Below are 72,089 nucleotides of genomic sequence, written 5' to 3'. Positions count from 1 at the left end.
CTGCATTTCTAATCTCTCTCTTCAACTCCTCAACCATCAAAGGAGAGAGATCACCCAAGTGAAGATAATCTCCACTACATTAGATAATCTCTCAGCTTCAAACTATACACTTCAGCAGCCATAAAAAAAGGTCTGCAACGATCAAAACTACGTCTTTAGTTGCAACACATCAGCTAAAGGACTTCACACCTTCAGCAGAAAAAACAACTTCAAACCAAAACTGCACATGACACTGGTAAACCTGATTAAGACCAGTAGCAAAAGCCATAAATACCAGCAGAACTTCTTTCTAAGAACTGCCAAAATATATAACCAAATGCACCAGTAAACCGATCTTGTAAATTAAGATGTGTAAAAGGATGACCACAAAGAATAAGTGTGTGAAAGGGAATTTCTGTACAAGTTGGAGGAGTAAAGTATGTACTAAGCCAAATGAAAATGAGCTCCAAAACGAGGGGTATCGACTATCGTCCAGTAGTACTGAGTGTCACATCCCTGAAATACTTTTACATAATTAATCAATTTTAGTGCTCATTAGCAGCAATATTAGAGTGTTTTCACAGTTATCATTCTGCAGAGCTTATTACAAAATACTGGATCTGAAATGGATGAGACATGTACTGCATGTCTTTATTCCAAACGCACAACGAATACAAGGAATAGGAATGATTACAACACAAAAAGAATGACTTTAATTTTCAAAGACAAGAAGAGATTTTGTATTTTGAAGATATCATCCCATTGCTCTTCAAAATAAGCTTCAGCTCCCTGCAGGATGAAAGATTATTCTTCAAGGATGTAAAAATCTAACAAAGATATTAATACATGTAAAGATTGATGAATTTTACAGATTGGTCAAAACACTTACCGCGAGTTTTATTGACGTGGACCTTGAGGCTATCATTTCCTTCCATCTCTTGTTTCTCTTGTGCAATGCTTCTTGCAGAATGATCAGCAGAAGTGCTGCAATCATATAACTCAATTGACTCCAACGAACAACTATTTACAAAATCCTCTGGAATGTTTTTCCAGTTCAGTGCAATCCTTGAGGAGCAGGCTTTGTAGCATAGGGAAGCAATCACTGCTAGCCTCCCAACGTTTTAAGTTTGAAGCAATCACTGTCGGTGTTCCTGAGAGCACATTTTAGACTTTCTGAATAAGTTTGACGAATACTCAATCTCTTTAAATTGGGAATGGCAGAGAAGATTTCATTTGTACACCTGGAGAAACATAGAGTAGAAAATTCCTCAAGATTTGACATCTTTGTTCTATGAAGTCCTGCGGTACTTGGACTACACAAGTAACTGCATCCCTTCACACGGATATGCCTCAAATCTGTTAGCTTCCATATCTTCACCGGTAAGTTTGCAAATCCCATTAAGTTGGTAAATATTAAAGTTTGCAACTTCCTCTGCTTTGAGATTGATTCTGGAGGATCACCGTGGGAGGCAACTGCAAGATATCTCAGATTAACTAAATTTGTTATCTGATCAATTGGGAATGAAGAGAACATATCATGACGGAAGATGGCTAGTACCTTGAGAAGTTTGAAATGTACGCTAGATTTTGGAGAAGTTATAAATTCACCAAAAAAGTATAAAGATCTGGTGCACATATTTAGATGAGCTTAATTTAGTACGAAAACTGAAGCTTTGAACACTAGAATCACTAGTTTCATAAGCAGTGCTGCTGCTATAGAAACCACGTCTCACAACATGCATGAAATTTGTCTTTTTAGCTTCAATCAAACAAAATTCATGCAGACGATCATCAACTCCGCATGTTTTTGTCTCACCAGTCAATCTCCTCTTATTAACCATTATCAAGTTTCTGCTGATAAGATCGGCCAGATAATCTTTTGCCACTTCTTCCAACCTCTTAGGAAATACCCCTTGTATCCAATCCCAAGCATCCGTAATCCAAATATCATCAATAACAACAAGGTACCGTCGACCCTTTAAGTTTTTTTGCACCAATTTCAGATAATTGACTTTCGTCATAATCCTTTAACTTTTTCTGCAGCATGTTGACTAAGTCACTGTCACTTCGTCATTGATGTTATCTATCAACTCATCATCACCCTTTTCACCGTAACCTTTTCCATAGACAATATTTGTTTGCTTCGATATACAATGTAAACCAGCTAACAACATATCTCTTCTTCGAAATCTTGAGATATTGTAACCCAAGCACGAATATCAAAGCGTTGCTTGATTTCAAGACAATCATAAGCTTGTTTGGCGAGTGTTGTTTTGCCAATACCACCCGTACCAGTTATCGTGACAATTTCAAGAGCCTTTTCCTGTCCAGTCAGTCTTTGCTTGATTATGGCCAAGTCATCATCGAGGCCCAAGACGAAATCTTCTAGATTTTTATTGGCACTATTTCCAGATAAAGGATTAACCATAGAATCCCTAGTTTGGATTTGATTATCAGCATCACTTGTGTTAGAGTCAGAAACAATCTCCATCACTTCTGTCTTTCTTCTACCAATCTATTTTACATGCAACATCCGTAGACTAATGTAAAAAGAAGCAAATTAAAAAGGGCAACAAAATATTACTCCCTCCGTTCCAGTTTATATGAACCTATTTCCTTTTTTGGTGCGTTCCAAAAAGAATGAACCCTTTCTAAATATAGAAACAATTTAGCTTAAACTTACAATTCTACCCTTAATGAGAAGCTTTTATAACCACACAAACACTTTGGTTCCCTTTTTAACTTGTTTAGGACCACAAATTCCAAAAGTCTTCATTTTTTCTTAAACTCCGTGCCCAGTCAAACAGGTTCACATAAATTAAAACGGAGGGAGTAGTAAAGAGGAGTCGTTGCAAAACAGAGAAGAAGAAACAAGGGAACAGTTAAGAGAAGACTAGAATGCACCTAAAGAAGAGTCATAATACAATATATCTACTCTACCTTATTTTTTCTCTTTTAAAGTTAGATTCAATGCAGTGACTGCTCAGCTTGAATCATCATCTTACTATTTGAGAGTGCATGCATGTTTCTTTAAATTGCATTGCTTCTATAAGTGATGGTCCTTCTCTTTGCATCATTTGTTGCTTTAGAGGAACGAAACTATTTCTTTATAATAGTACTACCCACCATGAGCCTTTGTTTTCACAGATCTTTAATTCAACCACATCTTTCTGCTACATTAATGTCAACATTCAACTCATATCATCCCCTCCAAAGATTTGTACTCCAAGGTTCAATTCTGCCCCAGCTAACTTGTTCAGGAATCTTTTTTTGTCAACTAAATAAGCCATCAACTTTAGGATTGGTAAACCATGAAGCTAGCAGATGCATGTTCTACTACAGCTGACATGACAAGTAGCCAACAATTCACAAATCTTCAATATTTTCTTTAAAATAATAATTATTAAAGTATATTAGTTTCAGTACTAAAATATCATATAAAATGGGGAAAGTTGCAACTTCTTTTTTTGTCTTTACATTGACATATGAAAGATTTGTTTGCTCTGCCTTGTTAAAGTCATCTTTTAAGTGTTCTCGTATCTTTCTACAAAAATAAAAAATCCAGTGAAATCTCACAAGTCGGGTCTGGGGAGGGTACTGTACATGCAAACCTTACTCCTACGTTGTAAAGGTAGTAGTTCTCATATCTTTATTCTATTTTGTAAATTTTATATCATTTCTGCCCCCACCATAGCACCTTCCTCCTATGTTCTTGAATTCCAGTTTCTCTAATTTTAGCATCATCCACAATTTCTTCATATGAAAGTGTATCAGATACCTAAATGGCCCAATCTTACCACCTTCCCCCTCATACTCTTCTTCCTCCACCGCTTTTGCATTCACAAATTTCATTTTCATATTCCCGTGGTGTCCATTCCCATAATGAAACAGAAAAAAAAAAAAAAGGAATTTGCAAGATGCCAAATTGGATTTGGCAAATGGTGGGAGTCAGAATGACAATTTGCAATGCAAATTGAAACCAACCCTTCATTATGATTGGTCTAAAGGGTGGTGCTCTCACCTATATAAAGAGAGCTTCGGCTCTCATTTTGAACACACAGAAGCAACGAAGCTTCAAGCATTTCAGAGTTAGAAAAATAGTCTGTAAGGAAAAATAGAGAGTGAGCAATATTGTAGTGGGGTGGGAATTTCAATATAGGGTTATTTCTTTTGAGTCTGTAGTGGATCCCGGAGTATTTACTCGGGACTACGGAGTGTAAAATTCCTCATTATAGTGGATTACTTTGCTCCTCTCGAGCTCGTGATTTTTTCTCTTATTCAGAAAGATTTTCCACATTAAAATCTTTTGTGTACTTGTTGTTCTCTTTATTCTTGTTGATTACTGTCTTTTGGTACTACGTTATTGTTCTGCTGTTATTGCTGTGAATATTATTTCAATTGGGGGTTTATCCCCAACAACTAGTATCAATTGATGGGGGTCCAGCCCCAATAGAAAAAGAAAATAAAAAAGAGAAATCAGACACCAAATCTTGTTTTGGGCGGTGACAACTTACCTTTGAAGAGCAAGTTGGCAGATGCAATTTGCAATTGCAAATAATAGGCAAACCAATTCTGATTGGTTGAAGTTCTTAGCAGACACTCCTATAAATAGGAGCCTTTGGGTTCTCATTCGAAGACAAAGAAGAAGAAATCTCGTAAACAATGTGAGATAGGAAATAGTAGTACGTAGGGAAAAAAATAAAGTGTGAGCGGTGTTGTAGTGATGTATGAATCTCAATAGAGGTTTTTTTTTTGAGTGTGTAGTGGTTCTTGGAGTATTTACTCGGGTCTACGGAGCATAAAATTCCTCGTTATAGTGGATTACTTTGCTCCTCTCGGGCCCGTGAATTTTTTCCTTGTTCAGAAGGGCTTTTCAAGTTAAAATCTTTGTGTCCTTATTGTTCTTTCATTCTTGTTGATTATTGTATCTCGTTACTACAATATTGTTCTGTTGTTATTACCGTAAATATTATTTTCTGTGGGAGTTTATTCCCAATAATTGGTATCAGAGCACGGGTTCTGCTCGTTCACAGAAATATTGTTCACGGTCTGTAGTACTATACTCGGTGAAAAAATAAAATATTCGAAGTAAACTATGAGGTAGTAAAGTTCAACGGAGATAGTGGTTTCTCAACATGGCAAAGAAGGATGAGGGCTCTGCTCATCCAACAAGGATTACACAAGGTATTAGACAGTGATATCAAGAAACCTGATACCATGAAAGCTGAGGATTGGGCTGACTTGGATGAAAAGGCTGCTAGTGCAATCAGGTTGCACTTATCAGATGATGTAGTAAATAACATTATTGATGAAGATACTGCATGTAGCATTTGGACAAAGTTGGAAAGCCTATACATGTCCAAAACGATGACAAATAAATTGTACCTGAAGAAGCAACTATACGCCCTACATATGGGTGAAGGTACAAATTTTTTGTCACATTTAAATATGTTTAATGGACTAATCACGCAGCTTGCCAACCTCGAAGTAAAGATCAAGGAAGAGGATAAAGTCATCTTGCTCTTGAACTCATTGCCATCTTCGTACAATAATTTGGCAACAGCCATCCTGCACAGTAAAACCACTATTGAGTTGAAAGACGTCACATCGGCTCTTCTACTCAATGAGAAGATGAGAAAGAAGTCAGAAAATCAAGGACAGACTGTCATCACAAAAGGTAGAGGCAGGAGTTACCAAAAGAGTTCGAGCAACTATGATAGATCCGGAGGTCGTGGGAAGTCCAAGAACCGATCCAAATCAAAAGTCATAAATTGCTACAATTGCAATCAACCGGGTCACTCCAAAAGAGATTGCCCAAATCTAAGGAAGGGCAAAGGTGAAAGCAGTAGCCAGAAGAATGACGACAACACAACTGCCATGGTGCAAAATAATGTTAATGTTGTTCTCAATGAGGAAGAGGAATGCATGCACTTGGCAGGTCCAGAGTCGGAATGGATGGTTGACACAACGGCATCTTACCACGCCACATGGGTAAGAGAATTTTTTTGCAGATATGTAGCGGGTGATTTCAGCACTGTGAGAATGGGTAACACGAGTTACTCAAAGATTGGGAGGATCGGTGACATTTGTATCAAGACAAATGTCGGATGCACATTGGTTCTAAAGGACGTGCAGCATGTACTTGATTGAGGATGAACTTAATCTCGGGAACGAGATGAATACGAGAACTATTTTGCAAATCAAAAGTGGAGACTCACCAAGGGATCATTGGTGATTGCAAATGGAATTGCTCGTGGCACGTTGTACACGACAAATGCAGAAATATGCCGAGGTGAATTGAAAGTCGTACAAGATAAGATTTTTGCAGATTTGTGGCACCAAAAAATGAGGCATATGAGCGAGAAGGGATTGTAGATTCTTGTCAGGAAATCACTCATCTTTTTTGCCAAAGGTACAACGGTAAAACCTTGTGACTACTGTTTATTTGGTAAGCATCATAGAGTCTCATTTTAGATATCGTCTGAAAGAAAATTGAATACACTTGATTTGGTGTATTATGATGTTTGTGGTCCAATGAAAATTGAATCGATGGGCGATAACAAATATTTTGTTACTTTTATTGATGATGCTTCACGAAAATTGTGGGTTTATATCTTGAAAGTCAAAGTTCAGGTGTTTCAAGTTTTCCAAAAGTTTCATGCTATGGTAGAAACGGAGAGACAGGTCGAAAGCTAAAGCGTTTTCGAAGTGACAATGGAGGTGAGTACAGTTCAAGAGAATTTCAAGAGTATTGTTCGAGTCATGGGATCAGACATGAAAAGACAGTTCCTGGAACCCCACAACACAATGGTGTAGCTGAGAAAATGAATCGCACCATTGTTGAGAAGGTGAGAAGCATGCTCAGAATGGCTAAACTGCCTAAGCATTCTAGGGTGAAGCAGTTCAAACAGCATGTTACCTGATCAATAGGAGTCCATCAGTTCCATTAGAGTTTGACATCCCAGAGAGAGATTGGACTAACAAGGAGGTGTCCTACTCACATCTGAAGGTGTTCGGTTGTAGAGCTTTTGCACATGTACCAAAGGAGGAGAGAACAAAGCTGGATGATAAATATGTTCCTTGCATATTCATCGGATATGGAGATGAAGAGTTCGGATAGAGATTGTGGAATCTTGTATAAAAGAAGGTCATCAGAAGCAGAGATATAGTCTTCCGAGAAAGTGAAGTTGGAACTGCGGATGACCAGTCAGAGAAAGCCAAGAATGGTATAATCCCTAACCTTGTTACCATTCCTTCTACTTCTAACTATCTCAAAAGTACAGAAAGTATGACTGACGAGGTTGTCGAGCAGGGGGCAACCTGATGAGGTTATTGAGCGGGGGAGTAACTTGATGATGATGTCGAGCAAGTGGAGCACCCCACTCAGGGAGAACAACAACCTCAACCTCTAAGGAGATCAAAAAGGCCAAGGGTAGAATCATGCAATACCCTTCCACAAAGTATGTCCTCATCAGTGATGTGAGGGAGCCAGAAAGTCTTAAGGAGGTGCTGTCCCATTCAGAAAAGAACCAACAGATGAAAGCCATGCAAGAAGAGATGGAATCTCTACCGAAAAATAGCACGTACAAGCTGGTTGAATTTCCAAAAGGTAAAAGACCACTCAAATAGAAATGGGTCTTTAAACTCAAGAAAGATGGAAATGGCAAGTTGGTTAGATACAAAGCTCGATTGGTGGTAAAAGACTTTGAACACAAAGATTTTGATGAAATTTTTTCACATGTTGTCAAAATGACTTTTATTCAAATAATTTGAGCTTAGCAGCTAGCCTAGATCTTGAAGTGGAGCAGTTGGACGTGAAAACTACATTTCTTCGTGGAAATTTGGAAGAGGGGATTTATATGGAGCAGCGAGAAGGATTTGAAGTAGCTGGAAAGAAACACATGGTGTGCAAATTGAATAAGAGTCTTTATGGGTTGAAGCAGACACCAAGGCAGTAGACAAGAAGTTTGACTCACCTTCTTATTTTATATTCTCACTACTGTACTTATTTCCTTACGGTTGTGTTTAGAAATGGTAGAGACAAAAAAATTCTATAGAGCTTATGACTTGTACTACCGGGTTTTGAAAATTATAATTTGTTTAGAGTAATTTAATTAAAAGTTAATAAATATCAATGTTATTTCAGTTAATGTTAGGCTTACCTAGTTTAGAGACTAGGTGCCATCACGACTTCTTTGGAGGGATTTTTGGGTCGTGACAAGTTGGTATCAGAGCTCTAGGTTCATAGGTGCTACAAGTCATAAGCGAGTTTAGTAGAGTCTTGCGGATCGGTACGGAGACGTCTGTACTTATCTTCGAGAGGCTACAGAACTATTAGGATAACCTCACTTCTTTCATTCCTTATCGTGCGGCGTTTATTCAACTTGAATTATATAACTTATGTTGTTTTACATCCACTCGTGTATGAAATTACGCACTCGGTAATAACTATGCGCCAATGGTAAGTGATACCACAAAGGGGTTATAAGGGAGCCAGGATTGCTCAATCATTGTTACCACGTGTTGCCAAGATTGAAGATGCGGAAGTATTGAGAGATCACCCAGTGAATCATGTAGGGGTGCAATGGGCCCTGGCGTCTGGTTGACTTATATGAGCTGTGAAGGTTAACATTGTGGATTATCGGATGTTGTGACCTATGGCTTCGTGCCAAGTGAGGGGAGTCCACTATCAACGATCAAATTGCGGGGTCATGTGTTATGTCAATTTTGGCCTGAGATGTATTTATGTGGTATTGAAAGATTTTCCAAAACTTGTACATGATTAAGAGCTGAGATTTGAATGGGATTATGATGAGACTTGAGATATTCCCGCATCCTTAATAATTTTACATTTCAGTATCAACGGGGTCATGGAAACATATTCAGTATACTCGTAGTGCTTAAGTTAATCACAACACTCGCGTGGGGCAGTCATCTTTTAATGTACCAGTGGCATGGGATTCCTACAATGGTTATCCTAGTTATCCGGCACAGGCTCAGTAAGAGAAGTTGGACCGCAGATTGGTTGTTATGAATATGATGATACTAGGAACATCATGAGAAATTGTCCCAGACATGGGAGAAATCTTTTCCATCAGAGCACACGTGCCACGTACTCCATTACAGTTACTACTTTACATACACTACCAACTAGGGGTGGAGGAAAAGCTGGTAGATGGCGCCTAAGAGGTGGAGGCCTGACCCATTGATATATTTGCTATGGTATAGCTGAGGTCGCTACACCAGATGGTGTCGTTACAAGTACGATCTCGAGTTATTATAAAGGATCAATTTCCTTAACTTGATTCGGTTATGAGTATCGAGGCAAGTCCTCCTAATATGCTCTACTCATGAGTGGGCTTCGTAATCTTAAATTTACTTATGTGAATACTCCTGTTGGGAGATTATATGGAGATAACTATGTCTATCATTATGTGTTGGTCACAAAAAAAAATAGTTGTGAGCCCAAAAGTGACTTTTGTTAATCATTTTGGTGAGTTTGATGTAATTTCTAAATAATTAATTTCAATTGTGAATTATATGCCCTACCGGTATGAGGGTTCATTATATGTGTGATTTTGTTTGACGGAAATTAGTTGAAAGAAGGAAGAAAGGAAATGAAAAATTTTAGTTGGCATAATGTGCAAAATACTTGTGATTCAGAGCTGAGGACGAGATCCTCACATTTTTATATGATATGAAATATTTAAACCAGCTACAAGCTGCGGTGGATGTTATATAAGGACGAGGTCCTTGTGGTGAAAAATTTATGTGTTTAAAATTCTCCCTTGTGAAATTAGAAATTTGTACTATAGTACTTATAGGGATTCATGCCTATGAGGCTTATTTGAAAAAATTTCCCATATGAATATCTCTGGGCATAATTTGCTAAATTTGTATTTTAACTATTGAGTTTAGCCTACAAGGTGAGTGCCCGGGTGGCGTTAATTTGGGTAAGTAATTATGAGGTCTTCATGCTACGTTGTTAGTAAAGTGAAAGCTTGAAACAAGAATTTATTAACATGAAGTTAATTGGCAATTTTGTAATCGATTATGTACCACTATTAAAACCAGAGATGTGGTTAAGGTCATACATATGATGTGTTTCATGTCGAAATATCTTTATGATAGTGTCACGCTTGTGATGCGGAGATTGGTGTTATTGATAAATACATTATGGTGATTTGTTGAGTTGTGGATGTGTTATTAGGAGTTGTTTTGGTGTTACTCTGGCAGGTGGATAGACACAATTACAGGGGAGACTCCGCCGAAATTTCTGAAAAATTTGGGAGTTAGAAAAAAAATTGGGATATTTAGATGTGCAAAGAAAGAGATAAGTTACGTTATGTGTTTGGAGACGGACTCTACTTCTCATTTAAGGACGAATGACTCTAAGTGGGGGAGAATGTAATACCCTATATTTGATGGGTGCGTAGGTACGAGTTGCTATAGCCAGTCGAGACTAATATCGTGTGTTGACATGAAAATCGGACCTTTCTAGAAATGATTTGAGTGTAAGAAATTTGGTCTTAAAGTTTACAAATATGGATAAAGGAAATGATCTCAATTCAAATGTTATTGTCGGACTTATATCGAATGCGGTAATATGGGATCAACCGCGAGTATACGTGTAAAAGTAAAATCATCAATTTGGAAGCCTCAGAATAATTCTTAGTACGTTCGAGGACGAACGTTTGTTTTAGAGGTGGAGAATGTGATGACCCAAAATATCATCTTTAAATTAAATAATCATCTCGATGTTTTATGACCTTGAAAAGCGCCATCAATAATTCCTTGACTTGCGTGCGCAATCCGTATAATTTTCTGGAAGGTTTTTGTATGAAAAATGGATTAAATTATGAATTAGAGCTTTAAAACTCAACTAAGTTGACTTCGGTCAACATTTTGAGCAAACGAACCCGGATCCAAGTTTTGACCATTCCAGTAGTTCCATATCGTGATTTTGGACTTAGGAGCATGTTCGGATTTGGATTTGGAAGTCCGAAGAACAATTCGGCGCATTTTGGCGAAAGTTGGAAAATAGAAGATTTTTGGAAAAGTTTGACCGAGAGTTGACTTTTTGATATCGGGGTCGGAATCCGATTCTGAAAATTGGAACAGCTCCATTATGTCATTTATGACTTGTGTGCAAGATTTGAAGTCATTCCGGATTGATTTGATATGTTTCGGCGCAAAAATATTGAAGTTGGAAGATTTGAAAACACATCATTCAATTCGATGTGCGATTCGTAATGTCGGTGTTGTTTGACATGGTTTGAAGCCTTGATTAAGTTCGTATTGTATTTTGGGACATGCTGGTATAATTGGTTAAGGTTCCGAGGGCCTCGGGTGGATTTCGAAAGGTTAACGGAATGGAAATCGGACAAAAAGGGCTGCTGGAATTTTCTGCTGCAGAAGCTGTCTTGGACAGCAACTGTGCAATCGTGGAGCCTATTTCGGAAGCTTATATCTCAATATACATAAGGAATCTGTACATTTACAAAACATGAAAGTTGTAGCCCTTGCATCCTAGTTTCCAGAAAGCTAAACCATTAATTATTGTGATATTTGTACAGAAAGTTATGAGCGATTGAATAAGGGTTGGTAAAGCTGTTTTGGAATTCTTCCAAAAATGTTTGATGCGAGGAGGCTACTTTGGAAGCTTATATTTCGAAATCTATAAGGAATCTGAAAATATGCAAAACATGAATGTTGTAGCCCTTGCATTCTAGTTGTCAGAACATTAAACCGTTCAGCAATTGAACATTTGTACAGAAAGTTATGATCAACTGAATAAGGCTGGTAAAGCTGTTTCTAGTATACTTTTAGTGACGACTTTTAGTGACGAAAATGGCTTTAGTGACGGATGGGCAGAAACATTTAATCACAAAAATTAGTCACTTTGCCATTTCGTTTTGGAATTTTTGGAGCTCGGTTCTTGGGCGATTTTCACGTGAAAACATTGGGGTAAGTGTTCCTTATCATATATTGATTATATTTCATGATTGCATACTTATTTACATCATGAATCCATGAATTTATGGAAGAAAAATCAGATTTTTAGCCAAATTTTCCAAAAACGAAAATTTAAGATTTGAAAGTCAATCCGATATCGGAATTTTGTTATTTTGGTATGGTTGGACTCGTGGCTGAATGTTTTGTCGGATTTTATGAGTTTCGTCGGATTCCGAGACGTGGGCCCCACAGGCGATTTTGAGTGAAATTTTGGATTTTTAATGGAAAATGTAGAAATTCATATGGAATTAATTCCTATAATTTTTATTGACTAAATCGAATTATTTATGACTAGATTTGAGAATTTCGAGCACGAATTCGCGAGGCAAAGGCTTGTTGGAATTTTGAATTGGTTGCAAAGCGAGGTAAGTGTTTGGTCTAACCTTAGCTTGAGGGATTAGGAGTTGTGTCTTATTTGTTACATGTTAATTGTGGAGTACGACGTATAGGCATGGTGACGAGTATCTATACGTTGGTGTCAAGCATGCCCGTGAGTCTTGTATTATAATTGTTATGACTCCGTTGTGGTTTATTGCGCTTCATATGTTATTATTGTTTTGATATTATTGTTCCCTTGCCGGGATATTATAGAAATATTATTGTTCCCTTGTCGGAATATTATTGAAATATTATTGTTCCCTTGCCGGGATGTTATTGTTTTGATATTATTGTTCCCTTGCCAGGATATTATTGAAATATTATTGTTCCCTTGCCGGGATATTATTGAAATATTATCGTTCCCTTGCCGGGATGTTATTGTTTTGATATTATTGTTCCCTTGCCAGGATACTATTGAAATATTCGGGATGTTGTTATATTGCTCTTGTTCCCTTGCCGGGATTCTTTGTGATTTTTGTTGGTTTGAAATGGGAGCGGGTGGTACGTCTACCACAAGATAATTGAAATGGGAGCGGGTGGTACGCCTACCACAAGATAATTGAAATGGGAGCGGGTGGTATGCCTACCACAAGATAAATGAAATGGGAGCGGGTGGTACGCCTACCACGAGATATAATAAAATGGGAGCGGGTGGTACGCCTACCACGAGATACATGAAATGGGAGCGGGTGGCACGCCTGCCACGAGATACAGGAAATGGGATCGGGTTGCACGCCTGCAACAAGAGGTGAAAAGAAAGTGAAATCTGCCTTTGTTTTCCTTATTCTTGTTAGTGGTTGGATTTTATTTCCTTTATAATTCTCTTGATATTCTGTTTTTACCTTTTATCCTCCGAAGCATGTTTTCTCTCTCCTATTTTTACTTGTTATTAACAATTTAAGTGTATTAACTGTTTAAATCCCTTTACTGTTGTGATCCTTTGTGTTGGAATCCATAGTGTTTATAATGCCTCGCCTTATTTTTTTTATATATGTTCAATACTCCAAATTTCAACAATTTTTACATTTTTAACTCAATTGATTTCTCAACTAAACTTTCCTTAAACCGTTTGAGGTTGTACTTTACTTAAAAAGGAATTTCTACTATGTTTTGATTTATTGATTTCTCGTATTAAAGGTAATGATTCATTCGGTATTGTACTTTAATTGAAAAGGGTATTTTCTTTCTCAAATGATTTCAAAAAAATAACTCCAACTTTTCTTGTTGATTTCCTAATTGGGTTGGAAGCTGTACTCGACTTTATGTTAAGTGAATGAGACTCCTTGAACATTCTTAATTGTATTGGGTTGTGGAACTTATGAACTGAGTAACATGAGAATATTGTTGTGCAATGTGAGACAGAAATATGTGGGCACAAGGTGCCGGGGAAGATATTATGATTTTATTTAATGGCACGTGAGTTGTCCGTGCGGTTGTGATACAAATATGGTCACGAGGTGCCGTGAAAATATGAAATTGGGTTGAGACCTATATTGTTTATGATTATGAAATGAGGTGTCACAAGGTGACCTTTACTCGAAAGAATTATATTCGAAAGATGCTTACTTAGAAGGTACTTATTTGGAGGAAATATATTCGAAATATATTTATTGAAAAGCATATTCTCTTAGAGATTATTACTTGAAGGATTTATAGGCGAAAGATTTATATTTGAAGGACTCGCTTAATTGATTGCACTTGTATTTATTATTTGTTGAGAAGCATTTATGTTATTCTTGTTGCATGCTATTCATATCACTGGTTGATCATTGTGGCCACCATCGTTATCTGCTTCCTATTATTTTATACGCTATATTGCACAAGTTTATTTGGTATCCTGGTCCTAGCCTCGTCACTACCTCGTCGGGGTTAGGCTAGGCACTTACCAGCACATGGGGTCGGTTGTGCTGATACTACACTCTGCACTCTTTTGTGCAGATCTAGGTATTGTTCGCTAGTAGCTGTGCGGATTCTTGTCAAGGAGACTCAAGGTTGCCCTGTTGCTGCGTTCGCAGGCTACGGAGTCACCTTCTTATTTTATATTCTCACTACTGTACTTATTTCCTTACGGTTGTGTTTAGAAATGGTAGAGACAAAAAAACTCTATAGAGCTTATGACTTGTACTACCGGGTTTTGAAAATTATAATTTGTTTAGAGTAATTTAATTAAAAGTTAATAAATATCAATGTTATTTCAGTTAATGTTAGGCTTACCTAGTTTAGAGACTAGGTGCCATCACGACTTCTTTGGAGGGATTTTTGGGTCGTGACAAGTTGGTATCAGAGCTCTAGGTTCATAGGTGCTACAAGTTATAAGCGAGTTTAGTAGAGTCTTGCGGATCGGTACGGAGACGTCTGTACTTATCTTCGAGAGGCTACAGAACTATTAGGAAATTCCCCTTCTTTCATTCATTATCATGCGATATTGATTCAGCTCGAAGTATATAACTTTTGTTTCTTTACATCCACTCGTGTATGAAATTGCACACTCGTTAATTACTATGTGCCTATGGTTTGTGTTACTAACGAGGGGTTATAAGGGAGCCAGGGTTGCTCAATCATTGTTACCACATGTTACCAAGATTGAAGATGCGGATGTATTGAGAGATCATTCAGTTGTGCACATGGAGGTGCAACAGTTTCTGATATGTGGTTGATAAGTATGATCTTAAGAAGGTTTAATTGGTTGCCTAATCATGACAGGTGGATGTAGATCTAAAAATAGTTGGTCGTATTAGAGACTATGTGTTTCGTATGGGATTTCTATTTGGCGAATAATATTTACTAGTAAGCCGAGAAACTGGAGGAAGTGAGTTACTATCAGGAGGATGACAAGTGCCAAGTAAATGGCATGAGGTGTCTCATGACTGGTATCGTACGAGCGGTGAAGGTTAGTATTGTGGATCGTCGGGAATGTGTCTTATGATTTCGCACCAAGTGAGGGAAGTCCACTATCAACGATCAAATTGCGGGGTCATGTGTTATACCAATTTTGGCCTGAGATGTATTTATGTGGTATTGAAAGATTTTCCAAAACTTGTATATGATCAAGAGCTGAGATTTGAACGGGATGATGATGAGACTTGGGATATTCCCGTATCCTTAATAATTCTACATTTCAGCATCAGCGGGGTCATGAAAACATATTCAGTATACTCATAGTGCTTAAGTTAATCACAACACTCGCGTGGGGCAGTCATCTTTTTTAATGTACCATTGGCATGGAATTTCCTACAATGGCTAATTAAGTTATCCGGTACAGACTCAATGAGCAGTCGAACTGTGGATGGGTTGTTATGAAAATGGTGATACTAGGAACATCCTGAGAAATTGTCATAGACTTGGGAGAAATCTGTTCCATCAGAGCACACATGCCACGTACTCCATTAAAGTTACTACTCTACTTACACTACCAATTAGGAGTGGAGAAAAACGGGTAGATGGCGCCTAAGAGGTGGAGGCCCGACCCATTGATATATTTGCTATGGTATAGCTGAGGTCGCTACACCAGATGGTGTCGTTACAAGTACGATCTCGAGTTATTATAAAGTAACAATTTCCGTAACTTGATTCGGTTCTGAGTATCGAGGCAAGTCGTCCTAATATGCTCCAATCATGAGTGAGCTTCGTAATCTTAAATTAACTTATATGAATACTCCTGTTGGGAGATTATATAGAGATAACTATGTCTATCATTATGTGTTAGTCACTAAAAATAGTTGTGATGTGGATTTTGATGTGATTTCAGGAAAATTGATTTAAATTGCGAATTTTATTCCCTATCGGTGCGAAGGTTCATTATATGTTGTGATTTTGTTTGACGGAATTTATTCAGTAGAAAAGGGAAGGAAATGGAAAATTTCAATTGGCACAATGTGCATATTACTTGTGGTACGGAGTTGAGGACGAGATCCTCGTATTTTTATATGATGTGAGATATTTAAACCAGCTACAAGCTGCGGTGGATGTTATATAAGGACGAGGTCCTTGTGGTGAAAAATTTATGTGTTTAAAATTCTCCCTTGTGAAATTAGAAGTTTGTACTATAGTACTTATAGGGATTCATGCCTATGAGGCTTATTTGAAAAAATTTCCCATATGAATATCTCTGGGCATAATTTGCTAAATTTGTATTTTAACTATTGAGTTTAGCCTACAAGGTGAGTGCCCGGGTGGCGTTAATTTGGGTAAGTAATTATGAGGTCTTCATGCTACGTTGTTAGTAAAGTGAAAGCTTGAAACAAGAATTTATTAACATGAAGTTAATTGGCAATTTTGTAATCGATTATGTACCACTATTAAAACCAGAGATGTGGTTAAGGTCATACATATGATGTGTTTCATGTCGAAATATCTTTATGATAGTGTCACGCTTGTGATGCGGAGATTGGTGTTATTGATAAATACATTATGGTGATTTGTTGAGTTGTGGATGTGTTATTAGGAGTTGTTTTGGTGTTACTCTGGCAGGTGGATAGGCACAATTACAGGGGAGACTCTGCCGAAATTTCACTCAAAATCGCTCGTGGGGCCCACGTCTCGGAATCCGACGAAACTCATAAAATCCGACAACACATTCAGCCACGAGTCCAACCATACCAAAATACTAAATTCCGATATCGGATTGGCTTTCAAATCTTAAATTTTCGATTTTGGAAAATTTGGCTAAAAATCTGATTTTTCTTCCATAAATTCATGGATTCATTACGTAAATGCGTATGCAATCATGAAATATAATCAATATATGATAAGGAACACTTACCCCAATGTTTTCACGTGAAAATCGCCCAAGAACCGAGCTCCAAAAATTCCAAAACGAAATGGCAAAGTGACTTATTTTTGTGATTAAATGTTTCTGCCCATCCGTCACTAAAGCCATTTTCGTCACTAAAAGTTGTCACTAAAAGTATACTAGAAACAGCTTTACCAGCCCTTATTCAGTTGATCATAACTTTCTATATAAATGTTCAATTGCTGAACGGTTTAATGTTCTGACAACTAGAATGCAAGGGCTACAACATTCGTGTTTTGCATATTTTAAGATTCCTTATAGATTTTTAGATATAAGCTTCCAAAGTAGCCTCCTCGCATCAAACATTTCTGGAAAACTTCAAAACAGCTTTACCAACCCTTATTCAATCGCTCATAACTTTCTGTACAAATATCACAATAATTAATGGTTTAGCTTTCTGGAAACTAGGATGCAAGGGATACAACTTTCATGTTTTGTAAATGTACAGATTCCTTATGTATATTGAGATATAAGCTTCCGAAATAGGCTCCACGATTGCACAGTTGCTGTCCAAGACAGCTTCTGCAGCAGAAAATTCCAGCAGCCCTTTTTGTCCGATTTCCATTCTGTTAACCTTTCGAAATCCACCCGAGGCCCTCGGAACCTTAATCAATTATACCAGCATGTCCCAAAATACAATACGAACTTAATCAAGGCTTCAAACCACGTCAAACAACACCGACATTACGAATCGCACATCGAATTGAATGATGTGTTTTCAAATCTTCCAACTTCAATATTTTTGCGCCGAAACATATCAAATCAATCCGGAATGACTTCAAATCTTGCACACAAGTCATAAATGACATAATGGAGCTGTTCCAATTTTTAGAATCGGATTCCGACCCCGATATCAAAAAGTCAACTCTCGGTCAAACTTTTCCAAAAATCTTCTATTTTCCAACTTTCGCCAAAATGCGCCGAATTGTTCTTCGGACTTCTAAATCCAAATTCGAACATGCTCCTAAGTCCAAAATCACGATATGGAACTACCGGAATGGTCAAAACTTGGATCCGGGTTCGTTTGCTCAAAATGTTGACCGAAGTCAACTTAGTTGAGTTTTAAAGCTCTAATTCATAATTTAATCCATTTTTCATACAAAAACCTTCCAGAAAATTATACGGATTGCGCACGTAAGTCAAGGAATTATTGATGGCGCTTTTCAAGGTCTTAAAACACCGAGATGATTATTTAATTTAAAGATGATATTTTGGGTCATCACAGGGTCCAGCCCCAAAAATAAAAGAAATAGAAAAAGAAAATAAAAAAGAGAAATCAGACACCAAAACTTGTTTTGGCCAAATCGTGTTTTGGGCGGTGACAACTTGCCTTTGAAGAGCAAGTTGGCAGATGCAATTTGCAATTGCAAATTGTAGGTAAACCAATTCTAGTTGGTTGAAGTTCGTAGCAGACACTCCTATAAATAGGAGCCTTTGGTTTCTCATTCGAACACACAAAAAAAGAAATCTCATAGACAATGTGAGATAGGAAATAGTCTGTGGGAGAAAAATAGAGAGTGAGCGGTAATAAGGTGCGAATCTCAATAGAGAGTTTTTTCTTTTGAGTGTGTAGTGGTTCTTGGAGTATTTACTCGGCACTACAGAATATAAAATTTCTCATTATAGTGGATTATTTTGCTCCTCTCGGATCGTGGTTTTCTTCCTTATTCAGAAGGGTTTTCCACGTTAAAATATTTGTGTCCTTGTTGTTCTTTATTCTTGTTGATTACCGTATCTCGGTACTACAATATTGTTCCGCTGTTATTACCATAAATATTATTTTTTGTGGGGGGGTTTATTCCCAATAATTCTATCTTCTTAGGTCAATGTTTATCCCCGTGTTTTGTATTATCTAGGTGCATTTTTTTTTTTTTTTTGCAAGATGACCAAGTTCAAAGTGTGAGATAGTATATTCAGAAGGGGCCATAATGATTGCTTTGTGATGTTATGTATGATAGGAGTCTCTCGTAATCTAATGTGCTTAATACTTATCTACATCTTCCATACTCTTTGAGGTCGTTTGGTAGCTAGTTAGAAGAAAGGTTATTCATGTATAAGGGGTAACATAACTTATACCATGTTTGGTAGGCAATAGTTATTTTGTATAAAATTCTGCATAACTAATACCATGTTTGGTTGACATTTTTCAATTATGCATAAATAATACATGTATAAGTTATGAGTCAATCTGTGTATTATTTTATGCGGGGTAGAAGATGGAATAACTAATACATGTATTAGTAATACATGGATAAAATACTGAAATGACAAATTTACCCCTATCACTTTACACATAAGGCTTCCTTATTTCTCTGCCAACCCGTCAACAGGTTTCACTTGCTTTCACTTGCCAACTATATACCTTGTCTTCTCTCATTTTTAAAGAACAAACTAGCAAAAGCAAACTGGAGAAGCCACTAGAAAATGGAAATACCAAAACTAAGAAGTGAAAATCAAATATGTCTAAACTTCACATAGTTCAGTAGTATGACGAAGAAGTGAAAGTAACACCCAAAGTTCCTAACTAAATTGTTTCCTACATAAATGGAAAGAGAGAAAAAACAATGCAAAAGAAGGCCAGGGGTATAGTTGTAAACAAGCATTTTACTTTAAAATTTATATAATGTATATCAATTTCTAATACAACAAACCAAATATTCAAAAAAATAATCTCTGCATAACTAATACCTGCATAACTAATCCCTGCATTACTTATCCCTGCATAACTTATCCCTGCATAACTAATACATGTATAACTAATACCTGCATAACTCTAACCGGCAACCAAACGACCCCTATGTCTTATAACATTTTATCTAGGGCGGCCCAATGAATTAAGAACAGAAACAATTCTTGACTTAGATCTGCACTCCTTGGCTATACACCAAGTGAATTTGACACCGCAGGAGGAAGGTCGTCCAATTTTTTAGGATAGATAAAATATCAAAATTCACCAAGCTATTGAAGAGACAACTAAGTAAATAAATGTGCTCGACACAACTTAAACTTTTACATAAGATAGTCATACTTCGATATGGTATTAAAGTAGGTAGAGGTCCTACGTCAAATCTCACCGCCACCCAAAGGCAAAAACTATTTTCACATGTTTGACCTATGAAAAAAGAATCAGGTTCACACATAAGGGAGCGTTACATAAAATAAATGTGCCTCTAGAACATGTATGTCTTAAAATCTGGCCATTAGTCTAAGAACCTATCAACTATTCTTAGTAGTTAAGTTGCTCCGATAACGGTGCGAGTGTCCGACACGGGTGCGGATTTAGAGGTCGGATCCTTCGAAATATAAATTTCAAGATTCGAGGATATGGATCCTAGTACAGATACGGGTGCGGGGATCGGGCTAAAATTTTAAAAAAATAAAAATATCTCTAAATTATGAGAAATTTTGTGGAATACTTACGTATAGATTGTAAAGTGTGGATTTCTTTTTTATTCTCAAGGTGTAGATAAGTATTGATTTCCTAGATAAGGTATGTTATTTTTTTCAAATTTACCCTAATTTTGGTTCTGATTTCGAGAACCAAATTGCATCTTACCTCGAATTTTTCCGTCCGTCGTGGTCAAAATAGCCAAAATTATTTGACCAGATCTGGTACGGATCTCATACCTACACTCATACTAGTATCGTGTCGATACGGGTGCGACACCTAAACTGCCGTGTCAAAGCATCTTAGCTTAGCAGTTGCTCTCTCAACCGAAAACTATAATCTACCAGACAAAGGGAAAGTTAGAGACTAAATTTACCAATTTAATTGAATACAATAAAATTTAACAATACATGTGTAGACAATAAATTTGCGTCGAGAAAATAAAATCAAGACCGAAAATATTGCAACAATCGTAGTATTTGATTTCAAATAATATGAGTGTACAATCTCTATGAATCATCTGATTCTTCTTTTCAATAGTAAATAAATTCAAGGGCCTTTGAGCTTGATCTTGAATCTATATTTGTTTCCACGAATGATGATCTTGTTCTTGAGCTTGAGCTTGATTGCTTCAACTTGACCTTGATTCATTCTTCGTTCTTGAGCGATTTCTTGAACTTCAACTTGATTACTTGAAGCTTGAAACTTGTAGGTGTTTGATACACGAGCTCTCTCTTGCTTCTTGTTATAACTTCTGGTGTCTTTTTGAGTTATAAAAACCCCTATTTATAGTTGTGGAAGGGGGGAGATGTGATAAGAACAGACTCTTTCCGACCAATCAAATTGAAGTGTGACATGGCCGCATTTGATTGGCCAGAACATGTCACTTGCACATTTGGGCATGCCTTGTCATTTTGACACGTGGCATGGTCCTATTGGCTCTTCCGCTTGACTTGGCGCGCCACGTCATTTGACACGTGGCACCAAATTGGGCCTCTAGGGAGATGACATCTTGGGCTTAATGAAGTGGGCTCATCACTTTAGCCCAATTAAATGGGCTAGCCCAATGGATTAAGACTTATTTATTTAATCCATATATATTGGACTTATATAATCAATTCAATTATATTAGCCCATATATTTATTTGGACCAATATATCTTGAATTTAAAATAAGTCCAAATTAATCTATGAATTTAATTCGTACAAATTTTATATGCCAACAACAGGTCCATTCAATCTAATGTCAATGAAAATTGTCTGAAACTGATTAATTTTTTAAGATACAAAGGGAAACTTACTTACTTCAAGCGATCACAAATTGTAGATCCACTGCCTCACGAAGCGATGGTTTTCAACAACATTGCATATTGTTAATAACTTTTAATGAGGAATTCCAAGTAACAGAATAAAAACTTTAAAAATAAAAAAAAATGCTAATTATTCAAAAGTCCATCTCAAATATCCGAAAGCAAGGGGGAGAAGATTGCGAAAATAGTAAATGCATGTAATGTAAGAACAAAATTTATTTAACATAGTAGTCCCACTGTCTTACATTAGAGTGAAATCAATAAGCCCTCTAATTAGTCATCTTTTTTTTTTCCCTTTTTGTCTGGCTAATTAGCCGTCTATTCTCCATTTTTTAAACCTTTTTCTGTTTAAGATGTTTTGATTTTTTAAGAGATTGTGAAACGTCTATGGTGCTTTGGTGCTTAATTGGATACCTTTCACGTTCAGTTTTTGTGGACCTCACTAAAAAAAAAAAATTGCATAATTAACTTAAATAGNCCCTCTCTCTCTCTCTCCCTCTCTCTCTCTCTCTCACACACACACACACACATATATATATATATATATATATATATATATATAGTATGTGTATAATCATATATATAATTATTGTATAATTTATATATATCGATTAAAAAAAGTAAAAATAGTGAATTTGATCGACTATTTGTGTAAAGATCCCATCAATTTAGCGAGATATGATCCACACCCTCAACTGGCAATTGACTTTGTTTTTTCATAAATAAAAAATCGTAAATTAAATAATCGATAAACACTAAGTTGGTCTGGAATTCAAGGGAGCTATACAACAAGTTGTGGGCTTAAATTTTTTATTTATGTTTATCCTTAAAATGAGTAAAAATTAAATTTGTACGCGGTTTAAAGAATACGTGATTTTAATTTAACACAAATTGTCAAAGAACAACAAGTACTTGAATCAAAAGAAAGCAAAACGATCAAACCAAATGTGATGAAATTATTAAGCCTGAGGTTAGGTTTGAATGCTAGAAACCGGTTCCAATCAAGCCCTCGGGATGGAGCTCGGTTGCAACTGAATGGATGAATAGCTTAAGAACACTTGAACAATTGCTAAAGGATAAAAGTAAACTTTATTACTTTGATATGCGTGCCAACAATAACCCAAAAAATAAAAAAGGTTCTCCCCTTTATGTAGTAGGGGAATTGCAACCCTAATACAAGTATAAATAAGGTAAAAATCCCTTCCTTCCTTTTTTTCCCAAGAAAACACGATCCGAAGTTAATGTCGGGTGTGATCTGCACCGTAATATCCGACTGATGATGGATATTTCGGCTATTTCAATTTAATTGGTATCAGTTAAGTGGTTTTTTTTGTGAAAGGCTAAGAATTATTCTAACATTGGCTTGCCTAGCAAGTGAAATGTTAGGCGCCATCACGGTCTCTGTCACACCTCCTTTTTCCCGAGGGGGATAGGGAGTTTTTCCAATTTAAGTGACATAAATCGAAATGAGATTATTTTATTTAATTTCAGAGTCGCCACTTGGAATATTTATGGTGTCCCAAGTCACCGGTTTATTTTAAATCCCAAATCGAGTAAATTAACTCTTATTTATGGTCCGCGAACACAGAAGACCGGGTAAGGAATTCTGTTAACTCGGGAGAAGGTGTGAGGCACTCCCGAGTTCCGTGATTTTAGCACAGTCGCTCAACTATTAATAATTGGCCTAATTATCTGATTAATTACATGTTTTAAACCTATTGTGCATTTTTAAACCTTTAACCGCTTTTAATATTTATGGAATTATTTCTGGAACAAGTCACGATTGTCATACACTTGTCGTTTTGGTACACATTGCAAACTGCGTCACATAAAATGCACCCACGATTTACGACATGTTTATTTTTATTATTGTTCGAAGTTGTGGTCGGGTCAATTAAAATGCACACCCGAATTGGGGATTATGTATCATGACTATGCCACAGGAACCGTACGCATAGTCACAATAATTTATTAATCGCGCCTAAAACAAGCTACGATGTTCGTGAGTTATTCTTACGCTACTTTGAGATTAAATTGTGGCAAGTAATATGAAATTCATTTAGAGTCACATATATGATTTGATTGAGTCCCTATTTTTCATGAGAATGTATCTGGTTTGTCAGGCCCCAACGGACTATACCGAGTTTAAGTAAATGAGAAACAGACCCAATAATCTCCAGAAAATTTGAGGAAAACATTACCCTAAACTATTAACAATCAGCCTTATACATTTAACATGAACATGGATAGTGCTATTACAGGTCTGATTTCAAGTGAGCATTATACCAACCGATTAGATTAACAAAAGATCCCAAATTTCAAACTAAAACCTGGGCTCAATCAAAATCAATTGTTACACAAATAAATACACTCACGCCTCCTGTAAATCTTGAATCCAGTTAAACATTAGTCAAACTTATGACTTGATGCTAGTGCCTTTTAAATCTCTATTTAGCATGTGACTCTCAACTTTAGATCTTATTCTAAATGAATAAAAACTCCATACTTCAAAATACTGGAGCACAAATCTGTTGCAGTACAATTGAAGTCTTAAAAATGATTAACAACAAAGAGATTATTGCATACGATTCTATCCTATTCCATGCATCAGAACAATTCAAAACTTAAAACAAATTTGCAGTTCACTTTAAAGGATACTTCTAAACATACTAGTGAACAACAACTCCAAGCTTCATAGCATTGCTAGTTAAGACAAGTTTACAATTCAGGTACCAAGTATTATAGCAGTATCTGTATCCAATTTTATATTCAAATAGACACGACATGTAAATCAATAATTGTAATCACTTGTTCAACAGATAAGAACATGCAGTATTACCAAAAATCCTTTTTTTAATAAAACATGAGTGATCCAAATCAAATTACACAGTCAAAATAGAGGAGATGTATCTTGCTCCAACGGAATAAAGAGAGACAACAATAAAAAATGAATCTGGAGTTCAGCAATGTAGTGAATTAGCAACACTCGGCAGTGATTTAAGAGTTTAATCACTTTCCGAAACCCAGATATTAGCCCACAAATTAACAAAAAATCAAATGGCTCTTAAAACGCCCAGAAATTGAAGATTAACCACTCCACTTCCAAGCGAAATTCGGACACAGATTGCTTTCCTTTCTTCAATGAAGATTTCTCCATGCCTTCACTATTCTAGTTGTCTTCTTTTAAGTCTCAGAGGATGATTTCTTTTCCATTGTTTTAGAGTGTGTGAGGTGCAAATGAGAATGACGAGGCGGGCTGATGGGATTGGTGTTGAAGGACGGGGTCTGTGAGAATGAAGAACAGGGGGTTGCCGCTGTTTGAGAGGTGAGGGTCTGTTATCTCTTTATTGTGTCTAATGTGTCTAGGTTAAAGAATAGAGGGGTGGGGTTTAATGAAGGGGAAGGGCGATTGGGCCAAATTTTGGGCTTCAAATTAAGTTGGCCCAAACGAAATTAAAAGACCAAATCTACTTCTTTTTTCTTTGTTTTTCTTTTGATTTTAAGTTCTAACAAATTAAATCCTAAATTAAAACCTAACTTACATCTAATTAGTAAAATTAATTCTATTACTCTATTAATAAATGCATGAAATAATTTGTTTGATTTTTTATGTATTAATTCTACCAATTAAAGAATAAATAATTCCTAAAAATGCAAATTAAACTTACGATGGCATGAAACAAAAATGTGACAATTTTTATGATTTTTCTTATGATTTTAAAGTATTGAACATGCATGAATGCAACTAAATAAAGAAAAACTCCTAAAATCCATTAAAATTATTTTGGTTTATTTTTAGGAGATATTTTCATGTAGGATAAAAGTTAGGTGCTCACAGTCCCAAATGTGGGAATTCCGGATCGTGACAAGTTGGTATCAGAGCACTAAGTTGTCTAAGTCTCACGAGTCATGAGCAAGGTTAGTAGAGTCTAGAGGATCGGTTCGGAGACGTCTATACTTATCTCCCAGAGGCTAAGGAGTTTAGAATAAATGTCACTTCTTCCTTACTCTGTCGTGCGATTTTATTCTATCATTGATGATTAAACCCTTTTATTCTTGTTCTCTCGCAGATGGCGAGAACACGTACTACATCTACCGCCGGACAGGAGCCCGAGCCCCCTGTAGCAGCTACGACTAGGGATAGAGGTCGACGTCGAGATCGCACCAAAGGTCGAGGCAGAGGTAGAGTTAGAGCTCAGCTTAGAGCTCGAGCATCAGCACCCGCAGTGGAGCCTTGGGTGGATTTTGAGGAGGAGGTTCCAGCTCGGACTGTTCCCGTCAGACCAGCTCAGGTTCCGTAGGGGTTCATAGCCCCTTCGGTGCTTCAGGACGCTCTATTCTATTTGGTGGGTTTTATGGAGAGTGTGGGCCAGATTAGCACCTTCCTGGTGGCACTAGGCGTCTCTCGGGTTGGAGGAGGAGCACAGACTCCCGCTACTCACACCCCGGAGCAGGTGGCTCTCTAGTATCAGACTCCAGAAGACCTGCCAGTTGAGGTGGTTCAGCCAGTTACTGCAGCACAGGCCGGTGATAGGCATATTATGCCTATAGAGGCTTTGTTGAGGTTGGATTACCAAGCTCTTTCCTGTTTATTTCAGTGGTGCACCCTCTAAGGACCCACAAGATTATCTAGACCGTTGTCATGAGATACTGTGGTGGATTTTGCAGTGTTTCAAATGACTGGTCCCGCTAAGTGGTGGTAGAGAGATTATATGTTGACTAGACCAGCTGGGTCGCCTGTACTTACCTAGGATCAGTTCTCACAGCTATTTCTAGAGAAGTTCATTCCTGTCACCCTGAGGGAGGAGTACCACAAGCAGTTTGAGCATCTTCAGCAGGGTAGTATGATTGTTACCCAGTATGAGACTCGATTTTTGGACCTAGATTGCCATGCCACTATCTTGCTTCTAACTGAGAGGGAGAGAGTGATGAGATTTATTGATGGGCTCACTTACACTTTCAGGATTCATATGGCTAAGGAGACAAAGAGTGATTTCCTTCCAGACGGCCGTAGATATTGCAAGACGGATCGAGTTGGTTTGTGCTCAGGAGAGGGGCCGGTGTCAGATAAGAGGCCTTGTCATTCCGGTAGTTTCAGTGGTGCCTCATCTGGAGGCAGGGGTACTTTTGGTAGAGTCCATCCTCCCAAGCCATTTCATTCTCAAAGTGCTTTTGGGAGTTGTGGTCCTTATGTGCCTTACTCTGGGCAGCTAGCCTACAGTGCACCATCAGCTCATATCAGTGCACCTCCGATTCAGAGCTATTACCATGATTATTTGGTTCGTTCAGGTCAGCTTCAGCTTCAGCAGCCACAATAGCAGGATGGGTGTTTTAAATGTGGTGGTATTGGTCATATCAGGAGGTTCTGTCCGAGATTATTGGGTGGCATGCCGCAGCAGAGTTCTCGTACCATAATTCTAGTACTAGTTGCTCCACCACCAGCTCAGCCAGCTAGAGGCAGGGGTCAGGCAGCCAGAGGTGGAGGTCAGGCCGTTAGAGGTAGAGGCCAGCCAGCTAGAGGTCGTCCTAGAGATATGGTTTATAGTGGTGGGGCCCCAGCCCCGATGCTATGCTTTCCCATCTAGGCCTGAGGCCAAGTCATCTGACGTCGTTATCACAAGTATTGTTCCAGTTTGCCTTAGAGATGCTGCAGTTCTATTTGATCCCGGATCTACTTACCCCCTACGTGTCAGCCGATTTTGCTTCATATCTAGTTGTGCTTCATAATTCTTTGAGTGTTCATGTGTATGTGTCCACGCCTGTGGGAGATTCTATTGTTGTAGATCGCGTCTATCACTCGTGTGTGATTTCTATGTGAGTCTTGAGACTAGCGTAGATTTTCTACTTCTTGATATGGTAGATTTTGATGTTATCTTGGGTATGGATTGGCTGTCACCTTATCATGCTATATGGGACTGTCATGCCAAGATTGTGACCTTAGCCATGCCGGGGTTGCCTCGATTAGAGTGTAGAGGGACTCCTGGCCACTCTACCAGCAGAGTTATTTCTTATGTGAAGGCTCGACGTACGGTCGAGAAGGGATGTCTAGCTTATTTGGTCTATGTCCGTGATTCTAGTGCGGAGGTTCCTTCCATGGATTCAGTACCAGTTGTTTGTGAGTTTCCACAGGTGTTTCCTGTATATCTGCCGAGGACGCCACCCGACAGGTATATTGACTTCTGTATCGATTTGGTTCCGGGCACTCAGCCGATTTTTATCCCACCATACCGTATGGCCCCTCCGGAGTTGAAGGAATTGAAAGAGTAGTTGCAAGATTTGCTTGATAAGGGCTTCATTAGACCTAGTGTCTCGCCCCGGGGTGCGCCTGTGTTGTTCGTGAATAAGAAGGATGGGTCGATGAGGATGTGTATAGACTATCGGCAGTTGAACAAAGTCACTATCAAGAACAAGTATCCGTTGCCGAGGGTTGATGACTTATTTGATCAGTTTCAAGGTGTCAAAGTGTTTTTGAAGATTGATTTGAGGTCTGGCTACCATCAGTTGAAGATTAGGGTACCCGATGTCACTAAGACGACTTTTGGGACTCGGTATGGGCATTATGAATTCTAATGATACTATTTGATGTGCCTCAATTTGTACTTCTACATATTCACTGGTTGTTTCTATTTCTACTTTTAACTAATAATTGCAAGTAATAAACTAGAAGACAATGTTTTTGGTTTTGGTTGTTTTTCAAATGGTAAAGGATCTAGGGTCGTGACTTCCACCTAGGTGGCTACCTAACTGGTTATAAACTATAGGGCTAGTTTGATTAATCGGGATCTTGATATAGCAATCACACACAATTGCTCACTCGATACCTCTCGGTAGTTTGAGTAATTTTGCCCAATTTGGCTTTCTCAAGCCCAAATGGGTATTGCACAAATCAAGTGACATATGCTCAAGTCGGGTCTTACTATCTCTAGATTTGACCCTTTAATTGGGGCTATCAATTTCTTGAGTTCACCCCAATTCCTTGTTACCCAAGTTTTCCTAAACCAAGTCTCTCTTTCTCAAGTAAAGACTAGGTCAAAAGGGCATGAATCATTGTTTGCAACCATCAATTCTAGAATTTAAGCATAAACAAGGCTGTCACTAACCCAATCACAAACAAGCCCTAAAATAAAATACCGATTAAGTACCCATACTAGGGTTGAGCCACAACCCTAGCTAAAGATATAGCTACTCATGAAAAATAAAGAAATACAAGAAGAAATTAAGATAGAATGCATAATAATTGATTAAACAAAGAAAATCTAACGTTAAGAAGTCAATCTAGTACAAAATTACTCAAAGAAGTAAAGAAAGCGGCTAAGGTGCACCTTTGAAAACTAAACTTAACCTAAAAATGATAAAAAGTTCTATTTATACTAAGCTGAAAATATCTGACAAAAATGCTGGTTGTGCGGCCGCATAATTCTGGTGCAATCCGCACAATGAGCTACTGCGGCCGCACAATTGTCGTGCGGTCCGCACTCTTGGGAACTTGGGGTCTTCTGTGGTCCACATAAAAATGGGTGCGGCTGCATTTAGGATTATGCGGCCACACAAAAGTGATGCGGTCTGCATTCCTTTACTTTCCCGCTCTCTGAATCTTCAATCATGCGGACCGCATAATAATGGATGCGGCTGCACTTGACCTCCTGCGGCCACACAATTTTAGCGCGGTCCACACTCCCTAAGCTGGCCAAAACACTACTCTCTGATTCTTCATTTTGCGGATGCACTAGATTTGTGCGGTCCGTACTGCTAGCCTTTTTTCTCGGTTTTGGTTCTTGTTCACTTTTGACTCCTTTTTGAGTTGATTTTAACTTCTTTGGATTGTTTCCCAATATTCCTGCAAGTAAGCACATTTCATTAGTTTTCGGGAATACCTTTAAGCATTTTTGAGCTAAAACGCAAGTAAAAGAGAGCAAATAAGCTGTCCAAATCCCTACTTATCATCAACCCACAAATCATATGCTCACGGCACCTTGTGCCCACATTTCTAATCACGACCGCACGGATAACTCACGTGCCAATATCTCAATCCGCCCGGCATGATCACAGGCTCACAATCACAATCCGTCCGCCGTGGTTACAGGCTTAATATCACAATCTGCCCAGCATGGTCAGAGGCTCAATTTCAACATGAAAGCAGATAATACAAGAATACATGGGCATGATCAATAAATGTTAAGTTTCGTATTCCTAAACTAGTGTAAGTGGCATGCTACAGTGTATGCTTATGCTAGTGTACTATTACAGCCCAAGTCAACAAGAAATATCAAGGACATCGAGTAGATTATTGAAAGCAACACAACAAGTCACGTAAGGTGTATGACATACACAAGCAGAATCATACTATCACACGAATATCGTCAACCTAATGCCCCATGCCATAACACATCATCCCTGACATTGCTATCCTTAGCTCACCGATAGTCACCCGTATCACTCCGCCCTGAGAATATCATTAGCCACCTGTATCACCCCGATAGCCACCCGTATCACTCCACATAATAGCCACCCTTGTCACTTCGCCCGGATGATAACACAATAACCACCTGTATCACTCCTCACAATTCACAACAGTAAGAAGCCACTCTTATGCCCCGCATAACAACAACAATGAGATGCCGCCCTTATGCTCCGTATAACAACAACCATTCCACACAACAATTCACATGTGCTAACATCACAATAACACGACATATCAACTCGTACCACAAGTGCCTATAGGCCACAACCTTTCCAAAAGAGCCAACAATATCAATATTTCCACAACAAATAGCCCACGGCTCAAACACAATGTGTATAGAATCTCAATAACAACAAAATGAACGGAAAAGTAACTCAACAATGAACAAAACCCCCCTTTAAACACAACTTCTGTTAAAATAGATTAATGGCTTTCAATAACTTCAACTTTAATTAATTTCTTAAGGATAAACTCGATAGTGAAGGTAATTCCATGAAATAGAAACTTCGAATTCTAGTGTATGAAGTAAGCTAATAATGAAAGAGATAGAACTAGCAACTACGTCTAAATGCATGAGAATAACCTAGCATCAAAAGGATATCATGCAACAATTTTAATTAAGAGTAACTCTACAATAAAGGAAGTAACATAATGATAAAAGAAGTAACAACTTCAATAAAGCATATAAGGGTAAATTTGACAAGTAAAGGATGTGACATGTAACAACAACTTCGAATAAAGCATGTGAAAGTAAACAAGACAAATAAAAGATATAACATGTGCTAACAATTTCAAATAAAAACATGAAAGAAACCTAAGAGTCTAAACCGGTCAATTTTGACATATAAGCCCGAATGCGCACTCGTCATGTCGCGTACACGGCTTTCACATAACACAAATAGTACAAAAACTCAAAATCCTAAAGGGTAGTTCTCCCACACAAAGTTAGGCAAGATACTTACGTCAAAGAAGCCAAATCAATACTCTAAAATGACCTTCTCGTGTGTAACAACCTCTAGACGACTCAAATCTAGCCAAAATAACTTAATATCATAAATAAAAATCATAGGAAACAATTCCGAATAATAAACCTTCTATCTTTAATGAAAACTAAAAAGTCAACCTGGGCCCGCACCTCGGAACCTGAAAAACTCACAAAATCCAGACACCCATTCTGATACGATTCCAACCATACCAAAATTATCCAATTCTGACATCAAATCAACATCAAATCCCTATTTTACATTTTTGAAAGATTTTACAAAAATCCTCAATTTCTCCGATTCAAATCACCAATTTAATGATAAAAACAAAGATGGAATCATGAAATATAACGAAATTCGGGTAAAGAACACTTACCCCAATCCAAGTCATGAAGAACCCCTCCAAAATGGCCCAAAACCGAGGTCTACAACTCAAGATATGATAAAATGGGCAAACCCTCGAAATATATGTAATCTGCCAAGAATTCCGTTTTTGCGGTCACAAGGTCGCTTCTGGGATGGCCACTTCTGCGTTAATAGTCTCGCACCTGCGAGAACCCCTCAACTGGCGCCACACCGCATTTGCGGTTCAAAAAGCGCTTCTGCGACCACACATCGTAGGTGCAGTTTCGCTTCTACGACAACACGACCGCATCTACAGTCCCAGCCCTTCTAAACCAAAATCCGCACTTGCGCTTCCTTGGCCGTTTTTACGGTCCCCCATCCGCAGGTGCGAAAACATCAGCACACAGGTTCTTCATCAAGCTCCACAAGGCGCAAAACGATCCGCAACACATCCGGGGCCCCTGGGACCTCGTCCAATCATACCAACCAATCCCAAAACATAACGCGGACATACTCGAGGTCTCAAATCACATCATACAACATCATAACTACGAATCGCACCTCAATTCAAGCCTAATGAACTTTCAACTTCTACAACTCCCGCCGAATCATACCAAATCAACCCGGAATGACTTTAATGTTTTGCACTCAAGTCCCAAATGACACGTCCGAGCTATACCAATTTCCAAAATAGCAATCCGAACCCGATATCAACAAAGTCAACTCCCGGTCCAACTTCTCAACTTTCAAAACCTTTAACTTTTCAACTTTCGCCAAAATGCATCAATTCAACCTATGGACCTCCAAATCCAAATATAGACACACGCCTAAGTCCAAAATCACCATACGAAGCTATTGGAATCATCAAAACACCATTCCGTAGTCGTCTACATAAAGTCAAACTCCGGTCAACTCTTTACCGTTTAAGCTTCTAAAACAAGGATTGTTCTTTCAAATAAATTCTGAATCATCTGAAAATCAAAACCGGCCTCACACGTAAGTCATGATACACAATGCGAAGACGCTCAAGACCTTAAGTCACCGAACAGGACGCTAATTCTCAAAACGGCCGGTCGGCTCGTTATAAAGGTATGGAGGTTAATGATTAAAGTTATAGGTTAGTAGATAGTTGTTTGTATTTTCAGTAGTGTTATTAGTGGCAGTCTTGTATTCCGATATTGTATATTTTTATCACTGCATGTTGTTCCTTTCGCCTTATTTTCTTCTATCCTGATCTCGTTATTGCTTGTTGCTACTGCTCTTTTCTCATTTTTTTCTACTGGAAACAACCTCTCTATATTTATTGTAGGGGTAAGGTCTATGTACTATTTACCCCCTCCAAACCCTATTTGTGTGACTATATTAGATTTTGTTGTTGTTGTTGTTATTGTTATTGTTGTTACTTTTGGCCTTGGAGAAGCATGGTCAAATAGGTTAAATCACAACTTGAATTCCTACTTGCGTAATTTTATCAGCTAAATTGAAATAGATTTCCTTTTCCCTTTGTTGGACAACCTTAATTTAAATGGGTGAATGAATAACTATTTAGATGATTCTTTTTTTAAAAAAAAAGAAAATTACGCTGAATAGACCTTTTTACAATCAATGTTTATATTAAGATCCTATTAAAAAAAATTGGAAAAATAACATTGCGTCAGAACTTTAAAGCACGATGCCTGAAGTTTGAAGTATGAAATTCTGGCACGTGTTTCAAAATTCTAGCAAGCATGCTTTAAAATTATTACATCGCGCTTTAAAATTTTGGCAACATGCTTCAAATTCTGGTAGTGGTGGCAGTGTGCTTCAAAATTGTAACATCGTACTTCAAGTTATGACAACGTGCTTCAAAATTTAGGGTTAGATTATTTTTTAATTTTTAATTAACAGGATTAAAATTTAAATTGGAAAAATTACCAGCTATGTCCATTTATAAGTAGCTCATTAAAAAAGTTGGTCAATTGATAAAATATTACTAATATTAGCCAAATTAGCAATCAGCTATTTGAAGCAAAAAATATTAAATTTTTGGTTTGTTTTGAGTGGGTGTTATTAGAATAGATTGGGCACAACTTAAGGAGTTTGAATCTCAGTTTTGGGATGATTTGGTGAAGTTTTGAGGTGGTTTGAATTGAAAATTTGAAGTAAAAGCTGAACATGAAAAAAATGACATGTGTATCACACTGTGTATCATTTGTGTATCACATATGTATCATATTTGTATCAATTGTGTATCACATGTATATCCGTGTAGATACATGCGTGATACATGTGTCGCAAAAGACTTTTTTGAACTCAATTTAATTACGAATTTTGATACAAAACCAGTCCATATCACCTCCAATCTTCCTCAAATTTTGTATATTGACTTATCTATATATTTTCAATGAATTTCAACTATACCCATTGAAAAAGTTCCTTTTTTGCTTAGATTTTTAGAATATTGTATAGATTTTTTGTATTTCATCACCTTATTTGCTACCCCGTCCATGAAATTTTCTTTCCGTCATGTATCTAATGTTGCTAATCACGCTTAAAAATATGGAAGGTGATTTTTGCATGTGATTCTTTGATAGAAAGAACCCTATTATTTGGTGTTTCAATTTTTGTTGGCTAGTTTTGGTAAGTCTATGACTAATGGCTAGAGGTTGATAAGTTGAGATTTATTTGGGATATTTGTGTAAGTTTCCTTTAAATTGTGACACGAAATAATCATATTTGTGCAAATCACCTTGTTTTTTGTTGTATATTTGAGTTCAAAATCTGGCCCAAACTTCAGCCAACTCTAAAGCCCATATTAATTCGGGAAAGAAGCCCCCAACCCCCACCCCTTTTTAAACTTTCCCAAGAAGAAAACTTTGTATAAACTCTTCCACAAGAAAGAATCTGAAATACAGTGAAACAAAAAATAGCCAAGAAATAGCAAAGAAAAAGGTAGCCATGGATGCGGAAGAAGGTACACAACAACCCCAGCTTGTTCTTGCACACAAACTCTTCCTTTTGACACACCCAGATGTCAATGACTTGGATAAAGTTCGCCTCCGTGAAGAAGTTTTGGAATCTGTTGTCTCCAATGGTAAATCTGATTGATAATTTTTAGGAAGATTTAGACTTGTTTTGTTAAATTTTAAATCTGTATTTCATTTTGTGGGTTTGAACTGATTTGTTTGTAAATGGGGTTTTGTAGATATGGTTCCGCTGTATGAAACCCTAGTTGCTAATGGGGTTTTGACTGTGGATCAGAATGTTCTTGATGCTATGCGTGCTAAAATTGCCGATGAACTCAAAAAACTCGATGAAAAGTAAGTCTTTTTTTCGTTATTTTTATCTGCATATAGTGTGATTTGATACACTGCACTTCATTTTATTTTCCGTCGGAGTTTTATATTTGCATAATGTTGACATGGGACGATTTGAATGGAGTAACGTGGTCAGTGAGGGTTTAGATAGCCAACCCCAGCTTGCTAGGTCTGAGGCGTAGCTGTTGTTTATGTTGTTTTTGATAGTCTTATTTTTGTTCCTTTTGCTGTATAGTTTTTTGGGTGGAGTGTAGGGAAATTGCCACCCTTTAGAACATATTAGTAGTGAGAATACTAAATATAAGTTGGACATAAATTTGTATCTTTGATGGGATTTGAATGTGAGACCTCTTTGGATAAAGGTTAATTTGACCCAATTTTTGATATACTGAAAGTAATACTTAGATATTTAGGAACTATATGGTACTAAAAGTTGCAGGATCTCATTTCAAGAGGTAAGAGCAACAAGTGATGTGTGGGTTAGCCACACGTTATGAAACCCAACCTCCAACAAAAAACCTGTTATTTAAATGGAGAAGGTTGGAGGGACGGGCTCATTATCCTCCAAAGTTTGAACTGTGCCCATTAACCCCTGGGGATGTGTCGGTCCGGAAAAAGGGTTGCAGAATCTGATTTCAAAACAATTAGATGATCATTTTAAAGTGCAGGACAAAGATCACTTTTTGGATTTCTTGAGATGCAAAATGGGAGAAAATTAAGGAGTGAAGTAGTATGAAGTTAAGAGATTTGATTTTGAGTCCCTCTTATGATGGGGTAGGTGCAGCTTGAGTTGCTATTGCAAGGCTAGTTTTGTTGGGAATAGGGATAATTTAGGTTATTTGGTTTTGGTGGAAGGAGACTGTAGGTTAAGGAATAGAAATAGGTTAAATAGGTAAAGAGAGGGGCTGCACTTGATATTCTAGTCTATTTCACTTGGACATCATATGGTCAGTGTTTTTAATAAGTTCAAATCGTATATATAGATGACATTCTCATCAAGAGAACATAGTAGCCTTGCAGTTTAGAATTCCAAATAATTAGGGTATTGGATTTTAGAAACTTTGCAATACAATATGGTGTTAAAATTTCTTCCAACCTGTAGAGAAGGTCATATTTTGTGGGTTAATTAAAAATTAGTTTCATTCATAGGGTTGTGAAAGTGGAAGGTGAATTATTGGTTTGCTGAAAACCTGTAATCTAAAGATTTGGCTTTTATGTACATGATGGCAATTATAAAAGAGACTGAATGACAACAGGCGGGGGGTGTTGCTGGGAAGGATGTGCTCAGAATGCTATCGAAGCTAAGTTTTATTAGAGGCAAGTAATACTGGCTGGAGCACAGTCTGCACACTTCTATAGTCTAGTTTTCTTTCTCAGTTTTTAGTAAACCCTGCATTCGGGGCAAGAGCGTTTCAGAATTTACCACCTATATTCTCCATATGGTATATCTGAAGAACATGTGAAGTATATTTTGGTGAAACTATGAGCAGTTTCGGCCCTCCTATAGATTTTGCTTGGAGATGGGAAGTGCGCTTGCAATTGTGTATTATTATGGATGTCAATAATCATGATTACTGGTAACGTTGCTATGTACAGTTGGTATCTTGGTTTATCCTAATCTTATGTTTCTTAAAATTTAGAGAAAATAATGTCTTGCTAAGTGGATGGGCTTATCATTCTTAAAAAGGTCATAGTGCGGCATTGTATGGATGAATACTTGGTATATTGTTTTGAGCCAAATTGGGCATACCAGGTTGTGCTGTTTTTGTGTTTTATTATTCAAAGTCGGGGAAAGTGAGAGGAGGGTGTCGGGTTTCATTGTTTTTTACACCTAACCACACATCTAACTTGATACATTCATGAAGGATTGCTGATGCGGAAGAAAACTTGGGTGAAAGTGAAGTTCGAGAAGCTCATTTGGCAAAATCATTGTTCTACATTCGGATTGGTGATAAGGTAGTCTGTCTCTCTCGTCACTCTCAATAATTGCTCAGTTGTTATTTATTCACACTTCACACTGGGCAAATCTCAATCAATCTTTATCTTATTTAAAATCCAGGAGAAAGCACTTGAACAACTCAAGGTGACCGAGGGCAAAACTGTTGCAGTTGGACAAAAGATGGACTTGGTGTTCTATACCTTGCAGATGGGATTCTTTGACTTGGATTTTGACCTCATTTCTAAAAGCATAGATAAGGCAAAGAAGTAAGTAGGAGGGTCTAACAAGTAGTTCAGATGTTATGAGACACGATGTTCTAAATGCCTTATCTAGTTATTAAGCTCACTCCCAATGATTTGCTGACAGATTATTTGAAGAGGGGGGTGACTGGGAGAGAAAGAACAGGTTGAAGGTGTATGAAGGGTTGTTCTGCATGTCCACTCGTAACTTCAAGAAAGCAGCAGATCTTTTCCTCGATTCTATCTCAACTTTTACCACATATGAGATTTTTCCTTATGATACTTTCATATTTTATACTGTCCTTACAAGCATCATTACCTTGGATCGGGTTTCCTTGAAACAGAAGGTATTCAACTGTTACTCCCTTTAATATCCTTGTTTTGTAGGATGAGGGATTTGTGAACTTGAGATTTGTGTTCCCCGGAATGTCCTAGATGTTACTGTGATGAATACTTGCAAATTCATTTTGGTATATGTTGCAGGTAGTGGATGCACCAGAGATCTTGACAGTTATAGGAAAGATCCCATATCTCTCTGAGTTCATGAACTCATTATATGAGTGTCAGTACAAGTCATTTTTCTCTGCATTTGGTAAGCTTTTCCATTGTTATTCATTTTCTCTTTTCATATGTTAAGAGGGTGTTTGGATTGGCTTATAAAAAGCTTTTAAGCTAAAAGCCAAAAGCCATAAGTTGGTAATACCCAACTTTTGGCTTTTGGCTTATTTTTGTACTTTTTATGCCTAAAAGTAAGTGCTTTTAAGCACTTTTTATCATTACCAAACACCACAAACTAAAAAATGCTTAAAAGCCAATAAGCACTTAAAATAAGCCAATCCAAACACCCTCCAAGTGTGCGTTTGTAGTTCGCAATGGTCCTTATCTTTAAGTTAATGTAGATTATGTCCTATAAAACTTGATGGATTTTTTCTGGCAATTTTGACAGAGAATGTAGCGTTTGCAAAGTCTTGATTCTTGATAATCCTGTTTGGAAATTTTGAGTGTCAGATGACCTTGATAGTGAAATAGGTCGAACAACTGTTATACAGTCTCCTAATTTTTTAAAGATTCTTTTTAATATCTAGACAACTGATAAAAGCATGAAGGTATGGCTCTTTATTAGTCATGTGAGTGTTGTAAGCTCAAAAAGACGTAAAAATGAACTTTCTGGCACATATCAACACAAAAAAAATGACTTTCTTTTTGGCACCTGGTTTATATCAGGATGAGAAGATTTTAGAGTATCCACTATCGAAACAAAATAATGCAATTATATCATGGAATGTATTTTTGACCTCAAATAGAGATTTGAATTGGCCTTTTGGATGTTCCTGAGCTTCTGAATATTGCTGGTAGCTCTAATCTATGAACTTTCCAGCAGAATCCTGGAATTTTTCAAATAGATTAGTGTTTGTCAAAAAGCCTGTGCATAGTAGGATATCATTTTCATTAAGAGTTACTCCTAATGCTTGTAAATTTAGTTCCCTTCAGAGCTCTAATACAAATTTGTAGGCCAATTGAATTCGTGTCAGTTTCTGAACTAATTGGCTTATTGGAGATGGGCCAATAAGAGAACGGCTGACCCTTGCATAAAAGAAAGATAAGACTCCTGTTAATGTGTATAGATAGGGTAGTTTAAAATATGATATGTTAGTATTGAGTTACAGAGAGGTGAGCATGCTATATCTATTATACACTTCGACTTGTGATTCACCCTAGAAGTTGATCGCTAGGGTCATGCAGGGCCCTGAATGATATATCAGTTGCAAATGTTTGACTTTGACCTTAATGATGTTTTCAGCTGGCTTGACGGAGCATATTAAGTTGGACCGGTACTTGCAGCCACACTTTAGATATTTTATGAGGGAAGTCAGAATAGTTGTGTATTCCCAGTTTCTGGAGTCCTACAAGAGTGTTACAATTGAGGCCATGGCCAAGGCTTTTGGGGTCTCTGAAGATTTCATCGATTTGTAAGTGCTTTCTTCTTTAGCACCGCACTGAACACTGATGTGTAATGCTCTATGTCGGACTGAGGACTGTAACATCCATAATAATTGAGCATTTTCTTTTTTCCATTCAGGGAACTATCTCGGTTCATTGCAGCAGGGAAGTTGCATTGCAAGATTGATAAAGTGGCTGGAGTGTTGGAAACCAATCGTCCTGATGCAAAGAATGCTCTTTACCAGGCAACTATCAAGCAAGGGGACTTCTTGTTGAATCGCATTCAAAAGCTGTCTCGTGTCATTGATCTCTGAATCAGTTAAACCATCAAGTTTGAAAATGTTTGGTGGCCTGTAATTTTTTTTTTCTTCAATCTCGCGTAGCACTAATCTGGATGTGATTTTCCTTTTCATTTCGAGCTCGCGGACTACCATTTAGTAATTTTATGAAATCAAAGAGATTTTCTCTGTTGGGATACGCGTATATTTTCAAAACATTCAGAGTATCTTCTAAAATCTTATTTCCTTTCAACTTTTTGTGCTAGTGATGATGGATGTGATTGAGAGTTCTATTTAAGTGAAGTTAAAGAATTGGTTTATCACATATCGTATGCTATATTATGTAACACATCTGGATCTTTCACAAAGAAGGGAAACCTTCGAGCAATGGTAAAGTTGTCTTTGTGTGACTTACCGTCATGGGTTCGAGCTGTGGAATTAGCTACTGATGCTTGTATTAGGGTAGGTTGCCGATATCACACCCTCTTAAGGTGCGTATGACTTACTGTCATGGGTTCGAGCTGTGGAATGTATTAGGGTAGATTGCTGATATTACACCCTCTTTAGGTGCCGGCCTTCTCCGCACCCTGCGTGAACGCGTGGTGCTTCGTGCACCAGGTTATTTTTTATCTGGATGATTCACAAATTAGCCATTTATTGACCAAAAGTAAAACTATTAGGAACTCAAGGAAATGAGTTATACCAATTGGTTTTTGGGAAAGATGTCGTGAATAACTTAGTATAGCATATTTTGTATTGACCGAAAGCTATATATCTAAGGTACAACCAAATCTTTTTTTTTTTTTGGGGTTCATGACAGTGAATGACTGAAATACTGTGAAAATAGGATGGGCTATCCAGTTTTCGGACTAGTAATCAAAAAATAGCCAGCTTTTGCAAAGTCATTAAAAAATATTTGCTGAAACACGGAAAGTTCCAGCATAATATGCGGATTATGGAGCTCCGGTGTATAAACTTCCAGCATATTATGTTGGAACTCCAGCACACGGAAAGTTCCAGCATCATATTATGTTGGAACTCCAGTATATTATGCTGGAAGCTCATATATAAAAAATGTGAACTCCAATATACTGGAATATTTCCGGATTTCTAGGGTGTTTTTATTCAGATTTTATCTTTACATGAAAAAGTGGTTGAATTTTGATTACTTTTGAAATTGTGATTATTTTTCAATTACTAGTGGTAAATCTGATTATTTTTAATTTTTAAGCCCTCTTTGGAAATTTAAGTAACATCCAATATCCATCAATTTCAAGAAAATCCCCGGTGCTAACTAGAATTCCAAGCAACCCTCAAGAAAAATTAAATGAAAAGAGAAGAAAGAAATACCAATATTTTCTCAGCCACAAGCAAAAGAATGGGTGAATGGCTATTAATGTCCTTTCAATTTTTTTGTACTATTGAGCCATGCAGGCTCTTTAAAGAAACTACAAAGGGTAAAATATGGTCTCTTTAATATTGGTTTATCTCATTGTAATATAATTTACCAAAACCAATGCCTTGTATAGAATTATGGGAGCCATGAATATTCAATTTGACATTAAGGACTTTCAAGAAAAGCTATCTTCTTGTATCAGACCTTGGCAACGTTCTTTCCAGTTTTGGGTTCGTGTTTCAGATATCTATACTGGTTATAAGGTACTCTATTCATTTTGTAAGTGTGCTGTGTGTACTTTGTTAGGAGAAATAAACCAAGTTGCAGTGTGATATTAATCCCAAATTTTGACCAGATAAATTTGTAAAATTTGAAGAAGTTGGGTATAGATATCAAACTACAAAATGGTAAATCCTCTATCCCATTTTATGTGACTGATGTTTGACTAGATACAAAGTTTAAAAAAGAATGAAAGAATTTTGAAACTTGCGGTCTAAAACAACATTCATGTGGCTATACATCGTCCCGTTAAGGTTAAAATGAAAAGTTTAAAGTTCAATTTTTATAAATATAGAAAGATGCCATTCTTTTGGGGACAAACTAAAAAGGAAAATGTGCCTGGACAAAGGGAGTAATAAATAGTTACATTGTGGTTGAGCTAAATACTCTAATTTAGGTGTTAATTTGAGACTGAAGGAGGAGTACTCTTTTTTTCTTTTTTTTGGTTAGTTATTCTGTGCATTTTCCTTATATATTTGAGAGTTATTTATTGGTTCATTGGGTTACTGAAGTAAATTAGGGGTTTTAATTGCTCTATATTAGGTGTTCCAATTGAGAGTTGGGTTTGCAAAAGATGTGCAAAAACAAGAAGCACTGTGGGAGAGGCAGCATGAGTTTGCAGCTGAGAAGATATATAATATGTGCTCTGACCTTGGTGGCTTCTTCCTAAAGGTATTCAATAAACTGTAGCCAGCTTCCCATTTTTCTTTTTTCAAGAATTGATTCAATCTTGAGAAATTATTCTTGTTATTAACTAGCGGTGGCAAAATGGTTAAAAGAAAACAGTTAACCACCCATATTATCCACTAAAAAATGGGTTGGATAATGAACTTTTTAAAAACGGGTCAAATATGGATAAGAACCATATTATTCATTTAGAAAATGGATAACCAATGAGTAACCAATGGATAACCAATGGGTCTAACTTTTACATTTGTAAAACCTCAAATTAGAGGTTCCTCAAGTTAGGGTGACTAAGAATTTTCCCAAAAGTGATCATATCCAAGAAGTCATGGATAATATGGGTAACCCATATTATCCGCCGGTTAACCCGTTTTTTTATCCTTATTAAATATGAGTCGGGTCGGATAATTGATCCATTTTTTTCATTACCCGTTTTCGACCTGAACCACATCCGACCCGACCCGCCCGTTCGCCACTCCTATTATTAACTACTCCTGCTGTCTCAATTATGTGTCGCACTTTGACTGGCAGTATGGCAAAAAGTTTAAGAAAAAAAAGAAAGACTTTGAAACTTATGGTCTAAAAGCATTCGATAGATAGTTGTGTAGCAATAAATCATCTCATTAAGTGTAAAGCGGAAGTTTAAAGTTAAATTATTTCTAAACATAAAAACGCATAATTATTTTTTGGAACAGACTAAAAGGAGAAGTGCATCGCATAAATTGGGATATAGGTAGTACGAGGAAAGAAAGAAAAAGGAAAGTGAAAGATTGCTGCTTTCCTCCTTTCTAAGCAGTATCTAATGGTTTGTTTTAATATATTTGGTCAGGTTTATATGTTTAATGGACATTGGAATATGTCGGGTGGACTGTTTGCAGTATGTTTGCAGAAAATTTATCATTAACTCTTTTGAGGTTGATGTATTGTGTTAAAATTTATTCTTCTAAGCTCTATAGCAGATAGTAAATTGCCTCCATATTACTCAATGATCAGAGGGTTTAAATTTTCGCTCGACAGTAACAGTTCATATTAAATACTTAGGATATAGTTTTGAGGTGAGATTTGATAAAGTGGATGTGATGTATTAGGTTGCTCAAATCATTGGGAAGCCAGACTTGGCCCCAGCTGCATGGGTGAGAAGGTTAGTTACTCTGTGTGATCAAGCACCTGCTACGCCGTATAACATGGTCAGGGTTGTGCTGGAGAAGGAATTGGGCCAAAATTTTGATGAATTGTTTGAAACATTTGACGTTGATCCTCTGGGTTCTGCTTCTATTGCACAGGTAACTATTACGTTTGATCATAAAGCTCATCGTCGAGCAACTGATGGCAGAGGCAGAGCCAGAATTTGAAGTTTATGGGTTCGAAATTCTCATACCTTTAAGTTATTGGGTTATGAATTAATAATATGTACATATTAAATGAATTTCTTAAAACAAATACATGGTTTGGACCAAAGTGACTGGGTTCAACCGAACCCGTACAGTCAATGCTTGCTTCGCCCCCGACTGATGGGCATTTCTCAAACAGATGTTAAAAATATTGACCTTTCAGCTAGTGTAAACATTTGGATTTATTGAAGTATGTGACTGCCTTGTCTAAAAGCTCAAGTAATTAGAGAGGAGACACATTTATTCATTTATTTTAGGTCTGCAACCTGTTCCCTCACACTCGGGCCGATTCTTTTTCTTCTTTTTTGATAATCTTAGCTGTTTTTGATATGTTCTCATGGATAACAATCTTCAGTATATTCTGAAATTCTATGGTTTATGTAGGGACTGAGCCCTATCTTAATAACAGCAGTAGCTTTAACCTAAGAACCAGTGTTATACATCTCTTACAAGGCCACATGATTTGAACCTGTACGACAGTTCAAAGCCAAATAAAAGACTATTTCTAAATGTAGTATCTTTGAGCTACATTCTAGTTATAAAAAAGAATTAACATTACTTTGCGACTAAGTGGTCCAACTATTGTTTTCTGTACTTGGAATTAGGTTCACAGAGCAAGACTCAAAGGTGATAAAAAAGATATTGTTGTCAAGGTAAGAGAAATTGACTCATAGCATTGCAGCTTTCATGCGATTATAAGGTTCTAAAATTATTGTCTTGCTCAAGGTGCAACACCCTGGGGTCCAGGAATTGATGATGACGGATATCCACAACTTGCAAGCTTTCGCACTATACTTGCAGAAGATGGATATAAAATTTGATCTTTACTCTTTAACAAAGGAAATTGAGAAACAGGTGCGTAAAATTCCTGTATGCATGACTTGTTTGTAACATCAGGCCCTAACTTTTCTGTAAAACAACTGAAAGTAGATGCAAGCATGTTTCCGTAGATGGGACTTCTTTTTAACATTAGTTACAAAACATTGGGTCAGAAAAAATTGTAGGTACTGTTGCTTGTTTAAAGAAAATGGGAACATTGAGGTTTCTGTTTCTTACTTCTCGTCATCTGTACACATTATTATTAGATTTAAGGCCTTAAGATTTCTTTGAGCCTTGTTCTCAACATTTTATTTTGCAAATGATGATTTTTAATGCTTATATGTAAGTTGATTGGCGTTATGAGTCGATGGTCAGAGCTGTTGATTTAAGAACAATAACAATAATACCAGTAGTAGTTAGTATAATTGCAACTGGCATTGAGCTTCTGGACATATATTTGATTTCGTAATTGAATTATCTCCCGTGTGCAGTTAAGTAGGCTAAAAGTGCATTATTTCTTCTTCTAGAGCTAATGACATACCTGATCCAAAGGCGGTTCTATTTCTGATCTGATAGCTTCCTGATGAGCTCATAGGCTGTTTGATTTCTTCTGCCTCCTAATTTCTCATAGTTCAAGTTTCTTCTGTTTATCCTATTGTTTCAATAAACTGATTTCAGTTCTTCCATCTAAGATTGGGTGTGAATTCAACTTTTTGAGAGAGGCTGACGCAATGGATAGAATTCGGCGTTTTCTCTACGAAAATAACAAAAAGTCCCCAGTTATTGTTCCCCGGGTGCTTCGAGATATTGTCACAAGGTGAACTGCTGCTGAATATTTGATCAGTTGATGTTTTCATATTCGAATGTTGGTAGATTTTGATATTCAGTGGACATTTGAGATGTCTTGCTGTTATAAGGTGGATCAAGAGATTGTTGAAAACTAAATTCTCACATCTTGTTTGCTTTCATCATTCCAACTACTAATAGATGTAAGTTAGGTTCATTTACTTTCAACCTCGGTTTGTCTGTACTCTGTTAGATTTATGAACTTTATATTAACAATGTAAGTTCTTTTCATTTACCTTAGTAATCCCTTTTTTTTTTTGTCTAAATTTTGTAATAGGAGGGTCCTAATGATGGAATATATTGATGGAACCCCGATCCTGAAGCTGGGTGATGAAATGTCAAAGAGAGGCATAAGTCCAGATGGTAAAGTTGCAGCAGTGGCAAAGCAGTGAGAAACCAGATTTCTCAGAATGAACTTAGATTTCACGTCATATTTTCTCTTCTCAATTTATTTTGGTCACAATCTCTTTCGATATATTTGTTATCTCTGCAAGACTAAATTTAACACAAAATAGCTGGTTTCTGAATTATTCCTGAAATAACAAACTTTATGGTGATTGCGACACTTGTTCTAGGTTATTACGCCACTTATCTCCACGAAAGATTCTCATTCTACACCTATATCTTCTTAGAGATGAGATTCTTCAAAATCTCTCCTCTCAACCAGAAGAACTTTTGAAGATGTTTCGCCACCTACCTATTTATTTAAGAACATAAAGTATATTCTCAAAAGCTACATAGCTTGAGATGTTTGCCGTACTAAAACGTTCCACCACACAATCTTCACTTTGAACTTCTCAGCTCTTTGCCATGTTAACTGTTGCAAAGAGCTCCCTTTTTTTCAGTAATTCGTCATTAATTAAATTAACGCAGAACTCTGTTATTCCTTCTCAAATATTTCCTAAAATAGAGAAGTCTTTATTCTCTTAATATGACTCTTTCAGTCAATTTATTTTCCCAAACTATCATTACTATTTACAAAGTCAGTAGTTTCCAAGTGTTCCTAGTCTCTTTTCAACGTCATTCAGCTTCTCTTATTTGGTTAATTCTGCATGCAGGAATATTCTTAAAAGTTTGTCCCTGGCATATGGACAGATGATACTCAGGAGCGGTTTCTTTCATGCAGATCCACACCCTGGGAATATTCTAATCTGTAGAGGTGCCGAGGCAAGTATGCGTCTTCTCTTTTTCTTCTTCCGCATTCAGTTCTCGATGATCATATATAATTTGTTCTTGTTCAGAGTGCTGACAAGGATCATGCCATTCTTTTCTTAATTATTAAGGTTGCATTGCTGGATTATGGACAAGTTAAGGATCTTCCAGAAAATCTCAGGCTTGGATATGCTAATCTCGTTCTTGCTATTGCGGATGGCGATGCTACGAGGGCCAAAGAAAGCTTTAAGTGAGGAATTTACCTACAAATCTCCTGTTATATGTTCAAAATTGGTTTTCTTTCCGGTGAAACGAAATTGTGCAAAATACTAAGGGAAGGACTCAAAACCTCTGAATTAAAACCATTCTTCCAACAGAGAAAGTGACTACAATAAATAGACAAGAAAATAGCAGTTTAAGTTCTAGCTAGTCACATTGAAATAAATTGATAGTGGCAATTAAAAACTATTTTCACCCTTTAAAATTTACTACCCATAACTTGTAACTAAAATATCTTCTTTCAGTTTTGAAAAAGAAAATAGGATAAATATTAAGTGGGGGGATGAATCATTGTCATTGAAATGTGAAAATTCCTCATCGGCGGGCAAGATTGTTAATGTCAAACACCCTTTTTCATGTGGAAAAGAAAGCAGCATTAGCATTCTATTTCTATTCAAGTGTGAAGAATGGAAAATGGAGTTGATTTCTTGGAGCAAACCAACTGCTCTTGCGACTAACTACCAAAATGGAAATGGGAAAATTGTTTCTCTAGGATTAATTAGAGTTGTTGCAAAAATTACATTGTCATAAATACTGATATGTTCCTAGTCTTTGAACACCTCCCACTTTGAATGAAAGGGAGCTTGGCATAAACACCCTGAGCAATTGTGAGGATGAGCAGAAAGAAATGCTTAAATTGGCGCAAGGGATGTTTGATACAAAATTACCACCTGGTGTAAAGACCCTGCAACCTTTCTCAGAAGAATCTTCGGTCAAAAAAATTGCAGTTGAGGTACGTACCTGTGCTTTGAACCTCTGGTGTTTACAGTTCCCGACTTTAATCATTTTTAGCAAGGATTGCATATACTAGTCAAGAATCTATGAACTTTGCCACATGATACTACCTGTCTACATTAGGTCCACCCAGTTTGATTAGTCATAGATATTGAAGACAAGAGTTGACACAGCTCTATTTTGATGACCTCGAACTTGAACTTGTTAACAGTCAGTCCCATGTTGGTGCTTCAGTAATAAGGAACTGGAGAAGTATTGAACAGTGTGTAGAAAGAGTTTCCCTTTTAGGAAGGTGGACATACTTTTGCACAATCCAAAAGAGGGGCACTTATGGAATATTCTTTTCACCACTTGATTTTGCAACGTAAAGTAAATGACTTCTTAGAATAGCATTAGGAGGATGAAGTGAATTTGACAAGTAAATTTCAGCATTTTATATATTCATTGTTGAACTCCATGTAAACATAAACCGTCTATGTGATCATAAAGTATCAGAATCTCCTTTTTATCTGGCGCTTCGGACTTGAAAACGGACATTTCAGGAAAAAGAATTACGTTGGGCTAAAGGACTCTGGTGGGAAGTTATAACAAGATGCACAAAATGTTGTAATGAGATGTAAACTAAAAAATGCAGTCTCATTACCTTCTCAAGTTCTTTTTGTTACTTTAGTAAAGTAATGACGCATTGTACAACTCTATCTGCATGTCCTTCACCCGCCTTTCTTATTTGCTGATTAATTACCTATCACGTGTAAGGTTAATTGTGTACCAGGATCAAAGTCTAAAAAACAATTCTATTTGATGTTAGGCTTTTCCAGAAGAACTTTTCTCTGTTCTTCGAACTCTGCAATTACTGAGAGGGCTTAGTGTTGGTCTGGGAATAAGCCATTCATGTGCTGAACAGTGGAGACCTATCGCTGAGGAAGCTTTGTACGATGCTGGCAGATTGACAGGTTAGTCCGTAATACGACGTCTCCCTCTTTGTCCAGTTAATTAAGTAAATCCATATCTTGGCAAGATAATATGCAGTCTTTATATTTGTACCACTTTATTGTTGTTGTAATTTTATATTTGTTGTTGGCTGGGAAAGGAGTTTGTAGTGATACACGGATGATCATTTGAGTGCTATAATCACTACGGTTACTAAGTGAAGTCTTGTTTGATATACTCATTTGTAGCTAGTACAGCTCTAAGGATGAATCACATCGTTATACATCTTATTTTGTTTCAGCTAAAGATATGAAGCGATCACGTGGACATAAAACTAGAAGAAAGCTCGGAAATAACATTTAGCTATGGAGAGGAGCAACTATGAATCAAATTGGAGATGGTCATGTTGCTAATGTTTTGGAGAAAGAGGTTTTCATTTCTATTCATTTGCATTTGTAGCAAAGGTTTTCAAGGACAAGTGCAATTGATTTCATAAAACACTTAATATCTTGTACTTTTTTCTTCCAGCGGCCTTAGAACAAAATCTGCACAACATGGCCTGTAATCAATTGATAATTGCCAAAACAGGTAAAAGAGAGATGTTTTGATTGACCTTGACTCACATCAAACATGTCATTAGTTTCATTTTCTTACCATAAGGTCCTTGTATTTGATGTTTAGTAATAGTGCTGGCCGGGCTAGCTTGCACGTATCTTGATAATTCCAGTGGAAACTCTACCACCAACGCTTAAGCAGAGGAAGAGAATTATTCTCTGTGTATTGTAATGTGAATTATGGTCTCCGATAGTTTTTATCCACTTCATAGACCGAACTATAGAGTCCCTATTGGAAGTGAAAAGAGCAGTAATCATTAGTTTTTCTTCTTGTGACTTAAAAGTTTATTTTTCAAAAAGAGGATGTTTGGATTGGCTAAAAAACTTGTCAAACCAGCTTAAAATACTTTTTAGCTTGTTTGGGCAAACTAAAGGTGAAAAAAAGTAGCTGTCTTTTTAGATTATATCCGTTTATCCATATCCCTAAATATCTACATATAATTTTTATAAGTTATCAAGGCAGTCAATTCCTTTTATATGTCGTTGGACCATCTTTAATCTATTTTCCACGTATTCTTTCGATCATATAGAAGCATTTGCAATGTTTTAAAAGTATAATTTTATTTATTAAAGGGAAAAGGTTCAAATTAATCCTATTCAATATGTCTTACATTTGTTCTTCGTTCGCCTTTCGATCTATAGACATATGCCACAGTTCATCTTTTGATTCATGAAAGCTCACATCATAATTTCGTCCCATATTTACAAGTTGGCTCTACCATACGGTAGAGCTTGTAGACTAACAATAACAAAATATTTGAATCTACCCCTAAACGATCAAATCAATTATTTTTTTGCAATAGTTTGAAGTACGTTCCTTAATAATTAAAAAGATTCAAATATATTATGAACAATTGAAAATGTTCAAATATACTCATGCGAAGCATCTATAGAGTATCAACCAAATCAGACCAATTAAGTGAGAGAGGCATATCTCATATGTTTACCCGTAAAACAGTTTTGTTGTATTTGTTACGTGGTTTATAAACAAGCGAGTTGATTTGATCTAAAAAAATGACAAATAAACTAGATTAAAAATAAGACTTAGCGTTTAAATCAATGGAAATGGCAGGCCTGGCTCCAGGAGCGATGCTTCCGAGGACAGAAATAAGAACAATATACAATAACAAGTAAAGTTATTTTATTTAGCTTGAGAACAGAATGTAGCATAAATTTCGCCAATCATTTCGTGTCTTACAATGGCTGTTGAGTCTACTATTTATAGTTATACCTAGGGAAACAAGATCCTAGGATCAAGCCCCTCTTAAATGACAATAAAGAGCGTCATTGATGAATATGTAACAACAGGCCATGAATTTAAATATTCTCCGCAACGGCTACCTATTTAATGCCAGGAAATATTTTTCATTGAACGTTATCCGATGGCAAGCATTTGATTCTGCTCACGTTGATCATATTTCCTTCGGGGTCAAGACGATGTCAATCACAGTTGTTGTTCCTAGTACTGGTTGTTACTCGATTTATCTTCTGCTTGTCTTCGGTTTTACGTGTCGAACTATTATTCGATCATTAATATAAGCCAATTTTATCCTATACAAATAGTCCCCTTGCTTTCTGGTAACACATCTTTGTGTCACCAAAGATAATTTTATCATTCGATCATTTAATTTGATCATATTTCCTTCGGGGTCATGACGATGTCAATCACAGCTGTTGTTCCCGGTACTGGTTGTTACTCGATTTATCTTCTGCTTGTCTTCTGTTTTACGTGTCGAACTATCATTCGATCATTTAATATAAGCCAATTTTATCCTATACAGATAGTCCCCTTGCTTTCTGGTGACACATCTTTGTGTCATCGGGAAGTTGGTGAAGATTCCTTTCTTGGCGAAATATCTTCTGAGACCTTTTGAACAGTCTCTGACACTTGATAGGACGCACATCCCCTCGCATTTAATACCCCGAACACGTGTTGCCCAATGATTTAGTAATATTTTTGTTGGTTCTTGAGGTAATCATGACCACGATTTTTGTCGTCTATATCTATACTTATACTCATCATCTTACCTCTTTCACTTCCAAGATTTTCACAAGTTTCTTACCTTCTTTGCACTTTAACCTTCTTTTGCTTTCACCTCTTTCCGATTTTCTTCAGAAACTTCATCATCTTCTTTTTATTATGGCTTCTTTTACGCGTCTTTTGAAAATCCTGGTCTTTTCTTCAGTGGAGGCCCGTATAGAAACAAAGATAAAGAAGTTGATGTCGACGTTGATCCTCCCACGGTAAGTACCATCATACCCAAATATTTGAGCACCGTTAATGACTTCCAAGAGAAATTTCCCTCTATGCATCCACGAACTTGGGCCGTTAGCAGGTATCCTTCTTCTATTCACCCTTCTAGTATTCGTACTATGAAGGAGGACTGTAGCTGCCCAGACCTAAACATCATTACTCCTGACCTGGTAGAGCGAGTTACCTTCACCAAAGAAGGTTTTACGTATGTCTACACATACCCCTTCACTTTGGGCCCGTTTTCTTTGAGCGGGGGACTTGACCCCGTGATCTTGAAGTTGTGCCATCGGTACAACGTGTGCTTGACACACGTAGGCCCTTCTGTGTAGCAAATGGTGGCTTGCTTACGCTGGTTGTGTGCGGAGATTGGGGAAACCCTAACCGTGGCACACATGATGAACCTCTACTCCCCCAAAATCTTCCGTGGGGGAGTAATAAATTTCAGTAAACGTGGTCACCATTTCCTGCTTACTAGCGTGGATGATGACAATGACCGTGGGTGGATGGAGCAATTTGTCATCATTGCTACTAGGGATATCATCCCGGCCATAACTCTACCCTTTCCTGAATTATGGAAGCGTTCACATAAGTTTGTAATTTTTTAACCTTTCTTCATCGTAAGGGCCGCAAGACTGTTACAAAGTGATCTCGCTCGAAGTGGTGCCCTCGGGTCTGTTTCTGGTGGGAGCATTTCCTCTTAGTGTCCCTAGCCAGAGAACAAGCGACCAAAAAGGCTGCTCTTCTCGTCGGCTAGGGATAAAATAAGAAAGTAAAGAAGGCCAAACCTAAGCCGGCCACGGCCACCGTGGTCATCGAAGATGACAGGGAAGCTAGTGATAAAGTGGCTTCCCTTCAATGGAGACAACGATCTTCATCAGCTCAATCGAGTCCCTAAACAAGAGAGCTTTTAGAACCGACCTATGACGAGGTCCGAGCACTGTGGGGTGAGATGGATCTGGTTGATAATGCCAACTCCCTTTGCCTTGTCCCCATTGTTGTTTCTGGTCCTGGGAGGTCATAGCCCTAGCCTCTTCTGCCTTTGGTTAATGAGCAACCAGTAATCAGTGCTGCTCCTGTTGCAGCTGCATCTAAAACTTTAACATCAACAACTTCACGCCCCTCTACACCAACTGCACCTTCACCATCAACATCTATTGCACCTCCTCCGCCGGCCATAGATGCTCGGGAGGAGGATGTTTGTCCTCCCCAATCCCCTGACCACGGGAATTTGGGGCACAACTACTCACCCCCCTTCTCCAGATCCCCAAGGAAGGAGGAGCGTCACTCTCTCGGTTTTGAAGGAGTGCCATCTGCTGTCTCGGTCGGTGGAGCTTGCCAACTACTTGAAGCCGTTGGCTTTAGAGAAGGATAAGCAGAAGATACACTCCTTTTTAGGGGAGTGCATGTTGAATAACGCCATGCATAATGCTGCAGCGGTACCGTACTTGCTTTTTTACTGCTTGTTTTTTACTTATCTATTATAGCGGGGCTACTGACTTTGATATATATTTTTCAGGCCAACTTCCTTATTTCCGAGGGCCTCCAGAGATTGATCCTTGATAAAGAAGAACTTATGCCCGAACGGGATCAATTGTTGGCTAAAAGGAATCAACTTGATGCGGGCCTCCCAATGCTGGAGGTAAAGGCTGCTGAAGCGGGCAAGCTTGAGGCTCGGTTGTAGCTAAGCGAAGAAGAAGTGATATCCCTTAGCCAAGATGCCGCCCAATTAAACATACAATTTCAAGAGGCTAAGGCTAAGTGGTCTGAGGTTCAAGATGTTGTGCTTGCTACCGCCGGGCGCGATCTACCTCCATTGAAAGAGTGAATAATTTGGAGGCAACCTTGATCTCAAAAACTGAAGAGGCTGCTGCCACCGATGAGAACAGGGCTAGGATGGAAGAGAGGTTTAAGAAGATCATGGAGCAAAACCGGCTTCTCCGCACTCTATGATCTTGATTCTAGCCTTAGCGCCATAAGGTCCGAGAGGGACGACCTGTTGGCTAAAGTTGACAGGCCTAAGGAAAAGCTCCAACACCAAGGGTATTACCTCGTCTTTGAAACGACGTACTCTATGTATCATATGAGGTGAAAAACTTTGGAGGAGGCCAAGGCGGGCATCATTGATATTGATGATGAAATCGCCAAGGCCCAAGCACTAGATTTAACTGCTCTAGAATGTCTCCCGGCTAAGCTGACGCAACTGACTCTTCAAGTACCGGTTCCGAATATTCGGGAACCGAGGAGGAACTTGAAGAGAATGATGAAGGCCTAGGTCCTGCACCGGCGGTTGACCCACCCACTTCTCTTGGGGGGAGGGGGGAGGGCATATATGCCTCTCTCCCCCCAAGTTCTGGCGGCAAAGTTTATTCTTTTGCGTCGAATTAGATAAGGTTTCGGGTGTATTTTTGTCCGGTAGCTTTATGTTCTAGCATAAACTCTTCCAGAACCAACCCTTTACTATGGAGGTTTCATAAGAGAGGGCCTCTTACGTTTATGTTGCTCTTGAAGAGGATATCTCCTGTTCATTCTGGCACAAGCATTTGAAGTTTTTTAGTTAACTTTCAAATGATAAAATCAACTCATCATTTGGACAAGAAACAAGATAAATATAAAAGGACTTTATTTTATTCCTTTTATCTTCAAAAGTACATAAGCATACGTTTGCTAAAAAAGAAACTGCCAATACATATGGCTAACTTGTACATCTTATTTCTTCGGAGCTGGCCGTGCAGTCCCTGGTCCTGATGAGACATTAGTGTTCTCGGGTCTCGTAGTCCCGGTTTTCGTGGCAATCATGTTTTCGTATTCTCATACTATTCCCCCCAGTGTTCGAATGCGAATTGGAACATTGGAAGTCTTGTTCCGTCGAGTAAAACACTTGTGAACGGTTGAATAATCTTTGGTTCGATGGCAAGCTTTGCTTCCCATTAGGAATTTTTCCATCGTGCCAAAGATTATCTAACCATCCCGTAGTGGCTTATCATATCGATTCCTTGTCATTTGAAGGTCTTAACTTTGCCGATGATGTTCCTCACGTAGTATGCTTTCCGTTGCTACCTCATTAAAAACCTTGCCAGAAAAACCCGATTGGGACAAACATTGGTCGAAGGGAAAAAGAGCACAGCACATACTTTCAGTGTTGACGGGATTCATCAGTAGTAATACCTTTTGAGATGAGTTACGTTCCAATTGTTGGTCAATCTGACCCCATCATGATTTTCCAGCTTATGATCCGGTGACAGCTGAAACCCAGTAGGGGCCTTCCCATGTCGGGCTCATCTTCCAAGCACCGATTTCCCCAGTGTTCTGAGTCACCTTCCTTAAAACCAAGTCTCCTACTTTGAAGTAATGAAGATTGACTCTCCGCTGGTAGTATCTTTCCATCCTCTGCTTCTGAGCCACCATTCTTACGTTTGCCAAGTCCCTGCGTTCATCGAGCAGTTCAAGCTTTACAACCAACGCCTCATTATTTTCTTCTCCATCTGTTCGGGAGAATCGTAAGGTTGGTTCTCCTACTTTCACCGGGATCAGAGCTTCCGCTCCGTATACGAGAGAGAAAGGTGTCTCTCCGATGCTTGATTTTACCGTCGTCCAGTATGCCCAGTAACTCTTCGGGCCACTCGCCTTTAGCCGCTTCTAACTTCTCTTTGAGGTTTTGAATAATTACCTTATTGGTTGACTCCGCCTGCCTATTGTCTCTCGGATGGTATGGTGAGGATATAATCCTTTTGATTTTCAGGTCTTCAAGAAATTTTATGACTTTGGAGCCTATGAACTATGATCCGTTATCGCAGGCAATCTTCTTCGGTATTACGAACCTGAAAATTATGTGTTCCTATAGGAAGTCAATTACTTCGCCCTCACTGATCTTTTGGTAAGGTCCTGCTTCAACCCATTTAGTAAAGTAATCAGTTAAAATTAGAAGGAATCTTACCTTTCCGGGACCCGGTGGCAGCGGACCGACTATATCCATCTCCCATTTCATGAATGGCTATGAGGATAGTACCGAATGCAAGAGCTCTACCGATTGGTGCACCAACTGTGCATGACGTTGACACTTGTCACATTTCTGAATGAAAGTATTTGCGTCTCGCTCTATCCGGAGCCAGTAGTATCCTACCCCAACTGGCTTTAGCACCAACGAATCTGCACCGAAATGGTTCTCGCAAATTCCTTCATGGATCTCTCTCATAATGTATTCCGCCTCCGAGGCTCCTAAACATCGGGCCAACGGGCCTTAGAATGATCTCCTTTATAGTTGTCCACCCAAGAGGTTGTAGCGAGCCGTTTTAGTGCGTAGTGCCCGGGATGCCTTCAGGTCTTCGGGCAACTTGCCATGCCGAAGATAATCGATGAACTCATTTCTCTAGTCCCAGACTAGGTTAGTTGTATTTACTTCACAATAGTCATCCACATCCAGTACGGAATGTATAAGTTGAACGACAGTACCGGAGTCAGATCCTTTCATTTATGTGGACGACCCCCAATTGGCCAATGCATCTACTTCTATGTTCTTTTCTCTTGGGATGTGTGTGATTGACCACTCCCTGAATCGTGCAAGCAAAGTTTGAACTTTGATCACGTACCATTGCATGCATTCCTCCTTTTGCCTCGAAAATACCCCACACGTGGTTTACTACCATTTGGGAATCACACTTGATTTCTATGAACTCGGAGCCAAGTACCTGGGCCAGCTCGAGTCTTACAACAAAAGCCTCATACTCGACTTTATTGTTAGTTAACAGAACAATTTTAATGGCCTGCCTCAGGGTTTCCCCCGAGGGCATGATTAGAACCACCCGAGGCCAGACCTTTTCACATTGGAAGCTCCGTCCGTGAACAAGGTCCAAACCCCTGATGTCATTTCCATTACCAGCACTGCTTCTTTAGCAGCATGGGCAATAACCCGCGACTGAAATAGGCCACAAAGTCGGCCAAAACTTGTGATTTGATCGCATTCCTGTGCTTGTATTCAATATCGAATTCACTAATTTCGGTTGCCCATTTGGCCAACCAGCCAGACAACTCAGGCTTATGAAGAACATTTTGCAAGGGAAAGGTTTTCACAACGGCTATCAGATGGCACTGAAAATAAGGCTTGAGCTTTTGAGAGGCGACTACAAGGGCTAAGGCCAGTTTTTTGAGGTGCGGGAGTCTCTGCTCCTGACAAAATTTTACTAACATAATAGACAAGAAATTGCGTACCTTCATCTTCCTGGACTAGAACGACACTTACCGCTACCTCCAAAACCGCTAGGTATATTAGCAAGTGTTCACCTTCCCCAGTTTTGATAGTAGCGGGGGGCTTGATAAATAACGTTTTGGGTTTTCAATGCTTGCTGACATTCCAGAGTCCATTCGAAATTGTTCTTCTTCTTCAGAAGTTAGAAGAAGTGATGACATTTTTTCAAGGATCGAGAGATGAACCTGCTTAATGCGACCAATCTTCCAGTTAGCCTTTATATTTCTTTTACGCTTGTCTGCTGGTCCGGAATGTCTTCAATGGCTTTAATCTTATCGGGATTTACCTCGATCCCCCTTTGTGAAACCAAGAATGCAAAAACTTACCGGAGCAACCCTGAACGCGCATTTTTCTAGGCTGAGCTTTATGTTGTGCTTCCTTAAGATATCGAAGGTTTCTTGGAGGTGCTTTAAATGATCATCTACATTTAAAGACTTGAACAATATGTCATCTATATATACTTTCATTATTTTACCTATTTGCTTTTCGTACATCTTGTTCACGAGCCTCTGATAAGGGGCTCCGACATTTTTAAGCCTGAAGTCCATCACATTATAACAATATGTGCCGAAGTTCGTTATGAACGAAGTTTTTTCATGATCCTCTGGTACAACTTGATTTGATTGTACCCGGAATACGCATTGAGGAAACTCATTAACTTTGCCCGGCCATTGCATTAATCTTTTGATCTATGTTTGGTAGTGGGAACGAGTCTTTAGGGCACACCTTATTCAAGTCTTTATAATCTACGCATATTCGAAACTTGTTATTCTTTTTCGAAACCACCACTACATTAGCTAGCCATTCGAGATACTTTACCTCCCGGATTGAATCGCTATCAAGTAGTCGAGTTACCTCTTCCTTAACTAACCTGTTTTTGGCCTATTCTATTGGGCGTTCCTTTTGCCTTACTGGAGGGATGCTCGGGTCCAGGCTTAGTTTATGCATGGTCACTTCTAATGGGATACATGTCATATCTGAGTGCGACCATAAAAAACAATCAATGTTAGATTTAAGGAGATTAATAAATCCTGACTTGAATTCGGGATTGAGTCCTGTTCCAAGTGAAACGTTCTCTCCGAGAATTCCTCGAACAAAGACACTTGCTCGAGTTTTGCTGCTGTGGATTTGGTCGAGTCTGTCTCTTCGGGTACTTGAAAGTACTTTGGTACCTGGTGAAATTCCGGTGACTCATCGCCCTTATTATCTTCATTTGGCACGGGAGCAGGCGTCGGTTCCTATAATTGCTATTTGTTGGACTCTTTCCCTTTACTACGGAAAATCGATACTACATTCATTTCTCTTGCCGCCAGTTTATCTCCTCTTATTTGTTTGATTCTATCCGGGGTCGGGAATTTCAACAGTTCGTGATATATTGATGGTATGACCTTCGTCTTATGCAACCATGGTCTACCAAGAATTATGTCATAGCCCATGTCATCATCCACCACCTCAAATAACGTGGTCTTTGTTACCCTTTCAACGTTCGTGGGCAGCAGGATCTCTCCTCGGGTCGTCACACTTGCCAAGTTGAACCCGGTGAGGAGCTTCGTTGCCGGAATAATACTTCTGGTTAATTTGGATTGTTCTAGCACTCTCCATTGAATTATGTCTGCTAAGCTTCATGGGTCAACCAAAATACATTTAATCTTGAAATCTAGAACATTAAGAGAAATTACCAGGGCGTCGTTATGTGGCAGAAGAAGTCCGTCGGCATCTTCTTCCGTGAAAGTGATGTCGTATTCGACGACTTCCCGGAGTTTCCTAATGTGGGTCATCGATACTTTTGTCTTCTTGGCCGCCAGAAGGTTATACCATTGATTTCATTCTCTCTGAAAATCATATTGATAGTCAACCGAGGAGGGTCTTCCCCTATTTTCGAGGGTTCTGCATTGTCCCTGCTACGACCGTAATTATTCTTTGCTCGTCACTCAAAAACTCCCTGAGATGGCCGTTCTTCAACAGCGTTGCAACCTCCTCGTGCAGATGCCGGGAGTCCCCAATCCTGTGGCCATGAGTCCTATGATATTCGCATCATAAGTTGGGATCCCTCTGGCTGGGATCAGATTTGATTGGCTTCGGAAATCGTGCTTCTTTGATATTCCTCGTTGTTGATACCAACTCTACTATGTTGATGTTGAATTTGTAGTTTGACAACCTGGGATAAGTGGAATCCCGGATCTCCGTTACCTCTTTTTCTTTTAACGATCTGTTGTTCCGGCCATGGTCACTCCTTCTTTCAGGAGTGAACCTATCCGAGGACTGGGACCTTTTACTGCCACATCCCTCGGCTCTCTCATAAGGGAAAAAACGACCTTTAGGAGATCGTCGGTCTGCATCAAAATCATCCTTGAACTTATCCTGGTTCTTGTCTCGGTCCCCCTTGGTTGATGTCGGAAATCTGAGCTAATCATTTTCTATCTGTATCTTCGATTCATAGCGATTATGGACATCCGCCCATGTGGTCGCTTGGAATTCGAGCAGGCTTTCCATCAACTTTTGGGAGGCGTCAGAGTTCCTCGGGTTCAAACCCTTAGTGAATGCCTCCACCGCCATTCGTCTAGTACGGCCTGTAGTAGCATCCTCTCCTTCTGGAATATACTAATGAACTCTCGCAGCAATTCGGACTCAGCTTGTGCGATTCTGAATATGTCCGCCTTCCTGTCTTGGACCTTTCTAGCGCTGGCATGAGCCTTAATGAATGAATCTGCAAGCATTTTAAAAGAGTCAATTGAATGCTCCGGTAAAAGCAAATACCATGTCAACCCCCTTCATGAGGTTTTCTCCAAACTTTTTCAGCCGAACCGATTCAATCTCATGTCGAGCCAAATCGTTTCCTTTCACAACCGTTATATAAGTTGTGATATACTCTAAGGGTCTGAGGTCCCATCGTATTTTGGTATGTCCGGCATCTTGAATCTCTTTGGGATTAACTTCGGTGCTACGCTCGGTTTGAATGACAATTGAGTATATTTTTTCGAATCCGGGCCCTTCAAAACTGGTGGTTCACCCGAAATCTGGTCCATTCGGGCGTGAAATTCCTTCGCGTTCTCATCCATCTGCTCGTTCATCTCCTTCATGAATTTCACGAGTTCGATTTTGAAGGGATCATTATCTTTGTCATTACCGGATCCGCTACCGGTCCCCCCAGCACTGTCAAAGCCGACCTCACCCTAGGGGTATTGTTATCAACTCTTTGAGCCGTCTGATTTGCAGGAACGTCGGGCGGAGCTGGACCTCTTCCGTTTGCGCTATTGGAAGCGCCCGACAACGCTTGCTTCAATTTCGACATGACTTGGTCTTGCATTGAGAGATGGCCTGTGATGGCCTTCTAATGCTCTCTCTGAAGATCCTTACTGTTACCGCAATGTGTTCGTCTTCTGCGTCATCCGGAGTCGGCTCCCGTACATGTCGTGGGTACTATCCTCCACCGGCCATGGTTGCCTCATCCCCCTCGTTACGGGTGTCGCTGATTGAATCCTCGTGTTGAGGTAGATTTTCATGTACTTCAACGTTGCGTGCGATGTTGCCATTGTTAGCTTTCATTTTCGATTTTTCGCTAAGAAGAAAAGAATCAAACAAATTAGTAAAAGACACAAGGACCAACTCAATTACGCAGCTGTTTAAGCCCCACGATGGGCACCAAATTATTTGCTCGTACAACGGTACAGTTGAAGTTGTTACGTGGTGTATAGACAAGCACACTAATTTGATCCAAAAATGACAAATAAACTAGATTAAAAATAAGACTTTTCGTTTAAATCAAAGGAAATGACAGGCTTGGCTCCGGGAGCGATGCTTCCAAGGACAGAAATAAGAACAATATACAAAAACAAGTAAAGTTATTTTATTTAGCTTGAGAATAGAATGTAGCATAAGTTTTGCCAATCATTTCGTGTCTTACAATGACTGTTGAGTCTACTATTTATAGCTATACTTAGGGAAACAAGATCCTAGGATCAAGCCCCTCGTAAATGACAATAAAGAGGACCGTTGATGAATATGTAATAACAAACCGTGAATGCTATCCGATGGCAAGCATTTGATTCTGCTCACGTTGATCATATTCCCTTCGGGGTCAGGCCGATGTGAATCACAACTGTTGTTTCCGGTACTGGTTGTTACTCGATTTATCTTCTGCCTATTTTAGGTTCTACGTGTCAAGCCATCATTCGATCAATTAATATAAACCAATTTTACCCTATATGGTGAGACTTTCACCAAAGTGTAATTACAGAACAAATGGACAACAAATCACAATTATTAAGGATATATTTGAGCTTTTTTCTTTTTCAAATGATAAAATCTAAAACAGATAGAATTAACTTCTTATTATAATTAATACTATATAAAAACATAGAGTAGTTCTTCAAAAATCAAACTCAAAAAGCTAATAATTTTCATAACCTAATTTTAAAACAAAATCAAAACGGCCTCCTATTTTAGCTTGGAGCTTTTCCCAACAAAGATGAAAAAGAAAAAATAAAAACAAAACCAAAAAGGACTAATAGTAGTGACAGATTCTATTTACACAGAGCATCGACTTCTCGAGACGTAGAAACAGATTTTATTTTAGCCGGCGCCTGCAAAAAGGATTCACAGTAATTGTTCGTGTTCGAGATGGGGGGCGGCGAATCAAATTACGAGATTCATCAAAACGCGTACATCAAGTTAATCCTACATGCCCTTAAGCACAAGACTTCCTCCGTCAACGGTGTTCTTCTCGGCCGGATCTCCGGCAACGATGGCAACGTCGAAATTGTGGAATCAGTTCCCTTGTTCCACTCTCATATTGGTCTCCTTCCTCCACTCGAAATCTCCCTTATCATGGTAAGTCAGTCCCCCTTTTCTTCTCTCAACTTTGCATCTAGAATTTATAATCAGTGGATTTGAACTTAGTCTTAATGTATATTTGTAAATGTCAGTGTGGTTTACTGATCGTTGTGATAATGAATTTGAACTTAGTATAACTGGATCCCCTACCAGTTTAAAGTTCTATCAGCTTACAGTGTAAACAAATATTTGCACAATCAGTAATTACTTGTCTTTTTGATAAGCATTACTTTGCAGTGGCAGAGTCAGAGATTTATGCGAGGGGATTAAAATTTATATTACTGCTAGAATGTCACACTTAGGATCTGAACTTGTAACCTAAATCAATTTTTGAACCCCTTTTGCCACTAGGCTAGATCTTCCTTTTATGTCAAGGGCATTCAAAAGTTTATAGATGGCCAAAAGAATTCGTTTTTACTCCAGTAGAGGGGATTGAATCCCCTTGACAACACATAGCTCAGTCTCTGGGTGTTTGATTGGACATGAAGTTTAAGAAATAAATATTTTTGAAAGTTCAAAACTTTTGTGTGGATATTAAATCATGTCATTAATGGTGCAATGAGAAGCTTAAGGTCAAATTGTTTCCTAACATTGAGAGGTGTCATACTTTTTGGAACAAACTAATAAGGAAAAAGTGCTGCATAAGATGGAACAAAGGGAGTAACTTGCTCAAAAATGGTAAATAATTTGATTGATAGTGTAAAATCTTTACATTGTTAGTGTATATAATTTAAATCCAATACTTTTAGTTGTGGGTCAGTATCCACTATTTCTGTATGACTACAGATTTGAGTCGAGTATAAGTCAATGTATTTTGGAGAATTTTCAACTTAATATATGTTGCTAGGTAGAAGGTAGTGGGTCTCACTGCTTTCAACTTAAAAATACCATCACCTCCTACTTGTAATTTTGTTATTTGGCTGTCTGATCTTGTTGGAATGTTTATTTGGATAGATTGAGGAGTATTATGCTGATAAAGGTTTGAGTATTGTGGGTTACTTTCACGCAAATGAAAGATTTGATGATTTTGAGGTTGGGAATGTGGCCAAGAATATTGCAGATCACATCTTCAAATATTTTCCTCAAGCTGCTTTGCTTCTGGTACCTTTTTGCTTTAACCAATACAGTTCTAATTCAAAAGTTTCAATCTTTGAGTTTTAAGTTACAAAATGCTAGCTTAATGTTTCTTGCATTTTGCAGTTGGATAACAAGAAGCTTGAAGCTTTACTAAAGGAGGGGAAAGACAGGAGTCCTGTAATGCAGGTATGTACATTTCATTTTAAGGAGCTATTGGCTTTTGAAACTGAAGCTTAACTAAAAGTGTATTTTCTAATTTTTACCCTTCTGGTTAATTATTGATGTCAAATTTCGTACTCTTTCATGCCATTCAAATTTGAAGTTTTGTGGCATTTAGCTTTAGCAACTACTTGACCAGTATCTATTGTTTGTTCTTCCATAAGAAATTCTAGCTGCCCTATGATTTATCTTCTACAACAACTGGTTCGCGGGGAGCCTGTCCCATTTACGCCTCGTGATGAAATTAGTTTGAGTAATGTGGTTGCTTTAGTCTCCTTTGTTTTTATCCAAATGCCGAAGGTTATTACTTCTTTCCTGTACTAGAGAACTTCATATTGTTGTTTGAACTTTGACGATAGAGAACTTTGCCCTATTGTTTTGATTGCTGTGGGAGTCAAGAAATCAAGTTCTCATATAAGACTGCACAATAATCTTCATTTTTCTATTTCCACTGGGTGAACAAATATAAACCCTCCCTTCATATTCTATCTGCAGTATTTTTAGTTTAGCCAGTTGACCCAAAGGAAAAGAAGTTGATAACCCTACTTCGTTGTCTACCTTCGTCATTGTTCTCTTTTTTCTGAAGTTTGATAAAGCTTCATCATTCTTTTCTCTATAATATTTTGGAAAATACCGAGCATTCACATAGGTGCTTCTGCCACTAGCACATGCATAATGTCTCCACTGTTTCTATTTGTCATTCACTTTAACTCTTATAAAAATCTTTCGGTCAGTCTTTAACTCCAGTAAACTTGTTTTGGCACCAAAGGAAAAATCAGCTCCAAACAGACGGTAACAAGGTACTCTATACTGATTGATGGCTTCTGCTACCATTTTCAACTTCATTCCTGTCTCTCTCATTGTGCAAGTGGTATCTCATTTGCATTTTTCGAGGTCTGTTTGAGAGCTTTCTATGTCGAGAAGTCCTATTAGAGCAGCTCATTGCCTGCAGTACTTAACAAAAATATGGTATGTCTGGTTGAAATGCTAAATCACTAAGGAGATTATTTTAAACTTGACATGTTAAAGTTTGGTCCGAAAGTTAGAAGAAGATTTTTTTAGCTTAGTGGTTGTTTCAAGATCCTAAGGTAGACATGATCTTTTTCTGTGCATCCCTCTTTCCGTCAGATGTTAAATTTAACTGGAGATTAGCCCAGTTCAAGCTCTTGAATGTTCTATCACTTAGATAATTGATACAAAAAATATATTAAGAAAAAGCTAAATCTACAAAATGGGAAATCATCCATACTTTTCCGCACTTGAAGTCACCACTGGAGTCGTATGCAGGGGAACTCGTACGTGTGGTTTTTTGGGTTTTTTTTTTTTAGGTGGGGGGGGGGGGGGGGGGAGGGAGCTAGTAGGAGCCATCCCATCCCAATTTGTATATGTGGAGCTCAATATAAGATCCTATTTTCTTGCAAGACTCGAATAAGTGAAAACCATCTGCTTTACATCTTCAATTCAGTCAACTCTGTTTTGTCTTCTCAAGTCCAAGACATTGGCTCAGGCCAGATTGTGAGGAGGAAAATGAAATATTTTATAAAGGTGGAACATGGAGAGTTTGGATAGGTTAGATCTTCACATGATATCTCTTGTTGGATTGGGGTTCCTTTAAAATACAAATATCTTGAATGTAAAAAGAAATAGAACACCCACTTTGACAACTTCAGGAGAAAAAATAATATCAGAACCTAAATTCGTATTTGAAATGGACCTTATATGTTCTTTTATATTCTGGATGAAGATGAATCACCATGCTTAGCTTGCATTAGAGGAGAAAGTTGCTTTAAATCATTCAGATGAAATAAAGTCTTCAGTTGGTTTCATCTGCATGTGAAAAACAGAGAATTGTCCCAAATGAGTAGCTTCTGGCTTCGCATGAAAGATTTTCAATGGGTTTTAAGACCGATGGCCTGAAAATCTTGACTGCAGAGTCTTTTTGCTGTAGTTGGGAATTCGTGATAAAATAAGTAAAGCGTTGCTTGAAAATTGAATCGTTTGCCATAGGCGAAGTTAGATTCTCTCTGTGTCGTATTTACCAATGTATCCAGGGTTCTAGATGTGATTATTTGTAAATCGGTTAGATAACAATTGGGTAGAGATACTTTATAGAGTCAATATGACCATGCTCTGTATTAATCTCTTTCTCCCTACATTTATAATTGTGTTACGTATTGTGATGCAAGCTAATTCAGAGTTCTAACTTCTGATTATTTAGTTTAAAGCTCGTTCTCTGCACTTGTTTGTGTCTTTGTCATTACTAGTCTTGCTTGTATAAGACTATGATTCTTATAGATTTGTACTTAAACATGTTAATTCATATCTTCATAGTAGTTTCCTTTACTGTATGTCATTTACTTTTGTTCAGCTTTACACTAAGGAAGTATCTAGGAGCTGGAAACTAGTGGGAACGGATGCAAGCGGCCCTCTGAAAATCAAGGAGCCATCTGCTAATATTATCCTTTTAGATTATATCTCTTCAGGAAAATGGAAGGATATCGTAGATTTTGATGACCACCTGGATGACATTAGCAAGTAAGAACTACATACTGTTGTCTGCTTGAACTCTGCTAATATCCACATTGATCTCTATAAGTTCCTTATGTTTTCGGCTTCTGCTATTCCATTTTGTTAGGGACTGGCTGAATCCAGAGCTCTTCAAGTGAAGTTTCTGTGAAGCACGGAAACTATCGTGTGGTTACCATGTGATATTCGGTATTTATCCCTCCAGTGTAGTTGCTGAGTTTCTGACGAAAAGAATCTAATGGCTCTGAATTTGCAGACTGGTAGGGAGCTTTGGAATATTATAGAAGATAGCATCATATCCTCGCAAAAGTATGCATTTCTAATAGATCAAACATAATTCTTGAGCAAGACAACTTGATTTTGTGTTGAATGGAAGCCAAAGTGTTTATTTGGAACCTTAAATCTTTAACTCGCATGGGTGTTTGTTTCTAGTAATTTGATGACATGTTCTCTTATTGCATAATAGACACTTCATCTAAGAGCAATCTGGCCTTAAATTATGATCATATAGGTCATCGACTCATTGTCAATTCAAGAGAAATGCAGATTTGTCGCCTTCTTGGCAAAGCACCTAACCCTCAGTTATAGCAAGTGTTCGAATATTAAATTGTATGATTTGATTTTCTTTTAAAAAAGAAAACAGTTTAGTTACAAAAACACATTCATCTATCATCAGCGCACCTCTAATGAAAAATGACTGTTGCACTAATACATCAGAAGATATATATGTATCCCATATATTCTTCAATGTCCTAAAGCCAACTATATATGGAATCTTTTCTTTTAAGAATAAAAATTGGATCATTTCTCGATTTGTGCGTGTTATCCTTCCGCAATGGGCGTACTAATTTTTTCTGTATCGTTCCATCTTTATTGGATGTCCCCAAAGAGTATCTATATATGGAATCATCTAAGCATTCCCACGCCCCAGTCCAACTTGCATGACTGGCTCAAATGTTGGTGTCAAAACACCAGTACTATTACTGTTACTAAACCTTTTCCTGTTTCCATCCTAATACCTATTTTAATTACTTTGGAACATTTGAACCAATAGAAACTGCAATTCTCTTGAAAATAAAAACGAACTGGTTTATTTCTATTAACTATATCATCTCCAGGCACCAGAACACACCTACCTCAACCAAAGTAATTCTCTTAAAAACCCACCAGGAATTACCCATCAATTCGACTCTCCCCATTTACAATTACTATAAACTGAATATTGATGGAGCATTTGTTGCTGTTATGGGAAAAGGAGGAGCTGGCGGGATCACTCTAAATAGCTCTGGCACATGGAAGGCTGGATTCTCAAAACCTTACATTATATTAATGCTTTACAAGCTGAGCTTATGGCATTATTACATGGACTGCAACTAGCTAATAAAATCTACAATCTCATTACATTAATCTAGGCGACTGATTCACAGGTATTAGTCAACTTACTCCGACATGCAAACATAAAATAATCATTTCTTTTTTGATCGCAGGCTCTTACCTGAAGAATTTGGGCAGCAAACAAAGGTAGATCTAGGATTTTGATCCTATGGGCTCATGATTCGAGTTCTAGCAACTGAATCCATCATTTCGACGCGGAACATAAAATTATGAGTAAAAATTACTAATATTGCAATAAATAATAGATATGACCCCATAACTTTAAAAATATAATAGGTCTAATGCTAAATATCTTGAAGGTTGAACTCATAAAGCTTAAATTTTGAATCCATCCCTAATCGACAGAACACGGAAATCACATGACTTAAACCTCCTAACTTTGCTTTCCTTTCGGTTTATCGACACTAATGGGACTGTAATTATACATAGTCTTTCAATTCAATAAATCGCCTTCTATTAACCAAGAAAAGGCTCGCGTCTGACCCGCTAGAACACAGGGTCAAGTCAAGTCCTTACCCCCCTAGATAAGAATTTATATCTCCTTCATCTGATCGAAAAGGAAGGGAAACTTGACTACCTCTTCTATTATATTTACATTAATTACATTAGAAAAATCTAAGTCCATTCTCGTCATGATCGATCCACATCCTAGGCTTGAGTCACCTGAACTACGAATTTTTCCATTGATTGAGTCTTGAAATCACCCCTTGAAAAAACCATCTGGTTCAGACTCACAAATAGGGTGGCAAACGGGCGGGTCGGGTCGGGTCAGATATGAGCGGGTCAAAACGCATTATTTAAAAAACGGATAAATTATCCGACCCGGCCCGTATTTGAGACGGATAAAAACGGGTTTATCCATATTATCCATGACTTCTTACATACGATCACTTATGAGAGAATTCCTAATCTTCCAAACTTGAGGAACCCCAATTTGAGGCTTTACAAATATAAAAGTTAAACACATTAGTTATCCATTTGGTTAACCATTTTCTAAATGGATAATATGGTTCTTTATCCATATTCAACCCGTTTTTAAATGGTTCATTATCCAACCCATTTTTTGATGAATAATATAGTTAGATAACTGTTTTCTTTTAACCAGTTTGCCACCTCTACTCACAAATGAACAGAAAGTGAGGCAGGGTTCCTTCACTCAGGAGGGAAAAGAGTGGGTGTGGAATGAATTCCCACCATTTCTTTCGCCCCTCATCATAATTAAGTAATAATAACCCTTGAAAAGTTTCTTCTATCTCAACAGGTTCCATCATGATGAGAAATGGATCACTTCAACCAATACTTTATTTACAAGTGGGCCAAATATTATCCCTTTGACTCTACACTTGGTCCAAATTTGGACCATATACGGAGCTTCTATTATTAGTGCAATACAAGAGGCATGGGCATATTTCCACTTTCGGCAAAAGTCATGTTTATTTTGGGACGTAGACGAATATATGCTGTCCCATCCCTTCATTCTACTTCTCCTATAAATATTCACACAATCTTGCCCATTGAGACATTCCAAAGGCTATATATGCATGAAACCAGTTATCATAAGCCATAAAATTTCTCCTGTTCTACTTGTGGAGATTTGCTCATAATTTGTCTAGAGAGTCCTTGCATGAAGAGGTAGGGAGTAGATTGCAGCCAAGGATGACTTGCCGAGATGTTGTAGCCACTGCAACGACTTATCGGCAGGTTGTCTTTGGCTACATTTTACTCTCTTCTGCTCATGTAAGGCTCTGTAAGACGCATATAAAGTTCAATTATTGCATTTCACAAATTGCGTCCAGTCAAAAGTGGTAGGTTCAGCTATATGGAGAATATTCGAGTTAATAGACTACTCATATAGTCGTAACATGTACATTTATGCAAAGATTTTATTTTCGTATCTTCTTATGATTTTTCCCTCATTTATAGTGTCATATATTATAGCTTTTCATTGTTAGTATTATTTCATATTTTGTTGATTCCATTTGTGACATGATCCATGCTTTAAGCAAAGAATAAAGGACTCTATAAACTACATATAAGGATTGTTTAGTTCAAGTGATAAGGGTTAAAGGACAATTATCTTGGGATAAAATGTGGAATTATATATTTTATCTCGTGTTAGGTTGGACTTTTATTGTAGAAGCAATTCTCATTTCAAAATCAGTTGTACTATACTTTTGTTGTTACTTTTATTACCATATTTAATTACGTGGGATAACAATTCCAAGATAGCTAATCCTCAGATAAAACGACCAAACGACAAAAGTGCACTTCTCCACTTCTCCAAAGCCCGCATTCCAAAGTCCTTAAAAATGGCAAGGCTAAAATTGAAGGGAAACTTACACAAATGTCCCAAAATAAGTCTTAACTTACCAACCTCTTACCATTAGTCATAGATTTACCAAAACTAGCCAAGTACATATAAAAATTAAAAAACCAAATAAATAAGGTTCTTTCTCTCAAAGAATCACATGCAAAAATCACCTTCCATATTTTTAAGCATGATTAGCAACATTAGATGCAAAATGGAAAGGAAATTTCATGGATGAGGTAACAAATAAGGCGATTAAAAAAAAAAAAATAATATTCCAAATATCTAAGCAAAAAAAGAACTTTTTCAATGGGTATAGTTGAAATTTATTGAAAACATATAGATAAGTCAATATACAAAATTTGAGAAAGATTGGAGGTGATTTGGATTGGTTTTGTATCAAAATTCGTAATTAAATCGAGTTCAAAAATTCTTCTGCGACACATTTATCAAACATGTATCACGCATGTATCTCACACACAGTTATACATGGATATACATGTTATATATAATTGATACAAATATGATAAATATGTGATATACATATCATATTTTTTTCATGTTCAGTTTTTACTTCGAATTTTCAATTCAAACCACCTCAAAACTTCACCTAATCATCCCAAAACTGAGATTCAAGCTCCTTAAGATGTACCCAATCTATTCTAATAATAACACTCACTCAAAAGAAAGCAAAAATTTAACTTTTTTTTCTACAAATAGCTAATTGGCTAATCTTAGTAATATTTTATGAATTGGCCAATTTTTGTAACGAGCTACTTATAAATGGACATAGCTGGTAGTTTCTCAAAATTAGAAATTAGTAGTTTATCTATTATAAACAAACATATATTTTATATTATATTGTGATATCTTGTTTTAATTCAACAAACCAAACATCTATCAGAAAAGTATGTCCATTAAATATTTTTATTATTATTTTCTCCATATATTATAACCCTCACATTATAATCCCAGAATAACACGTTTGCAAGTCAAACGACCCCAAGTAGGATTTCTCACATCTACTGAAGAAAAATGGCAGGAGTAGAAAGTATAAACTTTATCACATGTATAAAATAGCCGAGCCGTTGTTTCAAAATTTGACATGCTCTGTGATATCGAACTCAAAAGTTTCGAAATTTTACATATTTGTTTTAAATGTAACATCTATAATGGCAACTAATTGGGGCTTAGATGACTCCTTGTATATTAACAATCAAAAGTGAATACATGAAGGAGGGAGGCGCATGATGTAATTCAGTAGCTAGTTTGACTATAATCTTTCAATTTCATTGTACGCACGTAACATTTTTTTAGTACGTTCCAAAAAGAATGGTAGCTTTCTAAATCGGGAAATAATTCAACGCAAGCTTCTAATTTTTCTTCTTAATGCGAAAACTTTTAATTATAGCTGCACAGATGATATTGTATGTATAAAATCACAAGTTTCAAAATTTTCTTTTTTGTTTTATAATTAAATTTTGTTTCAACTATACCACCTAAATTGAAACGAAGCAAGTATCATTTGGGATTATCATTGCGAGGACAGGGAAGTCCGTTTCAACAAGTTGACAGATAAACATTGGTAGTATTTCTATATTTAGGTTTCAAGCCTGTCATCATACCAACTTCACCAGAAGTTCAGTCAATGATTGATAATGAACCAGATCATATAGTTGGGTTGTTACAATATTGATTTATTTTTCTACCTGTCATGCATGGACTACGTGGACGATAAACGCGAATTCTAATTCAGAGCGAAGATTAAAGTCTCTCACATTGGATACGAATAAGGTAATTAAAGTCTCTCACATCGGATACGAGTAAGGTATTCGATGCGACAATTGCTTGGTAATTTTGAAATTTGTAGATGATGATCAATTTGTACCACAAAATAAAAGTTAGAATGCAACTAACAGTTGGGTGATGATAAATTTGACATTCAGGGAATTTAATACTCATTCTTTCATTTTATATATGTTATAAACTTTCCTTTTTAATTTGTTGACACCTTTCTTTTTTTTGAAAACTAGTTCTGGACATGTGTCTTGCACGTATACTTCAATATCAATTGGTGTTAACTTTTTAAGAATAAAAAAAATATACAACCTTAACGTAAATTTTTTATAAATACACAAGAAAAAAATATAAATGAGTAGTTTTGTTGACAACAACAACAATAAGCAAAAAGATGAAAATTAGAGATAGAAATGAACAAGACAGGGACAAATGTGAAGTGCTCCTGTGGTTCTTCGACAATAAATATAGTTCTATCTCTTCAATCGTTAAAATAAGTAGAAAATTTTGAAATTAAGTCCATAAATGAAAATTGAGAGCAATAGCTTAATATATTCCTCCCTCCCCCCCCCCCCCCCCTAAATATTTCACCAATCCAATATATTTCTGTCACGATTCAAAACTCTAACCTATCATTATGGCGCCTATCGATGGTACTAGGCAAGACGATTTTCAAAATACTTCGATATTTCATAAAAGATAAACCAAAAGTTATTTTTTCATAACAGAGTTTTCATAAAACAGGAGTTAAACTCAAAATACAATGCGGAAGATAGCCCCAAACATAGGGGTGTCATCAAGTCATGAGCATCTAGACAACCAGTCTAAGAAACAGTGTCTACAAGAGTCTGTGTCTATATGTTAATACACAAAAGAAAGATAGCAAAGAGGGAGAGACAAGGACTGCGAACGCCGACATCTACCTCGTAAATCTCCGATACTCGACCGCGCACGAGCTCAACGTCCTCCGTGATTGGACATACCTGAATTCTGCACCAGAAGTGCAGGGTGTAGCATGAGTACAACCAACTCAATAAGTAACAGAAACAAATAAGGAACCGAGAAGAAGTGATGACTATACAAATACAAATCAATTCAGTAATTTCAACAATGAAAGTAGACATGGGGAAATTCCGGCAATAGAAGTCAAGTCAGCTGCAAATATCCTAAGTTCAGGTAGACCAGATATAATATTTTCCAGAAGTTCAAAATAGTAACATAAATCAGCTAACTGTAGCAACAAAGCAAGACAAATACAACCTCTCAGGGTAACAGTCTCTCAAGCTCTCAATAACTCAAAACTCGGCTCTCAGGCCTCAATACACACACTCAATAGGTACCTGTACTCATTGGGGGTGTGCACACTCCGGAGGGGCTCCTACAACCCAAGCGCTATAATCCGCACGGACAACTCATGTGCTGCAATGAAAACTCACGTGCTATAATATCATATCAAGATCCGCATGGATAACTCACGTGCTACAATGTCATATCAGGATCCGCACGGACAACTCACGTGCTACAGTATCAATACCTCACCCTCAGGCCCTCGGCCTCACTCAATCATCAACCTCCCTAGTCTCTCGGGCTCTCAGAAATCATATAAATCAGCCCAAAAAAGATAATAACATGTATCAAGAAAGAACAGGAAGAGATGGAGGGGGTGATATGCAAGTAAAATCATGACTGAGTACAAGACAACAAATAGCAGCTAATTCAACAAGTACCCGACCTCAACGGGTCACAATAGTGATATCATATGGCCTAAGCATTATTTCTAACATGAATTGCAGTCAAATTTCAAAAAAAAAAGGGGACATGTAGTTAACAGTAAGCTATTCGACTTTATAGTCTCACGGGACGGACCAAGTCACAATCCTTTCGGTGCACGCCCACCCGCCCATCACCTAGCATATGCGTCACCTCTAAAATAATCACACGACACAAAATCCGGGGTTTCATACCTCAGG

At 37.7% G+C, this 72,089-nt stretch overlaps 4 protein-coding genes across 5 annotated transcripts in view; 3 read left to right on the top strand and 1 right to left on the bottom strand.

Moving 5' to 3' along the window:
- The window catches only part of LOC109234777 (putative late blight resistance protein homolog R1B-16), a 3,759-nt gene extending 3,491 nt beyond the window's left edge, over nt 1–268 (bottom strand). The window contains exon 1 of the mRNA XM_019400837.1: nt 242–268. Within this exon, the coding sequence (XP_019256382.1) occupies nt 242–268 (27 nt within the window). The remainder of the gene's footprint in view (nt 1–241) is intronic.
- On the top strand, nt 34,495–39,596 carry LOC109234286 (26S proteasome non-ATPase regulatory subunit 6 homolog). Its single transcript, XM_019400202.1, has 8 exons — nt 34,495–34,723; nt 34,835–34,949; nt 36,812–36,902; nt 37,006–37,151; nt 37,252–37,471; nt 37,608–37,716; nt 38,926–39,094; nt 39,205–39,596. Exons 1-8 carry the CDS (start codon nt 34,588–34,590, stop codon nt 39,377–39,379), a joined length of 1,161 nt encoding a protein of 386 aa, XP_019255747.1. The 5' UTR covers nt 34,495–34,587; the 3' UTR covers nt 39,380–39,596.
- LOC109234285 (uncharacterized protein slr0889-like) lies at nt 40,767–48,566 on the top strand. 2 transcript variants are annotated; one of them, XR_002069171.1, is made up of 13 exons: nt 40,767–41,002; nt 41,562–41,690; nt 42,791–42,985; nt 43,699–43,746; nt 43,820–43,948; nt 44,605–44,729; nt 45,036–45,146; nt 45,817–45,925; nt 46,042–46,160; nt 46,769–46,922; nt 47,733–47,877; nt 48,156–48,283; nt 48,383–48,566. XR_002069171.1 is itself a non-coding variant. In XM_019400200.1 (12 exons), the coding sequence occupies exons 1-12, from the start codon at nt 40,877–40,879 to the stop codon at nt 48,215–48,217; spliced, it is 1,452 nt and encodes a 483-aa protein (XP_019255745.1). In that variant the 5' UTR covers nt 40,767–40,876; the 3' UTR covers nt 48,218–48,566. The 2 variants fall into 2 exon arrangements, 1 of the variants encoding a protein (XP_019255745.1); XM_019400200.1 differs by having other exon boundaries at nt 48,156–48,566.
- Nucleotides 60,419–65,098, top strand: LOC109234284 (ER membrane protein complex subunit 8/9 homolog). Its single transcript, XM_019400199.1, has 5 exons — nt 60,419–60,794; nt 61,752–61,898; nt 61,998–62,060; nt 64,462–64,628; nt 64,729–65,098. The coding sequence occupies exons 1-5, from the start codon at nt 60,585–60,587 to the stop codon at nt 64,757–64,759; spliced, it is 618 nt and encodes a 205-aa protein (XP_019255744.1). The 5' UTR covers nt 60,419–60,584; the 3' UTR covers nt 64,760–65,098.

This window comes from Nicotiana attenuata, chromosome 11 (genome assembly GCF_001879085.1).
Source record: "Nicotiana attenuata strain UT chromosome 11, NIATTr2, whole genome shotgun sequence".
NCBI lineage: Eukaryota > Viridiplantae > Streptophyta > Magnoliopsida > Solanales > Solanaceae > Nicotiana > Nicotiana attenuata.
Note: the sequence above shows the minus strand (reverse complement) of the source record. Positions and strands in the feature narration are given on the sequence as shown.

What these genes read in the sequence shown, in the direction of transcription:
- LOC109234286 (XM_019400202.1), top strand. Translation starts at nt 34,588, where the DNA reads ATGGATGCGGAAGAAGGTACACAACAACCCCAGCTTGTTCTTGCACAC. An exon ending in GTCATTTTTCTCTGCATTTG is followed by an intron (nt 37,717 to 38,925) that starts GTAAGCTTTTCC and finishes TGATGTTTTCAG; the next exon opens with CTGGCTTGACGGAGCATATT. An exon ending in TCTGAAGATTTCATCGATTT is followed by an intron (nt 39,095 to 39,204) that starts GTAAGTGCTTTC and finishes TTTTCCATTCAG; the next exon opens with GGAACTATCTCGGTTCATTG.
- LOC109234285 (XM_019400200.1), top strand. Translation starts at nt 40,877, where the DNA reads ATGGGAGCCATGAATATTCAATTTGACATTAAGGACTTTCAAGAAAAG. An exon ending in CTTCGAGATATTGTCACAAG is followed by an intron (nt 44,730 to 45,035) that starts GTGAACTGCTGC and finishes ATTTTGTAATAG; the next exon opens with GAGGGTCCTAATGATGGAAT. An exon ending in TAATCTGTAGAGGTGCCGAG is followed by an intron (nt 45,926 to 46,041) that starts GCAAGTATGCGT and finishes TTAATTATTAAG; the next exon opens with GTTGCATTGCTGGATTATGG.
- LOC109234284 (XM_019400199.1), top strand. Translation starts at nt 60,585, where the DNA reads ATGGGGGGCGGCGAATCAAATTACGAGATTCATCAAAACGCGTACATC. An exon ending in TCGAAATCTCCCTTATCATG is followed by an intron (nt 60,795 to 61,751) that starts GTAAGTCAGTCC and finishes TTATTTGGATAG; the next exon opens with ATTGAGGAGTATTATGCTGA. An exon ending in ACAGGAGTCCTGTAATGCAG is followed by an intron (nt 62,061 to 64,461) that starts GTATGTACATTT and finishes ACTTTTGTTCAG; the next exon opens with CTTTACACTAAGGAAGTATC.